The sequence below is a fragment of the Pelecanus crispus genome, chromosome 6 (assembly GCF_030463565.1).
Source record: "Pelecanus crispus isolate bPelCri1 chromosome 6, bPelCri1.pri, whole genome shotgun sequence".
Taxonomy (NCBI): Eukaryota; Metazoa; Chordata; class Aves; order Pelecaniformes; family Pelecanidae; genus Pelecanus; species Pelecanus crispus.
Genome location: NC_134648.1, coordinates 62,378,518 through 62,449,350, shown reverse-complemented (window position 1 = coordinate 62,449,350; position 70,833 = coordinate 62,378,518). Strand labels below are relative to the sequence as shown.

General features: G+C 47.0%; 1 protein-coding gene and 1 non-coding gene across 3 annotated transcripts; both read right to left on the bottom strand.

Moving 5' to 3' along the window:
* Nucleotides 1–15,104: 15,104 nt before the first annotated feature.
* Nucleotides 15,105–22,776, bottom strand: EIF5 (eukaryotic translation initiation factor 5). Of its 2 annotated transcripts, XM_075712572.1 has the most exons (12): nucleotides 22,762–22,776; nucleotides 22,399–22,591; nucleotides 20,043–20,322; nucleotides 19,699–19,780; nucleotides 19,298–19,470; nucleotides 18,850–18,961; nucleotides 18,130–18,269; nucleotides 17,531–17,689; nucleotides 17,171–17,332; nucleotides 16,719–16,883; nucleotides 16,307–16,441; nucleotides 15,105–15,504 (listed from the first exon to the last, which is right to left on the bottom strand). In XM_075712572.1, exons 3-12 carry the CDS (start codon nucleotides 20,112–20,114, stop codon nucleotides 15,412–15,414), a joined length of 1,293 nt encoding a protein of 430 aa, XP_075568687.1. In that variant the 5' UTR covers nucleotides 20,115–20,322; nucleotides 22,399–22,591; nucleotides 22,762–22,776; the 3' UTR covers nucleotides 15,105–15,411. The 2 variants fall into 2 exon arrangements, with proteins under 2 accessions (XP_075568687.1, XP_009491257.1); XM_009492982.2 differs by lacking the exons at nucleotides 22,399–22,591; nucleotides 22,762–22,776 and adding an exon at nucleotides 20,873–21,016.
* Nucleotides 18,359–18,482, bottom strand: LOC142593861 (small nucleolar RNA SNORA28). Its single transcript, XR_012831159.1, has one exon. It is a non-coding gene; the product is annotated as a small nucleolar RNA SNORA28 (small nucleolar RNA).
* Nucleotides 22,777–70,833: the final 48,057 nt, after the last annotated feature.

Here is a 70,833-nt window from a genome sequence, read left to right as displayed (position 1 = left end):
CTCTGGTGGGTCCCAGTCCCCAGAGAGCTCCAGGCATGCAAAGGTGAGAGCGGTCACTGCTGACAGGGGTTTCAAGAGTCCCAAACATAAAAAGCAGGAGGAGTTACGAAATGGGAGCAACTCGCTTCCCATTAAAGCTCAGGAGATCCGAGTGCCTCACTGGTTCATCCTCCTCTGAAAATCTTACCGGGAGTTAATTTCCCTGAATGCAAGAGAGCAGGTCTGGTTCAGACCTCCCTGGCTTTACACCCACTAGTGATTCAGCTAACTCTTGAGTTCTCTTCTCTGTTTGATCGACGAGGAAGAGAGCAGAAGCAGATTGGGATTCCCCCAGCTGGAAAGCAAAGCCAGGAAGCCTGCCTCTCCCCTGTGCAGGCTGGTCCCCAGCTCCTTCCAGCAGCACCTTCCCGCCCGCGCACCGGAGCGGACACCACCACGAGGCTCAGAGCTCCAGAGGGGCAGATCTGCATATTTAGCACTCCCATGTATTTCAGAAAAAGATGCAGAAGTAATGTTACTCCATGCGCTGAGAGATGGACAGGGCCACCAGTTCATCTTTTGCAGCTGCTGGGCTGCCTGTCAGGCTGGCCAGCAAAAGGCAGGGAGAGAGTTTGGGCCCTGGTATGGATGTTCATGAGCCAACCCCCATGGGTAGCCCCATGAGAAAGCATCCATCACTGCTCTGCAGGGTCTCCCAAGCCCCCATGGGCACATTCTCCTGCCACTGCCACATCCCCACAGCCAGGCCCTGGACCCCAGCTCCATTTGAAATGATGGTTGCGATAGGACGCGCTCTAGCTCCCGGAGGGAGCCGTGCAGGGGAGACAGGACCCGGAGAGGATGACAGCATCACCTGGCAGCTCAGCTCCTCGCCCTGCCTTGGGCTCCTCCCCTCCTCTGGAAGAGGGCCAGAATGCCAGAACACCTTCTCCCTTCCAACAGGTAAATCCATCACCTTGGTGCTGCTGTCTGACACCTGCATTCAGTGTGTAAGATCACCCGTTAACAGGATACATCATTAATTAGGGCAGCACCAGAATTCCTCGGAGCTAGCAACAGTGTCCCTTAAGAGGAGAGGAGTGAGATTCCCTACAGCTGAACTGAGCCTGGACTCCATACCCTCTAATTACCCCAGGCTGTCATGATTTGGTTGTTACTTGCAGCAAACACCCTGCAGGCAGCAGCGTGGAGGAAGGTGGCTCCTTCTGCAGATTAATTCAACCGCTGCCTTTGTTCCAGTGTCATCACACCAAATAGCAGCTGCTTACCCTGCATACTCCTGTAACTGCACTTTTGGCAGAAGCACATGCTCCTGGCTGCCACCAGCCTGTGCTGTTTGTGGTATCACTCCAAACAGGGGCAAAGGGATTTCCTGCAGGTCACCAGAAAAACTCCCTTCCCAACGGGGCGTCTTGTGCAGAACAAGCTACAGCTGTAAGGGCTGAGCCCTGGTTTTAATTTTTGGAGTGATTTTTAAGCAGCACCAAGGGAAAGGAGGCAACCCCTTGAGACAGAACTAGTTTTACCCTTTCTGTGCTGGTGGGGAAGATGATCTACAGGTCTATTGTTGTCTACCTCTGTTCAGTGTTTGGAGGTCAGACCTTGTCTGCTTGGATATTTCTGAATACCCAGGCTAGAGAAGAGTAGGACGAAGTCCTTCACATCTAGGGCAGCATCATCTCTTATCTTACATACTTGAACCTCTCTGGGTCTCAAACCTCCGCTGTCACAGCATGTGCATCCATTCAAAGCACTTCTGCAAAGCTTCTTTTCCTGGCTTGTTGCTTTGACAGGTTTTCTTTGCATTGCTTCCCTAGCTCTTCTTTCCTCACTGCATCCAGGCAGAAAATGATCTGTCTTTTCCCGGAAGGCCCTTTACAGCCTTTTCTCATCAAGCCTGCGGTGCCAACCAGAGACTGGTCGCTCCTTTGCTGGATACTTGCCATGTTTCCCAGCGAATGACCTTCCTCCTTCCTCCTACAGAGGTATTGCTACCTTGCAGAAAAGTTCTGTGAACGTCTCCTCATCTTTCTTTCAAGCCTTCTTTAAAAACCTTCCATTTAACTTTAAACTGGAGACAAAGCAAATCGTGACACCCCCAAAAGTCCCACCCACTGCTGCAGCTGTGACCCTCGAGTGGGTCTGAACCATCACCCAACCCCATGGCTGCCGGATACCCCATGGATATGTGGCTGCTCTGCACAGGCACAGCTCAATTCAGTTTTTCCCCTCCCCCAGCAGTTCTGCCAGCCTCACGGAGCTCCTTGAACCTCCTCTGAAACCAAACCAGCTCGGCCCCTGCCACTGCCCTTGGTGGCCAGTGCTGGAGGCTGACAGATCCTGCCCCATGCCCAGCCTCTGCGCTAAGCTGCTGAGCCTGCCTTGTCCACATCCACCACCCAAACATTTCTGGGTTTGCTTCCTTGCACAGGTGGGTGCCTGCAAAGCAGCCCAGGACTCTGCTGGGTGCGATGACTCCGAGTTGGCCAGGCTGCAAGGAGCTCTGCCGGGGCCACGCTGTGGGGTCGGGCTCCCTGGGGTCAGATTCCCAAGGGAGCAACGCACCCACGGGTGAAGTGAGAGGAGCCTGAGCCACCCCACAGCTGTCTTCGGGCCGACGCTGAGACATCAAGACTCCAAGGAAATGACAGTTTCCAGAAATGGGAACCTACCTCCATGTGTTTTTCTCCCTGCTGTGGACCAGAGCATGGCCCCGCTGAGGGCTGGCAGGTCCCAGCCGCGGGGGTGGTGACTAGCCAGGCAGGGTGGGTCCGGCGTTCCGCTTGTCCTAGACTGGGAGTGCAAAGCTGCCCAAGCTTATCGCCTGCTGAGGGCAATCCCTGCTTTCCCAGTAGCAAAAATTAGAAGAATCAGCCCCAAAACACCCTCCCACTCTGGGCTGATATACTGAGAATAGCATCAGGAGCACACAAAAAGCACGATGCAGATGGGAGGGGAAAAATAATTGGTTTTCAGAGCTGGATTTTGGGGTGTTTGAATAAGAAAGACCTACTCAGAATCACCGTATGGCATCATGGCTGCTGTGGAGGCAGCCACATCAACTAGTCCTCTCTCCATCCCAGCTGGATGGACTAGACGCAATCCAATCTTCACAGGACTGCAAGGCTGGGATTATTTTTCTGTAGAATTAACCATGGGGATCCCCAGCCCTCTCTCCATCCTCCATTAAATCCATTTTCCTATGAAACTGGAAACCTTGATTAACAGCCTGCTAGGGGAGACAAATCCCGGGGGTCTTTCTGCCTGCCCAGGAGACTGTCCCTGCTCTGGGGTAAACGTACACTTCGTTTTTGCTCTGCAAAAGAGAGAAAGGACTGAGCTGTCTTCAAGCAAGATGACAGATTCGCAGGAAAAACTAAAAAAACCCAGCAGTTTCTTTGGAAGTAATTTTCTCTTAAGAAGTTCTGCCTGCATTTTTTATTAATAATACAACACCCTGGATGTGTCAAAAAAATATGAGAATACATTTCCTGGTGGGGAGCTCCAGCCTCGCGGAGCCAAGAGGTGCAGCCGGGTTGTCATTTGCTTCTTGGAATTTCATTTCCTAATCAACACATCTGTGAAATCACTGCATTTTCAAAGCTCAGTTTCCAGAGCTGCTGGGATCAAAGCCTGGGGAGGTGGGGGGGAGAGTGAGGAGGAGGAAACCTGCCGTCTCCATCAGCAGCACAACACTGAGAAAATGCCCACCCGGGAAATCCTAAACAAGGGGTGGTTCAATGCCCCGACCTGGGTTTAATGTTTCAGAGATGAACAATAAAATAGGGATGCAGAGACCCAGCTCTCATCACACTCCGCCTTTGGGGGAAAAAAATCCAGTTCTTAGAAATGCGGGGACCCCCTTGAGATTTGCAGGCTCTGGCTGGTCCCTCGTGGGATGGCATCACTACAGAGAGCCATGGGGCACAGGGGAGGGAAGGGGGGCTGCAGGGACACTTCTGGAGCCACCCTGTCCTGCTGCAGGCGACATGGGTGGCACTGCCTTCGCGCTGTCCCCGCAAACAGCACCCATCACCCAGGCCCAGGATGACAACTCGCCCAGTTTTTGACTTCGGTGCCCAACTGGTCCCACCTCCCGGAGAGACTTGGGGCCAAGCAACCTTTCCCCAGGCATCTCATCTCACAGGTATCAAGTGAGAGGAGCTCAAATATATTAAAATTGTCCAAAACTGAGGCAGACGATCAGGTTTTTGCTTCCCTGACACCTGCAAAGCCATAAATTCACTTGTCTAGTAGTCACCTAAAAGCCCTCCCAGAAGATACAGGCGATGCTTGTGTTTGAAGAAGTTAGGAAGACATGGGAAAAAAAATCTTTCAAAAAAAACCCAACCCTGCTGTCTTCATTTATCATGAAAAATATTTTTTTTCTATTTTCAAGAAAAGATATAGCCCCCAAATTTTCCTTTTTCTCCATGATGATCTTTTCCTTTCTTACTGCGTGTAGAGATGCCAGTTGGAGCTCGCCTGATGCTCAGCAGCTACTCACACTGTGAACCCACCATCTTGAGGAGCATCCCTTCGGTTCCTAGGGAAGAAGAAGGTGGGAAACATCGGGTGAATCAGCCAGAGGTGCTAAGGTGATGCACGGAGCTGTCAGCCATGTGGATTTGCACCTGCTGCTGATTTGCAGTTGCTTTTTGGGTGGCAGCTTGGTCAGCCCCTCTGCTGGGCACAGGCAGGTGGATGCTGCGCCTGCTTATGCCTGGCAGAGCTACGTGGATGCAGCCAGGTGCCAGAGGTGAGTTTTTGGACTAGTCTCTGCCAGAGCCAAGGGGACGGCAGAGCAGCCGGTGCCCCCAGCACTCTGCACCGGCAGACAACTCAGCCTCCATCAACCCATCCCACCACCCCTGTGCCACTTCTCTCGCTGCCTAAGCAAAGCCAAGATGCTCAACCCTGCTGTCCAGGAGCAGCTTCAGGCGGGATCTTGTAGGGCGCTCTCTTCTCCTGCATGGCTGATGCTCTCGCCATTATGCTTTTCATTTAAGTTTTGCTGCATGCAACACGATCACAGAAAAACAGCATCACAGGAGAGTGGGAAGAAAAATAAGATGCTCAGAATCATCCCCTTGGACTGCTGGGCAGGAGCTGGGTGGCATTGCCAGGCCATTAGTTGTATTTTCTCTGCAGCTCCGTGTGGCTGCGGGTACCCCTCGTACTAGCACAGCTCTCCGGAGGTGTTTAATTACAGCATCCCGGGTGCCGTGAATGCAGCTGGGGAGGGGACCGTGGGACAGCAGGGTGCTGCGTGGTGAGTCGCTGGTGTCTGAGAGGGGACTGTCTCCCTCCCGGCACCACCACCGCAGCCCGCGCTGGAGGAGGAAGCGTGAACCCCCGAGGGCAGGCACCCACACGGGCGAAGGAGCACCCGGCTGCGTGCGCAGGATCCCCTTGTACGTGGCATTTGGGCAAGCACAGCTGGTGAAATGGCTTGTTCACGAGACTCGTCACCTGGAAACAGATTCGGGAGCTGCATCTTCTGCACTGCAGCGTTCGCTCCGCTGGGTGTGGAGATGCGGTACTTGTTCCTGCAGGCAAAAACGCTGCCAATGGTAAGCAGGCTATGTGTGGCCTGAATATATGCTCCGACGTAAAGGGCGTCGTTTTGCCCTCGGAGCATGTGAACCGAGATGACATGGACCAGGGGTTTAAGGCCACCCTGCATAACACAGGCTGACGGGTATCAGCAGGGAAGTCAGCTCCCTGGGTGTAACACGGATGTGCTGTATAGCTTCTGGAAGAAAATACTTCCTGATTTATATAGACTGTGTGCGATGGAGAGGCAGCTGTATCTCTCCGTCTCTCTCTCGAATGCTTTCTTGACAGAAGTTTTAGGAGAGGATTATTTCCACCACCCTTACCTCCATCCACCGCCTGCCCCATCACACGGCTCCCTCCTTCCAGAGAGGCATCTCCTCCCCTGCGAGCCGCTGGCCATCGTAGGGCAGAGGGTGACACGGTGGCCGCTGTGCCACCTCCCCGTCCCAAGGCTCCCCATGTCTCCTGGGGCCCTGTGGCAGGCGTGACCCCGCTTTCCACAGGGGCTGCGGGCAGGGCCGGGTGTGAGACCGGGGCCGGGATCCACCTTCCCATCCAACACAGAGACTTTTGCACTTATTCCCCAAAAACGTGGGGAAGGAGCCATGAGCTCAGTGGGTACTGGGAGAGAGGAGACAAACCTTGGCAGATCTGTAGCCATAAAATGTTCAGGAATGTGAAAATTGGAGGGGGGTGGATTTTTTGGTGTTTTTTTCTTTTTTTCCCTTGTTTTTCTTTTTTATTTTCCTTTTTATTTTTTCCCTGTTTTTTTCTTTTTTATTTTCTTTTTTATTTTTTCCCTGTTTTTTCTTTTTTCTTTTTTCCCTTGTTTTTCTTTTTTATTTTCTTTTTTATTTTTCCCTGTTTTTTCTTTTTTATTTTCTTTTTTATTTTTTCCATGTTTTTTCTTTTTTATTTTTCTTTCCCCTCCTTGTTTTTCTTTTTTATTTTCTTTTTTATTTTTTCCCTGTTTTTCTTTTTTATTTTCTTTTTTATTTTTTCCTTTTTTTTTCTTTTTTATTTTTCTTCCCCCTTGTTTTTCTTTTTTATTTTCTTTTTTATTTTTTCCCTGTTTTTTTCTTTTTTATTTTTCTTTCCCCCCCTTGTTTTTCTTTTTTATTTTCTTTTTTATTTTTTCCCTGTTTTTCTTTTTTATTTTCCTTTTTATTTTTTCCCTGTTTTTTTCTTTTTTATTTTTCTTCCCCCCCTTGTTTTTCTTTTTTATTTTCTTTTTTATTTTTTCCCTGTTTTTTCTTTTTTATTTTCTTTTTTATTTTTTCCATGTTTTTTCTTTTTTATTTTTCTTCCCCCCCTTGTTTTTCTTTTTTATTTTCTTTTTTATTTTTTCCCTGTTTTTTCTTTTTTATTTTCTTTTTTATTTTTTCCATTTTTTTTCTTTTTTATTTTTTCTTTTCCCCCCTTGTTTTTCTTTTTTATATTCTTTTTTATTTTTTCCCTTTTTTCTTTTTTATTTTTCTTTCCCCCCCCTAATTTTCTTTTAGAATATTTTTTCTTTTTAATTTTTTTTTTCTTTTTTCCTTCCTCTTTTGTCCGCTGTCCCCGCAGGGGCGCTTCGGGCGGGGCCGGGCCGGGGGCGGGCGCCGGCGCACGGACGCCCCCTGGCGGCGGCGCGGCGCGTCCCGGTGCCGATGCCGGTGCCGGTGCCTGCCGGGGGCTGCCGGTGCCTGCCGGGGGCTGCCGGGGGTGCGGCGGGAGCTGCGGCGGGGGCTGCGGCGGGGGCTGCCGGGCTGCGCGGGCTCCTCGCCGGGAAGCCCGCCTTCCTCCCCCGTTTCCCGCGGGCGCTGGGTGAAGGGGTCCCTGCCGCAGGCGGTGCCCGGCCGCAGCTCCCCCGGTCTGCTCCCGTACCCCCCGCAGGGCGAAGCGCCTCGCCGCGCCTCCGTGGGCCGTTCTTGCCACCCCTCGCCAGCCATCGCGGCCTGCGCCCTCCTGCCCGGGCTAACAAACACCCAGAGTAACCAAACCCACGGCAGGGGCGGTGGCGGGGTGCGCAGGGCCACGGGTGACAGCCAGGCTGGGCGCGGGTCAAAAATCTGGCCCTGTTCCCTTCCCGTGGCCCGCCCGTCTGCCCGGGCTGCGTCCCGCCGCGCGTGGGAGAGGCTGCGCCGCTGCGGGCTCGCCTGCGCTCCTGCGCTGGAGGGAACCGGGACAGGCCCAGCTCAGATCCCCGGCCGGCTTCTCCTGTGCTACGGCTGCGGGACGTTCATGGGAAACGGGTCTCTGCTTCTGTCAAGAAACAGAATTTAGGAAGGGAAAGCGGGTCGGGGAAGATTCCCAGCACCGGTGGCTTCTCCGATACCCAGGTGCCTCCGCAGGGCACGGACCTCTCGTGATGTCGACCCTCTGACAGCCTCAGGCGTCTCTGCCACCGACACCAAAATCCCCGCCACTGACCAGCTCTGGACCAAGGCAGAGCCTGTTTGCCACCAAAGCAGAGCAAGTCCCACGGAGCAGGAAAGGCAGAGGAATCCAGGAGGAGACATCCCCTCCAGTAGCTCCTCGCAGGTTACCAAGTCAGGCCCTGAACAGCAGCCGGCCTCTTTGATCCAGGGCTGAGGACGGGTTCATGGGAAAGTGGGGGGGAGAAGGGAAGGTGCCTGTCATCCCCCATCGCCCTCCCCGCCTGCCATGTGCAGGGCAGGTTGGGTCATGAGTGCAGCCGCTCCTTCCCCCTCCGCACGCATTGGCAGGTTTTCCTGCAGAACAGGTTTCCTGGTATTAGGGACACCACTGCGGCTTTCTGTCTTCCAGTCCCACCCCGCAGCGCGGAGAAAAAAAAGGAACAAAGGCAGCAACAATAGCATAAAAGACTATGTAAAAAAAAAAGAAACAGCAGCAGTTAGTGCCTTGGGCTGGTGAAGCACCGCAGCTCCCCGGTGCACATCGCCAAACGCCCCCAGAAGAGGCTCTCACGACAGACAGGTACCTGCTCTCCCATTTCTCCTCCCACCAGGAACACTCAGTTCCCCCTCGATGATTCAGATGCTTCACCCCCTTGCCAGGACAAGCTGGTACAAATCAGGAAGGCCTCACCTGTTGCCTCGCACTCCTCCACCGCCCACCTTCACCTCCGGCTTCCCGCTCGCCGCCCTGGACCAGGATGCAGCCAGCCGTGCCCGCGGCGCTGAGCCTGGCTTCCCCCATGCCTCCCTCGCAGCCCGCACGCTCCTGCCCTCCCCAAAGGACCGGTCCCAAGCAGACTTATCACCCAAACCTGGCCACGCAAAACTGAAAGCATCTCCAGGTCCATGCAAGCAAGGAGGTTCACCAGGACTGGTTAGTGGGGAGAGGCTGGCCGCGCAGCTCCAGGGACTTCATGAGCACCTCCTTCTGATGTCATTTGTTGTGCCAAAGTCAAATGTGTCCCTTCTGTCTTCTGGCATCAGAGTTGCCCAGGTCTCATCACCCCCCCTCCCCTTTATTTTTAATTAGCATGAGGAACACACAATTTATTAGTTCTGCCTACATCTAAGTACTTTTTATTGTGCTTTTTCATCCCCGGTCTCTTGACTTCAGCAACTTGTGCTACTAAAAACTTTGGCTCCTCCACTTGGCTGCAAGGTGAGGGTGTTGCTCTTCGGTGACCTCCGTTGGGTAGGATCCAGCCTGCTTTCCTTACAGAAAGGTTTCCCTTCCCTTTATCTGTACTGCTCCACCTAAGCGGGAACTTCGCTCTTCCGGAGGCGGTGTGTTCCTGACAGCAGCTTGAGTGGATGCGGTTACTGCCTTGATCTGACCTCACGGGACCTGGCTGATATCATTCATCTCATTTAAACTGGTTCTTCGGATTTTAATAAAAGTCAAAGACTTTTTCCTTAAAATTGCCCCTTCTGCATTCTGGATCTTACAGAAGAGTCCTTCAGCAGAATAAATGGAAACTAAAATCTGGTCATCCTGTTCATGGAGAATGCAAACTCCTGGATTAAATGTCAGGTGATAAGAATCTAAAAGAGATTATTTTAAATCCCGTCACTTTCCCACACAGAGCAGTATTTTCCTGTCATTGCAGCTGTGCTCCTGCTTCCCATTTCCCCCTGAGTGTGCTTGCCCACCAACCATAACCACCCCGAGCCCCACAGCACGTCCAGCTGGGACCGCTGGCTCCTCTGGCTCCTGATACCGAATATGAGCCCAGGCTGAAGAAACAACGGAGGCAGGAGATGGAAGCCTTTAAATCCAGGTTTCCCAGCCGCAGAGACCACGTGAAAACCCCTTAGTCTCTTTATTTAGTCTTTTACTATGTGAACTACTCTGTCCACAATTTGTATGCCTGTAACTTTGTCCATAAGAGTGATTATTAATTAATTAATCAATAATTTATTAACAACTCCCTGACAACACAGGGATGGGATTCTCCTGGGGAAATACACTTTCCTCATGTTTCTTTTAAAGATGCCAGATGCCAACCTTAATTGCACAGATACAAAGCCAAACTCCATTGACGTCAGTGCTGTTAGCTGAGTTTTATTAATACCAGGCAGATATAAAAATCAGTATCAAGCAAAAATTCAGAGAGAATAATACAACACCCACACAAACCTCCCGTTGAGGAGTTCCTGGTGCTGGAAGTCCCTTATCTGCAACGTATGGCTGAAGTGCCTAAGACCCTACGCTCAGACCAGAGCTCTCCTTTTTGCATCATCTCTTCCTCTCTTGAGAAAGAAAATACTGTGCAGAAACACATCTAACACCATGGTAATGAGATTAACAGCGGGAAAAACAGCACTCTCCAGCTCCAGCCTCAGAAAACGTCAGGGTCCTGGGAGCAGGAACAGGCTCTGCAACCTCTTCCCCCACCTAGCAGGTGCGGGGCTGCCTGCGTTCAAGGTCAGCTCCGATACGGCGCAGCTGAGTAACCTTGCAGCTGAGCGACACAGAAGGAGCAGTGTGAGAAAGAGCTGGGAGCAGCTGCGCCTGGAGCCTTCCCACCTCGGCTCAGGAGCCGCTCGTACGCCGGGGCCCCTGTGAAGCTCGCGCGCCTGCGGGAGCACACCTGCACCCAGCCACGGGCGTTGCTGGTCCCAGCCTCGCGCCTCACTGACCTGGCTTCCTGGCTTCAGCCTGGACCTGCCCCATCACGATGGATCTGCGTGGCCATCGCTGGAAGCGAATGGCATCCCATTTACAGAATCCTGGGACGCAGGTGTTTGCTGAGGCTATATTACTTAAGAGCCTTACCTACTTAATAAACACCAACTTGGAAGCACATGCAAGCAAACTGATGCCCATAAAAAATGGTTTAACGTTTACTGGATTTCCCTGACACTCATCACAACAGAAGGAACAGTTCCCTCTGTTTTACTGATAATGATCAGGTGAACCCCTGTTTCTTGCATTCCTAACCCAAGATATCAAAGATTTTTTTTTTTTTTCCTTTTTCCTTTTTCCTCTGAAAAACATTAAGGAGTTGCAGAATTTTACTGAATTAAAAGCAGCATCACCTGAGTGCCGGGGCCACGTCCTTGATGGATGTCAATCACAACAGCTCTGTGGAAGCCAAGGAGGTACCCCAGTGCTGGTCCGCACTCAGTATGGAAGCGACGTCCCGGGGAAGCTGGTCAGTGGCTCCAGAACAGCTCCTCACCAATTCCAGGTCTGGAGACAGACTCCGACATCTCTGCGGCAGCAAGATGATTGTCTTCAAAACGAAAAATACAGACAGACAATGCCAGCAGCCTGTCAAGCACCCATGTAAGCAATCCCAGTGGCTCCAAAAACTTTCTAAGACTGAAGCTGAAAGCTAAGCGTGCACAGAGTATTTCACAGGTAAGGCTTTGAAGAACATTGTTTTCAAGCTGCTTTTTATTGTCTTTACTTCTGGGTTTTCTGTTCCACATTTTCATGGTTCAGTGCTGTTACTGAATGCCAAGGAGTCAATCCTCAGCAACAGAACTTGCACAACTAGAATACGCCCACATACTAAGCGTTATTTATTAGTTATAAATCAACTGTTAACTCCATGGTACATCTGGCCAGCAACAAATCAACCGAGCTGTTCGACATGGGTGGAGATTGGGATCTTTCAGAGAGCATCTCAACCCAAAGAACAAGGAAGGCCTTAGCAGGGAGGAGTGATAACCTCGTGGTAACGCTGCATTGCAGGCGACCCCACGGAGCGAACTGCACCCTGTTTAAACAGCTGACTTCTTTGGGAGCGTTGCATCGCGGTTGCACCAGCTGGGGCAGCTGCTACCACGGCGAGGGGAAATAAAAAGCATTCAGCGCATTACTATGCCTACTGCAATCCCTTCAAATCACTTTTCCCTTACCTTTAGTCATTGCCTCGCTACAAGCCCCAGCTGTACGCTCTCAGGAGCAAAGAGCATCCTTTTATATAATACACGGCTACCCCATCCAGCTGAGTGAGGCCCTCGCCTCTAATGACAATTTTTAGGCTCTCATTGATAAAAAGTAAAACCAGGCAATTTTACTACTTATACGCATGACAACAGTCAGGATTTCAAACCCCCGTTAAAGCCGCTGAGCTCCTTTCATCCGCTCGTGATGCTGCCCCAAGCAAAGCCCTCAGCTGGAAGCTCCCTACTGTGCTGGATGAAGAGAAGCCACTGATGAAGGCTCCTGGGGGGGGGGATGATGTAAAGCCGAGGCTAAGGGACCTGCCGCTAGACCTTCCACCTGCCAAATCGCAGCATTCACACTGAGGTTTTTAAACAGAGAGACTGTGCCGTATGAAGTGAGGGAAACCACCCGGCACTCACCGTTCCCTTTCCAGGTGCCAGGAGTCTCTTTGAAGCCTCCAGCAGATTGTATCTGAACACCAAGCTGCCCTTTGAAGATGTACTTGTTACTTTTAATCAGATAGCAGCCACAATAAATTCAAAGACTTGGGAAACTTCTAAGTCCGACTTCTTCCTTCCCTGAAGAAATGCTCACAAAACAAACACTCATTTTTATTAGCTGGCGGAATCCTCAGTTAACGATCCGAGATGGAAACAGCAATATGCATGTGAAAACAGGGTGAGAAGCGTAACTCAGTGCCAGGAATTTCATAGCTAGTGGTGGCCTCAGCACTTCTAGAAGCCTCCCCCATGTCTGAATATTAGGGTACCACTTCATAATACACTGAAGCTGGCCTACCTGTGGGCTGCTACAGACAAGAACACTTTCACTCCCTGCATGCTCCCACTGTGCTTACCCCAAATCTACCATCATATAGCTTTGCTATGACATCATCACTTCACCTATCTTACAGAAAACTCTTTTTTTGGTGGATTTATTTCCTAGTTTCCCTACAAGAGGGAACAGGTCTGTCTTGCTAGTCACTAGGTCTCAGGGTGGAAAAAAAGAGATTATCCCCTTCAGTGGCAGCCTGCAGCTGCCATCCAGTCTGCTCTAAAATGAAACTGCTCCCTAAAGGAAGCGTCACCATGTCACAGCTGGTAGCAGCCACCACCACACGACGCACGCTCCAGACAGAAACCTTCTGGTCACATCCTAGAGATGGTATCAACCCGGATCTGCAAAGCCGCGTCCGCAGACCATCAGCACGGATCAGCCGACCGGTTTGGCGAACCACGCTGACCTACAGTAGCTGAGAAGGGGGCTCAGAGGATGGGGAGAGGGTACTGCCCACGCTGCAGCGAACTCTTGTGCAGTCAGTCAAGGGGCCACGGCATTTCTCCACATCCCAGTTGCAACGCGCTCCCAGGAAAGCGCAAAGGCTTCTCATTATGCCCTCCGCAGGCAGGCATCCTGCTCAGAAAGGCAAATCCACCCCGGGCCCCTACCCAAGGAACTTGCTGGATGTGCACGCACCCACCTCCTGCTGCAACAGGTCAGCAACCACCAGCGAGGCACAACTTGAGAGATGCCCACGTCACCAAGGTGACCTGCCAGTGATTTGCTTTTCTGGCTATTGCCAACACCTGACCTGTTGATGCAAGCCAGCAGGAAGCCCAGGGCTGAAACCTTGCCTCCAACTCGACAGTGCGTTTAACCCTTCCCTCTCTGTTGCCACCCCTGAAGTTCTAGCCTTTTGCTTTAAAAAACATTCCACAGATTCTAGTCTCTTAATTGCTACCCACGCGAACTAAAACCTGCCCATGCAGTTTTCTACAGCAGTTATCTGGCAAAACCCACCAGCTCTCTAACAGCTACACTAAATTTTCTTCAGAGGATCTCAACCTTTGAGGCTCTGCTTCCAGCCTGGCACACAAATGCCTGCAACGGTGTGCACCCAAGCGTTGCACAAGGGAGGCACATGCCTGCACCAGGAGGGGGGAATCTTCTGGAGAGGTCACACAGGGATTAGTAATTCATCTTCCAGGTTCCCAACAATTGACACTTTTGAAATACAAACCCAGTGTAAACAGAAATGAGAACAAGCATTAAGAGGAAAAAAAGCCAGGAGTAAACCTGTATTTAAATTACAAAAAAAAAAAAAAAAAAAATCAGTTTTGTACTATTACAGTAAAACACCCATCTAAAGTAACACAAGAACACTTCCAAATGTTTCACGGTTTCACCCCATCTTGCCAACACCGTTTGTGACATCTGCTAGTGCTAAGTGACCATTTGATGCCAGGGCCACCTGCAACGCAACAGTACCTTCAGACCTACACCCCAGTCTTTTGGAGAGGGAAAGCCACCACAATTGTAACTAGTAAACAGAATCTTCCCCCCTTCACCTGATTTAAGTTGTGCTAAACCAGTTTCATTAGGAAAAGCAGCTCGCTGCGCACTGGATGCTTCATCTCTCACAACTTGGAATACTGAATCTCACAATGAAAAAACCCCACCAAAAAAGCCCACCGTCACTCTCTTGCCAGTCTCGGTTTTCCAGAGCAAAGGGCTGTGAAAGGCAACAAACACCCTCCCCCAAGCCCCGCACTGACCCATACTCCTAGGCCAAAACCCGTCAACATCGGTTTCCCCGATTTAGACGGGGCTGTTTCTCTCTGCACCGTTTCAAAGGAATGAGGTACCGCAGCGTTGGCATTGAGGATCTACAAACCTCGCTCCTGAGCTACACAGGCCAGCCTCAGGGGCTCCCATGCCTTCTTCCCCTCCCTCCCTCCCCAAATCAGACCGAATAGGGTGCTGATTTCCTCTGCTACGGTGACCCCGCACAGCTGCACGTGTGGCTGCAGGCAGCTGTTCAGCAGCAGTGCATTCTAGCTACCAGAGGTACCAGTTTCCTCAGTTCTAGTCAAAGCACTGAAAGCTGCATTTAGTGGAGCTGTTGAAAACCTCAGAAAAAAAAACAAACCCAGACTTACACAGTGAACACCTGTGGAAGTTTTTGTTAACAAAAAGCCTGCAAGAATCAGAATCCAGCCAGCTGCCTTCTGTTTTAAGAAGCTTGCATCTGTACACCGTACATTACACAACACCTGCTTCTTGCCCAGGTTTCAGATCTCCACTGTTGCAACAGCCTCTAAGCTAAGGCTATTTTTTTTTTTGTCTCATTCAAGGGATTTTTGTCATTTTGTCTCAAACTTTGCACATTTCATCAAGTTGTGTTAATACTTACTTGGAAAAGAAATAAGGGAGTTCAGAGCCACAAATGAAGATTGACCAAAACCAAATCCTTTATTTCCACAACTGTGTAAGTGTGCTCCAAGCATGTGTCCAACACAAGTTAGAAGAACAAAATAGAACATGCCAGTTGCAAACTAGATCAGTTCACCAACGTGCTGACTCCTTGGTATTAGGCTTAGTTACACAAGACCAGTCACAGTAAAAAGATACATTTTAGAGTACAAAGAGTAGCAGGCCATTAAGCCATTTCAGCTTGTGCACATACAAGTCACACTTCTGGCAGAAAATGCAGAGAAGTTTGCATTATTATGCTGGAAGCTATGCTGCATCACTTTAAATGGCATCGATATCAATATCGTCATCTTTATTGTTTGCAGGCTTCACAGTTTCAACTTTAGGTACACTGGCAGTTGTAGAGTACACCACCTGTGGAGGCAAGACACTTACTTTTACTACAGCGCCTACTGCCATCATTAAGCACTAGAATAATTTTAACACCAGGAGTTGCAACACCTCCTCCCCCCCAGCTCAAAAGCCCTCCTGTCCTTTGCCATGAGCTGCTTAACACACTGCCCCATGTTCCAAAACACGCTGCATGGCACCTTCCAGTACAAGAATTAATAGTGTAGGAAACCCTAGTTCAGGCATGCTGAAACTACAACTACACCTTAATATCTTGTTTAGAAGGCAGAGGCATGCATGTAGGAAGCAGGATCTCATATCCAGAAACAAGAACAGATACCACTGGGAGGAGAACAAACAAAACACCCACATGCAAAAACAATCCCAAGCAGTCAGCTAGAGTACAGCTAACAGATTTTACTTAGGCCTGAACTGAGGAAAACAGCCATTTGTTCTTTAGTCAGCTTTTCTAACAAACACCCCCCCCACTAACTCTTCTAAAACATGAGGCTTTATGCACAATACCTCGTCAGTCTTCCACTATATGAACACTGCTGTGCAAGAGAGTTTGTACCATTCCACAATGATAGCCTCTGGCTGTTAAGATGCACCGGTACAGTTACAAAAGTGATCTTAGGTAGACAAGTGACTCTGTATAGCAAAAATGCTCTGACAAAACACTGGAAAGGAGGTGTTCCTCCAGTTCCCAACATGCACAGTAATACGTGAAGTAAGCTATTTTGTAGTGCACCAGGACAAAGTACAGGAGTTAAGCGTGCAGGAACAGCACAACCTTGGAATTTTACAGTAAGTGAGCCTTTCCTACCTCTATGTTTTCATCTTCATCCTCTTCTTCATTACCGGAAGATTCTTCTTCAGCTTCCTTTAGCCATTTAATAAATGGTTCTGCTTTGACACGGATTTCTTTGGCAAGCTCCTTTGAAACATATTTCTTTGAGGCCTGAAAGACAGAAGTACACATAGACTTTGCTTAAGTACTGAAGGAGTTTACATCAGATCATACCCAAATACAGCAAGAGCCTAACTTAGAACTCTAACCTCACCCTGCTGCCTTGAACAACCCATTTTTGAACGGGAGGTTTCTCCCGGGCAGTAACTCATCTCGAAATTAGTTGTTTACAGACATCTGCACAAGAAACTACACCAGAACGGAGAAGCCAGATGCATGCTACATTCAGGTACTTAGCTGGTATAGTACGTGAAATACTACCCCTTACCTTTTCTGCCCAGCCAAGGATGACTTCTTCTTCCAGAAGATCTGCATCATACATTTCCTTCAAAATATGTGGTATTTTAGAAATAAGCTGAGACTGATGCATGGCTACCACACACTCAAAGCCATGGAGAAGGTACCTCTGAGCTTTCTTGTTGTTGTGGCAGAACTAGAAGTGATAAAAACAAAAGCAATTTAATTAGCTTTTTCCCCCTCTCCAGAAAGAGCTGCTGCTTCTGCTCTCAATGAGAGAGCAAAATCTACAACAGCTCATACTGTCCCTCCTAGCAGTTTTCCCTAAGTAGTAGTGGTTTAAAAACAAAACAAAAAAAGCCTACAAAAAGCCTTCTTCCCCACAGTACCAAGCAATCCAGAACCGAGTCAAGCAGCCGCTACAAAAAAAAAAAAAAAAGGAACGCAACGGTTGTTACACTGGGTACAGAAGAGACTGCTTACACGAAGGAAGTGACGCCTGTATTTCCTGATCTGTTCACGAATCTTTTCGTCGAAAAGGACTTCAGTGAGAACTAGAGGGCCCATAGCCTTTACATCCAGTCTCTCTGCTTCTGCTACAATGTCTTTGTCAGAAGTATCAATGACACCTTCTTCCTTCTTTTTCTACAAGACATGAACAGGTAGAAACGTTTTAATGCTATGAGGTCTGTGTCAATGCTCTATTACACCACTTCTTTCCCCACCGCTGTTGGAACCAGTACTTTGGTAGAAGCTTAAGCAGCTTCTTCTTAAGTCTCCTTACCACCATTTTATACAACTACAGCAGAGTGGCTACCAAGCAAGCAACAGGAGAATATTCACCTTCACAAAATCAAACAGTATGTTGACTCTCTCCTCCACTGTTCTTTCCAGGTCTTCACTAAGTGTGAGGTTCTTTGCATGGTCACTGATTTCATCCATTCTACGTCTCTGGGCTTCTTCTGTTGTGTCTTCACCCCAGTCATCATCATCCTCCTCCTCCTGAAAACCAAAACCAAACCAAGAGATTCATATAATGTTACTACAAGCTTAGTAATAGGCGAGTGTTGTTTCTAGATACAGACTTGAGAGCATTTTTATACGCAAGTATTTTTCATTTTTCCCTAAGGAAAGGATTACACGATGATTGGCAAGTCAAAGACAATAGAGAAAGGGCAGATATAGGAAACAAGTAATGGAAACTAGACGTGTTTGGCTTACTTAAGGGTGGTGTTTCACCACCCTATCTAGTATGCTCGCAAGATGCGAGCTGAAGCTGCTATAGAGGGGAGACAGTAATACTTCTATTCCAGCAGTGACATTCTGGATACAGTAAGAACTTTTGGTGCAATGTTGACTTGCAAGGAATACCAGTGATTTAAAGTTTTAAGTCAGAGCGAGACACCACACCCCCTCATCTCCCCCCTTTCCCTTCTACTTACCACAACCTGTGGAGGAGTAATCTCCTCTGGTGGTGGCGGTGGAAGTGTCTCATTGCTGGACACAGAACCATTCTCTTTGTCCTTGCCTTTTCTGTTCTTCTTCTCCTTTTCTTTCTTTCCTGTACCAGTGTCACCACTTTCTGCAAGTGAATTTTAATGTTTTAGCTTTCTCTTGTTCATAGAATAAAGTCACTGCACCTCTATAAAATCCCCATTTCAAAGATGTAAGGTTGTCCAAGTCCATATAACAGGTGACCTCACAAAGCAGAGACCCCTGGAATAGGTTAGACTTTTCTATTCTAGCAAGCTTAAATTGCAGCAGGCAACTAAATGCTTACTACAGAGTGTTGCTTGCACAGGACAAGTATGTAACAGTTAGCATTCACTATACTGCTTTTACTTCATGCTGACTTAAGAGGCGAAACTACAATGAGCACTTGCTGACTAGCTCTCCTCCTCCTAAGTTTTGTCCTGCATAGGCAAACGCAACCCTTCACAGATACTTCTACTTGGGAAGGATACACGATTGCAAGGGAAGAGACTGCTCATATTCAAACCATGAACACAGCTACTTCATCCTGACCTACAAACATATTTAGGCGTATGCTGGAGCCTTTTTACACTTTAATTAGATGTGAGCTATTTGTTTTTCTACTTCATTAACAGCACTCACCCTGAAGAAGTTCCCTTTACCCCCACCAAATAAGGAAACACACTTACCAGGTGGGTTTTTGAGAATGAACGTGCAGAGTTTATGGTTTGTGTCAAGCATGCCTCGATAGCCACAGGCTTTGCAAGAGTTACCTATAGTTTGTTTCTTAGGATTGACATGCTGTTAAAAACAAACAAACAAAACCCCTCCAGTTAACATACCACTTACTAAACAATTACACATTAAAGCCTAAACCTGGTATCTACATTATCATCTCCACAGGATTAAGCCAGAGGTTTAAATACTTTCTATCACCCCCAACAGACCAAGTTTAGAAGTAGCAAATTTGGCCCAGAAGTTTTGAGCTGTCAGAAGTCTAAAATGTTCCCAAGGGGGACAGGGGTATACTGGATTTTCCCTTCACAGTTATTCAAGTCAGCTATTAACTTCACTTCCATAAACCTCTAATGAAGTGTTTCCACAGTGTTACCATTAATACAGACAGAGAACACTCACCAGATCAGTTTCAGGATTCTCACACTCAGGACAGAGAACAAATTTTTTAATGAATCCATCCAACATGTCTTGCAGCTTATTCGCCTCATGAGATCCATTGACAATGTAACGGTCATTCTTAACATCAAACTGGGTCTGTGCTCCCAGCTCACAACCAAAAAATTTGGTAGGATCTGTAAAGAAAGTACAATAACCACCACTGCCCTCATATCCTCACTGTGATTTTAAACAGCAAGTAAATATACCACTGCTTCTGTTCATTATTTCATCCCAGGATAATCACATTTCTTTCTTACAAATCTTGAAAGAACAGTATTAATTAATGCTTTATTAGCTACTTAACACTACCACTTCAAACACAAAAGCACAGAAAAAGTGCTTTGTCACTCCAGACTACTTACACGTTGGAGGCCGATTAAGCGCCTTTGCAACGTCAACCATGTTGACTATAACTGTCTTTATTCCATTTCCTTTGCCCTCCACCTAAAGGAAAAAAAAAAAAGTTTTAACATTTAATGACTGCAACAGCCAATTCTCCATTTCACTACATCAAAGTTCTGCTTTCAAGTGTGTCTGCTTAGAAGAGCTAACATGCACTTAGTCTGGACAGAAAGGAGCAGACATCCTCCTTGCCCTATGACTGGCTAAACATTGGTATCATTACCTCACATCTCTATTCCTCTTCTATCAAGACAGCAAGTGATATGAAACACTACCTACTTACCACTAATGGTTAGCAAGTTACCTTGGCAATCAGACGGGGCATTTTGTAGCGATAGAACTGATCTGAAACACTGCGGTTGACGTTGACAGACATTTTGCCTTATTAGTAGCTTTATCAATAAGATGAAGAGATCTTTGATTGCAGTTTTTTGGTATCTTCTGTCTGGAGAAGACGGGATGACATAAACGACTGCAAGAGTTCTCGGTCTCTGACATGAAAAAATTTTCGCCACTGAGGCTGTAAGGTTCTTGCTTGTACGCTATGTTTCCCCAATACAGGTACCAGTGGCTGCGCAACAGCTCTGCAAGTGTTAATAAACAGAAAAGAAATTAAGTTTACCTTAATGTGCACCAACCAGATTTTGCTACAGAGCTATAAAAGGGACTATACTTAGGGTGAAAACGGGGGTGGGGGGGGGGAAGTACATTCTTCACACTGTGCCTTTCTTCAACTTATGAAACTAAAAACAATAGGCTTGAATTGTACTGCCAAGTAACTTTTCCTCAACTACACCAGAGCTTTCCACCCTCTTCCTTCTCACTACCTAAAAAAACCTGAACAGTTTAAGACTATTTTCTGTACAATTAACTCCTGATGGAGTGCTGTGATCAATAAGGAAGGGAAAGGAACACTGCTTGATTTATTATGGAGACCAATGGCTCTTGCACAGAGAGGGTCATGTGATATGTTTCAGGCTGTAGGAAGCAGGAGAAAGATCTGGAAAACAGTTTCAAATTCCACATCATAGCATAAACCTATCATATAAACTGAAGTCTGTCAGAATGTTGAGAAGCATCAGTAAGATGAAGCAGCAGCAATCTGTAGTCCAACATAATTTTCACATGGCTTACCAGTTTTTTGGATCGGAGTGGAAAAGAGTTGAAAATTAGGTAATTCTCCCTCTCACTTATGGATTCTCATAGCAGCTTCTGTTGAGTTTTGACTTAACAATAAGCCTGATAAAGTCTGACATAAGTTGCTTCACTGTAGAAAGCCTAGCAATGCAGAGGTACAGAGCAGTGCAGCAGCTTTTCCAGTTGATTTTTTTCTTAGGGGAAGGGGGGAGGGGGAGGAAGGGGAAGGAGGATGAATCCTATTATTAAAATTGCCTTAAGCAGTATTTACATATTTAAATTAACATGTGTCTCTATAATCAGATCTAAGAGTACTTTAAGCCACAACTGGTTGACTATGCAGGCAAGCCTGACTACAGCACAGCTATTCTGACACGTCATCATGTTGTTATCATTAATGACAGAAGCACTGACACGTTAAAATAGCCTTCTTGGTATTTATGCGTAAGCATATATGCACGTCTATTGGTTCCACACGGTCCGAGTCCCTCCGGTCAGGTTTACAAATTCTTTACACAAGAAAGAAACAGACTGGTATGTGCCTCGCGTTCTACGTTATCCCAGATACAGTTTTGCCCTTGCTCAGCAAAAACCGCACCGCGGACTTTGTTGCAAGCACGAGGCTTCCTTCCCCAAGATGTCTAAAAAGAGCCACCATGTGACCCAACCACATGCTTGCAGAAGCACTGAGGAAGCAGGTATCTCGGTGGCTGAGCATGAGCTCTCAGAACGTGCGGCTTCCCCTCCTTCCAGATTCCAGCTTTTGTCTGCCGTAGACTAAAGCTCCCTCTCCTGGTCCCTACGACACCTCATCCCAGGCACCACCCCCCCCTCCCCCAATATGCTATGCACAGAGGAAAAAGCGGGAAGGCAGATAGACTCTCTGCTTCAAAGCACCCTTTCCCCGCCCCGCTCAGCCCTGTGATGAGTCATAAATGCAGCAATTAAGCACTGAGTCAGCCCTGGAAAAGATGGGGGGCAGGCACCTCCGGCCACGCATGCGCTCTCCAGCCGCGAAAGGGGGACGCTCCGCTGCCGCCCCCCTTGTCGTGTGTCCCCGTCCCCCCCCGGGGCGAACCCCCGCAGAGCAGCCCCCTCCCCTCCCCTCCCCTCGCCGGCTCCAAGCTGCGCCACAGGCCCCCCGCCCACCCACAGCACGGGGAGGCGCGGCCCCCGCCGCCGCCATCTTGTCTCGTCGCATGGCGGTGGTGGGAATTAAAAGAAAAAAAAGGAAAAAAAAAGAAAAAAAAAACCAAGCAGAAAAAAAACAGTAAACGGGTGGGGTGCAGCCCAAGCGTTGGGGCTTTTGGGTTTTGTTGGTTCCCCCCCGCTTCTCTTCCCCCTCCTATCAAGGTCCCACACGCTTCGTTACACAAAACCTCTCCCACTATCCACCATTTACCGACAACCCGACGCCCCAGCCCAGCCTAAGGCGCCCGCCCGCTCCCCCCACCTTCTCAGACCCCAACCCTTCTCTCAATCCCGACTGCCCTCATCCACCCTAGCCCAGTACCAATACTCACCGTTTTCGTCCAATAAAGACATAAACCCAACGCTGCTCGCCCCGGGCTGCGACGAAGCCGAGTATGCGAGGAGAACGGGGCCGTGGGGGCGCTTATATCCAGACGGAGAGGGAGGCGGAGGCGGACGCCGCAGCCTCCGGATCCCGGCGTCCTGAGGCGGGCGGTATCAGCAGGGACAGCAGTGCCGGGCAATCTGCGGGCAAGACACAATCAGGGGCATCGTTAGCGGCGGCACCTGTGAGGAGAGGGAGGAGGAGGAGGGGGGAGAAAAGGGAAGGGGGGAGGGAGAGGCGGCGGCCGGCGCGCAGCTCCGGCAGAAGGGGGCGGTTGACGGGACCCCGGCAATGGCTGCCCCGTACTCACCTCTAGAATGTTCTCGCTCTGACTGAACAACGCCAAAGCTGGGATCAATCAGCCAGCGGCGTGCCACGCCCCCCCAGCCCCTCCATTGGCTCGCCGCTCGCCTCGGGGCGAAGCTATTGGCTGAGGGCTCCCCGTCCCCCCTCCCCACTGGCGGCGGCCGCTATCAATCAACACACCCCGGCTTCGCCTCCCTCCCCCTCTGCCCTCCCCCGCCAGTGCCCCAAAGGACATCGCGTCTACAGCGGCCGGGTCTCGCGAGAGAGCGCGGGGTGGGCGGGGCGGGGCGGGAGCAGCCCGGGGCTGAGTCAGTGCGGCAGGGCCCGGGGCTGCGGCTGGGCCCGGGCCGGGGGCGTCGCGCCTCCCCCGGCCTCCCCCTCCGTCCCGCTGGGTGTGCTGAGAGACCTCTCCCCCGCCCCGCGGCGGTAACTGCCGCTTCACGCCCTGCGGCAGGGAGGGGCCCCTCGGCTTCCCTTTAGGGCTGCCGCCCCTCTCGGGGAGGCGAGCGCGACGCCGTGGCCCTCGGGCCGCTTGTGTTCGGGCCGGACCCGCGCAGGCCGGTGGTGCTGGGCGCTTCGGGAAGGGCCCGAGTCCCGCTCCCCACGCTCACTTTCCAGAGGCGGGCGGCGCGGAGCAGGCCCGGGGGAGGCCGGCGGTGCGGTGTTCGTGCCGTGCCGTGCCGTGCCTCGCCTCGCCTCGCCGCTCTCCGTGGCCGCCATCCCACGCCTGCCGCGGGCTGGGGAGAGGCGTGTGGGGCCGCGCTTCTGATGGAAGCAAAACCTGCAATGGTGTAGGAATGAAAATTTGGGTGGGTTTTGACTCGCAATAGACCGGCAGTGACCGAATGCTTGACATCACAGCAACTGCATTACAAATAATTCAGAGCAATTAAGTTGCTGAATAAGTTGTGTTTTTCCTGTACGGCCTGCTTTCAGGGTGCAGGAAAGAGCCTATTATTTAACCTCAGTGTCTTAAAGACTCAGCTTTGGGTAGCTCTGGGTGCTTGAGCTACCTTATAAAGGATGATACAATCGCCGTGTGCGTATACTCTATATTCGTAATGTAAGATGTTGCCAGCCCTCCTTAGCTGAATTGGGACCCTGGATGAAACACATGTTTGGAGTTACATTCACTTAAAAAGCAGAAAACTTTGGTTCTTTCTTCCCTGTGCTCTATTTCCCATCTTCTTCCATCTTCGCTCTTCCAGTATCACAGGAATTACCTACTTTGGACATTGTAAAATGCAAATAATGTTCAAGTGGCAAGGAACTTTTTTTGACTTTATCAACTGAGTGATGAACCGTCTTAGCCCTGTAAATACTCCCCAGCAGATGAATACTCCTCAGTTCCTCTCACTGTGTCTTACTGAATAATGTTGTAAAGCTTCTCGATGGCTATGTGGGTGTATAGAGGAAAAGAGGGGGAATGAAGATAAAACTAGTAGTGGCGCTCAGTAATGTCATATACTCTAAATCTGTTCTGCCTGAAGTTAGTTTTGAAATGTAGGTTTTGGGGATAACTTTGATAACATGTTGATGGTCAAAGGTAACACCCCTCCTATTGAACCTTCAAGTACATCTTGAACATTTTTGGTGTGATATGCAAAAGAACTGCATTAAAATATGAAGGTGACTGATAAAAGAGGTTTTCTTAGAAATCATAAAAGCTGGGCTATCATTGTGAACACTTCCAGTGACACACAATAATAAAAATCTTATTCATAAAAGCTGGGCTATCATTGTGAACACTTCCAGTGACACACAATAATAAAAATCTTATTCATAAAAGCTGGGCTATCATTGTGAACACTTCCAGTGACACACAATAATAAAAATCTTATTCCCTCAGCTGGAGGAACCAGAGATAAATGTGCACATCTCAGTGCTTTCTAACAAGACCCTCCTACATGATGGCTGGCTGCCCTAGTTACACATCTCTTCAGCCTATGGAATAGCAAGTCTTTCTAGCCAGGAGACTGTCCTGTAAAATGCCACGTGAGTCTGTCTTGGACTTCACTATCTGCATTTGAAAAAGTTAAAAATTCTTCAGGATATGTTAAACGTCTCCTTCATAAATACACAGCAACACTTTTTACAACATGACAGAGAGGGTTAGGGCAAAATAAGGAAGCATCTCCAAAATATGTGAGGCTTGACAGTTACCATGAGGGGGAAAAAATGATAAAAATGTGGGAGGCAAGAAAAGAACAGCAGGAACTCCTTTGCTGTGAAAATGTGCAGCATGTATAACTCGCTAAATGCCTCCTGTCTGTGGCTTCAGTTCCATGCTGCAACACCTATGAGGTTAATAAATTACAAGTGTTAAAGCATACTCCTGCCAACACCACTTTATTGAGCAGCAAAAGGGAAATGAGACCCTGGATTTGGTGCTATTTGACATAATAACTGAACAGTTACGATTAGTAGCATAAAGAAGGAACTTCTTTTTTATTTTATAGTATATAAATTGACATAATTAAGTTAAAGAGTTACCTTTTAAGACAGTGTTCCTTCTGCAAAAAGCAGGTCCCATACAGATGAAGTCGTACGATATTCTCCTGGATTATACAAAACAGACTAAAATTGTGGATTATTGTTGTCTTGGTGCCTCGTTGAATTTTTTTCTCACCAGAGCAATTCATTAATATTAAATGTTGGATCCCAAATATTTTTACTGAATCTTAATATTTATAGTTTGTTCATTTTAGTATCTTGTGGCTTGGACAAGACAGAAAAATATTTTCTCTCCTCCCACTTCAAAATGTCATGGTTTCATGAATCCTGAAGCTCACAGTCCACATTGCCTGTCTGACCTTCAGAATGCAGACCACTTGTGTGCTTTGCATTTCACTGGTAGAAACCAAGCAGGTTTTATATAACTTTGTAGTTAAGACATTTTAAATGGCATTAGTAAGTCAGTCAGGTTTTAGAAGCGGTTTCATGTCTGAGAATAGGAAGTTTTCCGCAGCGGACCTTAGGGTGTGCTTGCTTATCACAGGAATGCTGTATTATCATTCAGTTCAGCCTTGAACAATTCAAGTTTGTTCTGTGTTGCCTTAATCAGTTTTTATTAAAAATAACAAAGAGTCAATGTCTGTGATAATGCAGCAAAATCAAAATTCTATTGGAAATCTTAATGTAGGTCTATATTTAAAATGTAAATCTTCAAAAGTGGGCGTTGTAATTGTGTGTGTTTATATTCTCAATAGACAACCTTGTGTCCTTTCTGTGGTTTACTCTTTAGCAAGTTTGTCGTCTGTCAGTGATGTCGTTGGCTATAAACATAACCCTATTTCAATACTCACTTGGCCTTGAAGAATGTTTTTCCTCTGCTGTAAGCCACATGTGTTATCTCCCAGTGGCTGGTTCAGAGCTGTTATTTTGTCCAGTGCAGGCGGGAACCCTTAGCAGCTGAGTAAGTGATTCCTTGTTGTGCCGTCTTCATGGCTTTGGCTGTAATTTCAGTAATTTCAGAAGATGGAAAGAAGGCCAAGATTATGTATAGTTACACTGAACCCTGAATAGCAATAGCCTTTCTTCTTCCTATCTTGGAAATGTGTAGAGAAAGTTTAATTATTTACATGCCAGGTTTGACTATGCAACCTTTGGGGACGCATGAGTCCAAAATCCAGTGGGATTGACAGTAGACACTGATCAGTAGCAAGGGCAGAGGTTAATTCTGGTGTTACTGTTCAGGAGCTCCACATTCATTGCTGTCTGGCAGCTCACTGTTCATCTTGGGGAGACTCACTTTGTGAAATGCCTTCCTTTCCATACTCTGTAACATTATCATTGTTGTTAGCTATTATTAGTAGTTCAGGAATTAGTAAACAGATAAAAAAAGTAGAGCAAGCATATGATGGTAGATACACATATAGCCATTATTTATGGTAGTTATTTTTGTTGCTTCTATTACTGTGCAGAAATGCTAAAATCTCCCAGCTAGTGTTTGGGTCTGAGTGCCCTGAAAGGGCTCAGTGTTCAGCTGACAGCATGAAGCAGGCTCTGCCCTAAATCTGTTCTTGTCTCAATAGACACTGTGAGGCTCCCTCCTGCCCTCCCTCTTTCTCTTCCAGTGTGTGTCTGCCTGTGTAAGGGAGGCACCTCAGCAAGGAGAAGCAACCAGCTTCCTCTGCAGAATACAAACTTGTGTTTGATAGCTGTAAATGTTAAGGGAAAAGGATGATGCTTCTGTATCCCAGGGTTTCCTATCAGGATGCAATGTGGGGGATGAGTACAGGCTGGCTGGGTAGGGGAGCAGTGCTAAGGGGATGCTGGTGCTGCTCGGTATGAGACCCACACACCGGGTCATCTGCTGACATGTGTCACTGCCCGCCTGTACCAACACTATATCCAACACCAAGTGCATTCACCATGTTGCATTAAACAGAGTAGGGGGTGGCTTCCCAGAGCATCATCAAATCTAATAGGCCTGTTGTCACCTTGGCTTCCATGAATAAGGCTAAGGCGGGCAGAGAGTATCCTGGCTCTGTCTGGATGTATGTTTGCTGGAATACCCTTTCCAAAATAATAGTAGTAACGTATCTTCTTTTAGGCCAACTGGTACATCTGGAAGAACTAGCAAGCTTCCTGAACAGCTGAGTAATACCTATCCATGTGGGCTGAGAGAAGGGCTAAAGGCTGTCATGTGCATCTCTGAATTTTAAGCAGTGTGTGTCTTCAGTAATGCGTTAGAAAAGTGGATATTTACACTATCAGGCTGCATGTACTCAATGGCCATTTGAGTGATCCCACTGTGTTTGGTAGGGTACCATGGATTTTCATCATGGTATTTCTTTATTTTTTAACATGAACACGTTGATTTGCTTTGCATGTTTTTTCCTGTGTTGGTGATTTTTCAGCAGTGTACCTTTACCTTTGGCCTTGCATTTGGCTGGTTCTTTGTCTGTGGGAGGAGTCTTTGGGGAATTTTACAGGCAGTAGTTGTTTGGATGAAAGGACAAAATAAAACATCCTTTTGAGCAAATAAAACCAGGCTGTCTGTGTTTAAAGGGGCAAATAAACAAAGGCAAACTCACAGAAATGCATGAAGAGTGCAAATGGGCTGGAAGTTCAGTCAGGAAGTGAATTCAGCACAGCACAGTTCGGAGGTCTGTGAAAGAGGGATGCCCCCGGCTTGGAGAGCTGTGTATTCTCCATGTGTCTCAGCAGTAGTTGGAAGCGTTGGTGATAGGAATCGGAGAAGCCAGGTTTCCTTGTTTTGTCCAGGTAGCAGCTTTGGCTGTGGGCCAGACTGGCAACCACTAGCGTTTTCCAGCAGTTGCACATTTGTGGTTGGCAAATCTGCCTGATACATTTATATGGTTGCTGAAAGAGGTAGATGTGGAAGATAAGGAGTCCCTGGGGAATATAGCTTCCAGCTGCGAATGTGCTGTCAAAGCTGCCTGCCTGTTCATTATGCCCATTAGCAACCGCTGCATTTACATTTCCCTGCTACTCGTCATAGCCAGGCTTCAGACATCAAAATCTGTCTGCTTGTGTGTTAAGTTAAATCTATCTTCCAGTATTGTTTTAGCGATTTACGCTTCATTTCCATTTCATTAAAGAAATTGCTCAGATCCTCTGCAGCTGTGATGTGCTTTGCCAACACCTCCACATATACATCTTCTCTCACCCTGTTTCTTTGGCCTCTGACAGTCTGGCAACCAGTGCTGTGATTATCAGTATTGATTTCCCAGCAGATGTTAACTCTAAGTAGTAAAAAAGAGTAATGAGTGCATAGAGTTACCTATTGGCTTTTACTTTTCGCAGGAGGAAGGTGTGGTAGCCCCTGGTTTTGAGACCCTCTCTCCAGAACCTCCTCCCAGTCTGGGGAGACCTTGGAGATGTTAAGTGCTCACAAAGTCCTTCTCCTGTGGGCAGAAACATGTGGCTGCTGAGCTAGTTTCTAGGGGTCTGCACTGCTGTTTTGGTCCTCTGTTCAGCTCATTTGAGCACAGAGGAGTTTCTTTGCTTTAGAATAACAGGAGGGCATTGCTGGGAGAGCTGGGGTTTGGAGGCAGTACTGAGGCCTGCTAGGGATTACGCTTGTGCTTCTGCTGGCAGATCTGGTAGAGGAGAAGGTATCCCTGATGCTTGTGCTGAGAGCAAAGAAAAGTCTGTTTTGAAGGCAAAGGAAAATTTTCATATTCTCCAGGACTTTGAAGGTGCTGCTTGGCTGGGGGGGCAGAGCCATGCATTTGCAAACAGACAGCTAGACATATAGCAGAAAAAGTTTTGTCTCCAAAGTCTGATTTTACATCCCTTACAGAGTTGCCTCTCCTGCAACACTGAAGGTATTTTGCAGGGTCCTACAAGTTTTGTAGTGGATAATGTTTAATGTGTAGGATGTAATTCAGAATTTGCTGCTTGCTTGGTATGTTTTGCATTGAGCTTGAGTACAGCTGGTGTGGGCTTCTTAATAAAAATACAGGGTTTACCTTTTGTAATGAAGCAAATAATACATGGCTGCAACACAGTGCCAAAGTCTTTGAATACTCTGGTGGTTTGCAGCTCAAATACTTATATTACTGAAGTGAATTATTTGCCAAACTGAAAAAAAAAAAAAAAGAAAGGAGTGGTACTTAAAAATGAGAAAATAGAGGCAGAAACTTTGTTCTATGGTTTGCACCTGTCAAGGGTTATGTATGCTTAGGACATTACATAGACTAGTAGCTATGTTAAAATAGCTGATAACACACATGGTTTGCAAGAGTGGTGTAATGAATTAAGTCTGATTTTGTCCTATGGGGAGTCTGTGATGGCTAATAAAAGCTGACTTGAGGCACTAATAATGTCTCACTCTATGCATCTACCCATGCATCATGTACCTGAATGTCAGTGTATCTGGAATTATCCAGGGGGTTCAGGAACAGGTAGATGGGGCTGAAGAGACAGGCAGGTGCATACACACAGATACACCCACCACAATCACATAGATCTTGCTTGTTTAAGAAACAAGGCTAAAAATACCCTTGAATATGAATCTAGGTCCAACAATGGTGTTGACTGTAAAGTCTAGCATGATTTTAGTGACCTAATGTAGATTTTCCTTTTTGAGAACAACCCAGGAGACAAACTTTCTTACAAGGATATTACCGCCTTGAACTGTTTTCAGAATCAGTTTTTGAAAGGTCTTAAGACACACAGTTGGGTCAATGAATGCTTAAATGCATAATGGAGGCTGAATTTTTCCTTGAAGCTCAAGGATGTTATTTTAAGACTCTTTAAGAAACAAATCTTGTCCTCATTCATTGTTTTTGAGCTTTTTACTTGAGATAGTTCTAGGAAACAAGCTTTACTGAAACAGGCACTTTCATAGAGTTGAAGAGATCTAAAATAAATGCTAATAACATGATCTGTGGCTACCACACTCATCTGGGAAACTATGGTAACAACTGGAGTGGGTTAGGTGGTAGCTGTGAATATTTTGGCGCTAACTCTTTCAGAACTTGATTTTAGGATTCCAAAATGATTGTGTGCATGTAAGTGAGATCACTGGTGTAAAGCATTATTCAGCTTTTGGGAATCTAATTTATTCTTATTTCACTAGTGTCCTTAACATGCCTTTTTGTTAAGTTAAGCCTTATTTGCACAAGTAATTCTAAGCACAGTAGCATTTTTGCTTCAGTGCCTGATGTAGTCACAGGGCGTCTGAATAAACTGTAACTTGTGGTTGTGCAGTTCTTCATGGGCTTTGTATCTGGTATGTCTTCCCTGCACTAAAGAACCCAAAGTAGGACTTCTTAAAGTTGCTGATAACCACTCCACCCTCTAAAAGAAGAGATACTCAAGAAGACTACTGGCTGTTTTCAGTGTTGTTTTGCTGCACCTCACTCACAGTTTGTTTTTAATCATTCTCATGAATGATTTACTGTTCCCTTTCTATCATGTTACTTTTTCATTGTTGTCTCCAGCAGGCAAAAAGCTTTCAAAGGGTTCCTTAGGGTTTAATATATTGTTTGTCCTAGATATTGGGCATGACTTATTCAGAAATGTGTAATAAATACACAGCTCCTCTTGTTTCTGATGGTTTGCGCAGTCGACAGGTTAATGGATGACTAGGTGATGGATGAATCCTCTGTTCTAGATGAAGTTAGGGAGGGTGTGTGGGTGCAGGTGGGATCTCGAAGGTCATCTGTAAATGCTTGTGAGCTCTTTCAAGTCCATGCAGATGCAGCATTTTATACCAGTGGATAATGTGCCAGTTTAACTCAGAAACTTTACTTCCGGGACATCTTTCCTGGTAGTGGCTTTGTGTACTTATCCCTGATTATGCCATATAGATACAATACTTCTCTCTTCAAAGATGTATGCTTATAAATGGTTATTTTTAGTTTGTAGATATCTGGTTCTTTAGATTAGTAGTGCCTACTGTGGCTAAAGGCGGCCCTTACTTTCCCTGCTCGCTTTTTTTCCTGGTGCACCAGGACAAGAAGTGCTGCGACAGGGGGTTTTGATAGTGTAGTCTATCTGCTGCAAGGGTAAGTCTCTGTGCAAGTCTGTGTGCTCCGGGAGATGTTTACTAGTACACATTTGATGAAACTTCTTTTCATTTTGTAGATAACGAGTTGTGGATCTCAGTGCCACTGCTGCTCCCACAGAGACTTGCAGCGAACAGCTGAGTCATACAGATGAAGCCTGAGATGTCTCGCCTCACAGATGTGAGGGAGTCCCACCGCTTCCTCTGCAGAGAGTCCTGAGCTACTGCATTCTGCACCTTGCAAAATGTTCGGGCGGGCAGGAGGGTGAATGACTTGGCCCCTGCACCTTGTCCGGCAGCGTGCTAATTCTGGTGCACGGGGAGGCGTATGCTGTGACGTGTGCAGGCAGATCGCTCCCAGCTTACTCAATTCCTGGAGCAGCAGGGAAGCGGGCAAAGTAGCAATGGGCTGCCAAGTCACAGCCTGCTAGCTAGGTTGTTTGAGAGTCAGCACAAATCTCCTTATCCCCTGCTATGGAGTAAACCGCTCAGTAATGTCTTCTCTTACCCTCGCAAAGGGCTTAAAGAGGCTGCTCTGTAGCTTACTTTGGGTTGTGGCAGATTTGCCAGATTTTTGCCTGTTTACTTATTGTGCTCTGGATCTGCAAACAGCGTTGTATTTGCCATAGTGATTCCAACCTACATATTTCTGCTGAGAGATCTTTGGAAGACATGATCAGTGTTGTGGGTGTCTGTCTCCCTACATTCATGGACTCTGCACAGGGCTATTGCACAAGAAGCTGTGCAATATATTCTTCCAAAAAACCTGCTAATGAGAACAAGTGAATCGAAGGAGAGTTATTAGTCATGGGTTTCCCATAGCAGTCTCTTTCATGCAGCGCTGACTAATGGCTGCTTCTCAACAAATAAATAAAAATATGAGATCAAATGAAGTAAAATTCTTAAGCCTTTACTCAGGACCAGCTAAGCTTCAGCCATTCGCTCTGACCACTTTTGAAAGCTTGGCATGCATCACTTGCATGGAGAGCTGTGCCAGAGCTGTGAAAAGCCCTATATATCTTAACTCTTATCCTGTGTCTTACATCTTGCCCATTTCCCACTTACACTAACTGTGTTTAAAGCTTTTTAGAGGGTCTGTCATTGTGCACAGTCCATGCTAAGGCATTAAGGACAGACAGGGTTCTGTTCTTAAATCCTGCTTTGAAAATCTCTTCATAATATGTCCCTAGAAGAAAGTCCTGGTTTGTTTATTTTGGTTTGTCCTTTGGCTGTGGCTGGACGCCCAGTCATGGGCCGGAGTCAAACTGGCTGAGTACCAACACAGAGCACTTTGCAGCTCCATGTAAGTGACTTCAGTTCATTTTGGCCATATCTCTGCAGCATTTCCCAGAGCCAGTCATCTGTGCTTCAGCTGATCAGGGTGCAAACTGAACTCTGGCTTGCCTGGCTGAGCCTGCCAAGAAAAGCATTAGCTAAGCAGAAACAGCTTGTAGCTGAGGGCAAAGGTGAACATGCATTAAGTATCCACATCTTGATACAGAAAGGATGCAGCTACAATCAAAACAGGGGAAAGGGGACTGGGCAGACAGACAGCTGCCTGAGGTGACCCAGGAGTGCATGCCATGCTGCTTGCTGAGAAAGGCCTCTCTGTCTCCCTGCATTATGCCTGCCTGTTTTGACTGAGATGCAGAACGATTGCAAGAAACCCACTTACATGGCCTTGATGACATTTTTCTGTTTCTTGGCATTGCTTTGTTGTGCTCAGAAAGGCCTTGAATATGTTGGACCATCGTGTATATCTCACCCCCAGCCAAGCAGAGGTATTTGTGCAGCTGGTTCTGCAGTTCCCCTCTCCCTACTGTGCAGGCTAGGGGATAGAGAGGGTGTTCGAATGCTGGGGCACCTTTCTAACACGAGAATTCGCTGCTGAATCACAGCTGGGAGACAGGAGAAAGAGACTGAAGTTCTTTTTCTGTGTCTAGGAAGGAGCAGGGAGCAGAGGTGGGGAGGAGACCTTTAACCACCACCTACTCCTTTAACACTGCCTGATCCCATATCATACAGCATGACAGTTTTTGTGTTGCTCCTGTTTCCATTTAGATTAGAGCTTGACCAGTGTGACCTGCATTTCCGGACCTTATTTTGAATGTAGCTAATGCAAGCCTTGCTCTGGCAGAAGCCCTCCTGTGTCCATGAGTATGCCTCAAAGAGACAGGACGGCATTTCTTACCAGTTTTACAAGGAATGCTCTTAGACTTCTTGGATTTCACCTGGATATGCACAATCCCTTCCTGTTCTGACAAGGCTTTCCACTTTCATAAATTCTGTCTATAACATCCCCCCGCCATAGGCTATAGTTAACATGATAAAATGGACTTGACTCCCACTTACAACTTGTTTTCTTTTCAGACCGTCTTTCATATCTCTTTCTGCACTGGCAAAATGGTCGGACTGTAGGCCTTGAAGCCGTAAGACTGAACATGAGAGATACCAGTTCTGTGTTTCCCTGAACTTTGTCAGCATTCAAAAGATCACAGAATCATAGAATAGTTTGGGTTCGAAGGGACCTTTAAAGGTCATCTAGTCCATCCCCCCTGCAATGAGCAGGGACATCTTTAACTAGATCAGGTTGCTCACAGCCCTGTCCAACCTGACCTTGAATGTTGCCAGGGATGGGGCACCTACCACCTCTCTGGGCAGCCTGTTCCAGTGTTTCACCACCCTCTTTGTAAAAAAATTCTTCCTTATATCTAGTCTAAATCTCCCCTCTTCTAGTTTAAAACCATTACCCCTTGTCCTATTGCAACAGGCCCTGCTAAAAGGTTGGTCTTCATCTTTCTTATAAGCCCCCTTTAAATACTGAAAGGCCGCTATAAGGTCTCACTGGAGCCTTCTCTCTCCAGGCTGAACAACCCCAACTCTCTCAGCCTGTCCTCATAGGAGAGGTCCTTCAGCCCTCGGATCATTTTTGTGGCCCTCCCCTGGACCCAGTCCAACAGGTCCATGTCTTTCCTGTGCTGAGGGCCCCAGAGCTGGACGCAGTGCTGCAGGTAGGGTCTCACCAGAGTGGAGTAGAGCGGCAGAATCACCTCCCTCGACCTGCTGGCCACGCTGCTTTTGATGCAGCCCAGGATACGGTTGGCCTTCTGGGCTGCGAGCGCATATTGACGGGTCATGTCCAGATGATTGGATTTATAATTTAAAGATTGGATTTACAAATAGACCTCCATATCTACTAAAGGCCTGTTTGGCAAAATAGTTCTCTTGAATGGCATGCTCCAATTCTGAATTCAGCTTGGTGCTGTTTGGTGGGGCTCTTTTGTGGGAAGAGGTAGCTTCCTCCTCCTGGAGTGGGTCCAGGTCCAGCCAGGAGACACCTTGGCTGTTGGCATGAAGTAGTACAGTTCTTTAGCAGACCTGGCTGCTGTTAGCGAGAGGCAATTCTAGCAGCAGAGAATGCCTGGAATGCAATGCTTATTTCTTTTAGTTGCCCCTTACTTTGGTGTCCGGCAGGGACAACCTGTGAGCCCATTGGCATGACAGTACCATTGGTCACTTCTGGAAATTTGGGACTATGTGGGCTCAAAACCACTCCCCATGTCTGAGCTCCAATCCTGTGTCTTACTTGAATCTTTCCCATTTCCCATTAACTGTGGAGCTTTAAAAGTTAAACAGCAAGCCTCTTCTCACCCTCTTCTTTCTTTGTTGCTCTCATGTTCATTCTCATTCCAGCTCCCTAAGGGGAAAACCAAACGTCGTTTGCAGTTTACTGCTGTGTATTACATTTATTGCCTCAGTCTTGCTCTCTCTCAGAGCATGAACCCAGCCAACCAACTTCTTATCAGTCTGACAGGCTGTGACTGTTGTCGTGGTGACCAGCGTAGTTGCACTATCATCAAGTACAGACGGCAGCGAAAGAGATGCCTCTACCTGTGGGTGTAGCTGTGCGTGCACATGATAATGCCCGTAAGTCACTGGCATACGTGAAGATCCAAGTCTTGGTCTATGAATGTGAAAGATGAACCAACAACAAAATGGAGAAGCATGCAAAGTTAATAGCTATAAAAGAAGAAATGAGAATGTGTGTAGGAGTTGCAAATGCTCAGCTCTTCTCAGCATCTGGTCTGTGTACCCATAATTTAGTGCATTTGTATTTGAGAGATGCTTGCCTGCCAGCCTGCTGTCTCTTTGCCTTTCTGTCTTTTTCTACTCACTCCATTTCTTCCATTTCTTACTTAGGTTTATGGACATGAGAAAGAATAATGTTAGTAACGCTTCTGAGTCACGTTTTCCATCCAGACACACCACACTTAACCCATTCATACACACATCCCTGTACAACATCAACTCCAATTCACTAATTACTCACGTGAATTGATCAGACTGATTTTGTGGTGCCCTATCACGTATTATCTCCTAGGTGCTAACAGAAAGCCCTGCTTTGAACAGCATACAATCCAAGTGGAAGACAAGGAACAACAGATGGAAAGAGATGGGTAAGGGAGCACAAAGAAACAGTGAGACATCATTACTCAGCACATAGGCAATGGTGTCAGCACACCAGCTGCCTAACGCTTGGGACAGATTTGCAGGCTACACAGCGTGTTCTTGTTTTAGTGTTGGCTGGTTCACTTAGATATTGTCAGCTTTCAGCCATTGAAGACAATGTGGGATGGGGTAAGCTAGGTAAAACCAAATCCTGGCTAGTACAGGCTATGTGTTAGGGGATAAGAACACATTCAGGTCTTCTACCTGTGAAAGGCTTGTAACAAGCCTGCCAGTTTCTGTGCTGAGCGGTGACAGCTTTAACCTGCTGGGGTCCAAGTGGGGCACGGCCCAGAGGCTCGCGTGCCCTGCGTTACGTGTGTGGTGGCATTATGGTATAGCTGTGGTTGCTGTGGGGAGGAAGCGTCCAGTTAGTCCCCAACTCAGCTAATCTTCCATGGCTAATTGAGAGTTGAAGATGGTTGGTTTGCTGTAAAAGCTGGCCTTTCTGAACACCAGGCATAGCTCCACAGACATCAACAGAGTCCTGCACTAGACCCAAAATCGTGGGAAGGTACATCTGATCTGCTGCCTGTCTTGTTTTGCTTATATTTCTCTGCCCTTATCATTGCCCTTGCCTGTGTTTGCTTATCTGCGACCTTCAGAGGCCTTGCAGCAGATAGGATGCTCCACTAGACCTGCCCACGTTCTGCTCACATCTGTGTATCTCCAAACAGCCTGCACGGGGGGGGATTTCTGTGGGAAGCATTGGGAGCCGGAGGTGATGCAGCAGATCTGTCTCCTGGGAAGGTCTCTAAGGCGATGCTTCCAGGGCAGGCTGTTTTTCAGTGGTGGTCAGCAGGGAGAAGGGATATGCTTGTGAACAACATGATTCAGCCCTCATGCCAGGGCTCCTGGTGGGAGGTGCCACATCTCCTGGCTGAAGGATCAGAGCCCTGCTGAGTAACAAGGAGAGGTTTAAGGATGTTGTAGGATGGCACTTCTGTCATGTAAAATTCATGGTGCTAGCAGGCCATCTTAAATAAAACATTACCCTCCTTGAAAAAGACCCAAAGTCTTCATTTCATGCTTGTAAAAAAACCACAAAGAAAGGATGTTTAAAGAATGAGGGAATTCAGGACTGTCTTGTGTGTGCCAGTCTGATGTGACCCTGAATCTGTTCTCACAAAAGCTTTGCACTGGAATGACGCATGAACATTGCCTGTGGGGAAATGTAGCAGTGAAGGCAACATCACTTCAGCTTACAGAGGAGGACTCATGCTTTCTGATTAGCAGAAACAGAGGAGTTGCGTTTCTCAATTCTGCAACAGCTTCAGCTTCTGGGGTGGCTCCATGAACTTCAGTGGCACAGTGCATGGTGCTGGTGGGTGACGGAGCAGACCTGGACCAGCTCTCTTGTTAAGGGACAGCTGATACCTTGGCTCCCGTTACACTTCTGCTTTTTGTTTGCCTGCCCGCCTGTGCCTATTGTCCTGCACTCATTAGTACTTCTTCTGTTACCGAGATCAGACTGTTTTCCTTGGGCCACTCATAACTCTCATAGGTGTGGTGTATACCAAAATTTCTAAGGGACTTGTGATCCCGTGTACTGTACCTTGAGGTAGTAAGGAACGATTATGTAGCCCTTCCTTTGTAACATGAGTTCTTCCTCTTCTGGGAAGTCTGATAAATGAAGAAGAAGCTATTGTTTGTTGTTGTTACAAAAGGCTCTTGAGATAAATGGGAATCTGGCACCAACAACTAACTGCGTCATTTCAGGAGGGTAACTGAAATGGCTGCAAAGCAGTTTTTGCTACTAATGAGTGCAGTGACTAATTGCTGCCTTTGGTTTTTCAAGGCAGTATTAGTTTGCTGGTTTTAACAAGATAGGGAACGCATGTGTCAGTGACTGGTAAAGTACATTTTATTTTTGTATTAATTGATCCCAAAAAAGTATAGTTACAGAAAATTCAGTGCAACATCACATGCGATGTGTTGCAGGTGATTGGGAGCAGAAGTGACCCATGTGCGAGTCTTATGTGAGGGATGGGAAAAAAATTGAAAGTCTGGGGTATAAGAAGCCATCTTCATGACTTTTATCCAAACCCACTGGTTTTCCTGGGAGTAATGTTAGAATCGTGTGGCATAGTAGTGTTAGATGATGACACATGGATGCATGGCTAATCCTCCAGCCAGCCTGTGTCACCCAGGCCATTTCAGCAAGTTTGCAGGACATGTCCCATGTTCTTAAAACAACCTTGAGCATCCCTGCATGTGATTCTCAGTCACCACCCCTGAAACACAGAGCTGAGTTCCCAAGCTGTAGGATGGCCTGGACAGATGCCTACCTTTTTCCCCATTCATTTGTGCCGTTTCTGTTTGCAGGAAAATCTACAGTTGCCTGCCCTGCATGGAGGATGTAGCTTGTGTAGCTTTATCTACAGTGCATACCTAATGCTCTGTGGCAGCGTGGTCTTTGCTGGAGAAAGAAATGTTATTTGTATTTGGAAATTGAGTTGGATCTGGTACAGTCGTCTTTCCCTATGTTGTTTCTTTTGAAGTTCTTGTTTCTTTTTGGTGGGGAGTCACCTTGATGGTACCAGCAATTAGCTCAGGGAGGTGGGCTGCCTTGGGTGCAAGCTTCAGGGCTCGAGATCAATTAGAAAGGACAGATGAAAACAGCTTTTCTGAATTTGAGTGTATGCAGTGTGTTGCTGGATTGCCAAAGAGGCAGTTGGGACCCCCAAAGGGCCCTGGTTCCTGGGGCAGGAGTTCCTGGGCAGAGGCAGAGGCAGAAAAGGTGTCAGCAAGCACCAGGGCTCTCCCAGCCAGCTCAACCCCATTCCCTTTCCCCTGTAGCAGGAGCAGCCTGTCCCCATGCTTTTGTCCTCTCAGCAGCAAAATCTGATGTTGCTTGCACAGTTTTGAAGCCAAGAGCCAGCGGTGTCTCCCAGCCATGCAGAAGCCCTGGCTAGTGGTGTCCTGGGGAGGTGGGCAAGCAGGATTCCCATGCGGGGCTCCCCTCTTGCCGAGATGACTTGCCCCAACAAGCAACTTCTGCTGGGGCTGTTGCCAGATATGCAGCCCATAAAGGCGTGGGACTCATCAGCCATACAACTGACCCTGTGCGCTCGCAGACTGTATACATCTGAATTTTGTCATGAGTGGGAATTCAGAAGACCTGTGGGCCTGGGGACTAGTTTATGACATTTTTTGCGATGGTTAATTTGTGGAAGTTTAGGCTATGGTTCACCTGCTCTGAAATACATACATTGATGTCTGAGCTACTCATTCTGAATTTCTTTTATTGTTGATGGAAAGAATTAGGCAGTAGTGGTATGCTGCTTGACTGGCCTGTTTTAGATAGAATCATAGAATCGTTTAGGCTGGAAAAGACGTTTAAGATCATCCAGTCCAACCATTAACCTAACACTACCAAGTCCAGCACTAAACCAATTAAGGGTAGAGTAATAATTAATTTCATGTTTCCTGGCTTGGTGCCTGGATTATTTTTTAATGAAATAAAACTAGAACAGAATAGAATCATGTCTACATTCTACATTCTGTGTCTACATAGATGTCTATGCCTATGCTCGTGCCTTTCTTCTGGTTATAAAAGCAGTCTGGATTGTCAGCAGAGATGTATACTTCTTCATACTGGCCATACAAGGTTAGTAAAAGGATTCACATCCCCAGAACTTGAATTGCCCGTTAACTCATGCATGGGGCAAAGACTCCGGATTCCCCAGACAGGCCAGATGAAAACCAGGCAGGTAGAGACCTGGACACAGAGGGCCCCTGTTAGGTCCGAGCCAGAGGGGCCCTTGAGGGGATCCACCTTGGCTTGGCTGTGGGCTGGATCTTGACTGGGGTTGTGAGCACTAATCTGCTGAATGAAAAGCTGGTACTGGATTTTATTGCTTTGAGTTGATTTGTTTGTGCCAAGGAGGTAAGAAGAGGTCCCAGAAAATAAACCTGAACCTCTGGACAAGTATTCTGTTGCTGAACTTGGCTCTCCTGCGGACTTTTGTCTAGCTGCTGAGATCTTGGATCTACCCTTGCAGGAGTTACAAAGATCTAAGTAAGTGCAGTGTTTTTTTCTATCATCCTTCAAACTCTGCCTGATTCCCCACCTCCCATAACCCCCTGGCACCTTTTCTGCTCCATATCCTTGTCGCTTCTTACCTGCATCACTGTCTTGCCTTTTCATAGCCTCTCCATGTTCCTGTCTGGTTTGGTTTGCTCACTGCTGCATGTGCTTTGTTTCATTGATCGCCAAGGCATGCAACCTGCAAGGTCTCTTGATGGAGTCTGACTTTGCCTTTTTAAAAAGGCCTGAGATCTCAGTAACCCACCCAAAGAACTAAAAAAACAAACCACTCCAAACGAGACAGACAGGAAAATATACAGTGGATCTTTCTGGGCTCTCATAAATAAAAGTCAGACAATCACATGGTTTTCTAAAAATAACACCCATAGCGAGTGTTTCAGTAGGAATAATACTGACCTAGTTTGCATGTTGCCCACATGCAAAAAATAAATTGGTGAGGAAAACCCAATTGCCTGATGCAGTATTTGCATTTGCTGAACCAGATCTGAATTGAGAGGTGGTTAATTAGATCTTACATTCTCCTCTCGGCGGCCCCTGTGGAAGTTTCAGGGAGGAGGGGAAGGGGTGATGCTCACTGGCAGCATGGCCCACAGCAGTCGCTTGCCTCCTGCGTGGGCTGGACGTGTAGGCTGCACCTGTGTGGTGCAGTCAGTGAGAGTCTGCATGAGGAGAAGTCCTCTTCTGTAGACTCAGTCCGGGATGTTCATGTCTGGAGAAAGGGCAGAATATTTCTGTGAGCACAGGACCTGAATTTATGTATGTGAATTTAGCTTTCTGTCTCCATCTGTGAGGCAGATCAAAACATTTTGGTATCGAAGGAGACCTCCCTTGAGTGCCCAGCTTCTGCCCACCCCAGGGACTTGGTCTGTGCTCCTGTCCTTGTCCCTGCAGCCAGCACTGCAGCATGGCCCTGGGGTGGGAGCTGTACCTTGGTGGGCCTGAGAGGGTCTTGCACTAGCCCCTGCCTGCCAGCTCCTTCTCATTCCCCTGGGGAGATGCTGCTTGGGTGCTGGCGTGGACCTAGACCTGCCCCCTCTGGGCAGCTCAGCCTCAGTGACAGCAGCCACAGCAGCCATCAAGGGCTGGCATCAAGCTGGCATCCCTCACAGTGATGGACACCCTCAGGGTCCCTGAACACTGGTCTGGTGAGTATCATTTGCTAATGTAAAAGGTTACTGGGCCCAGCTGATGGAGGAGCCCGCTAGGATCTCGGGGAGGTGAAGAATGTGATTGTAGACAAAATGGATCAGTAGCAGAGGCAGAAAGCAAAGGTCTCGGAGGTCCTTACTCCAGGGCTGACCAGCCTTTCTGTCCCTCTGAGCCACATACCACCATCATCACATTATTGAGTGCCACAGGATGCACTTCCCATCTCCTGAAGAACTGGCAGATGGAGAAGTGTCCTGTGTGGTCCATCGGTAGGACATGGCATTGCCTCGTCGAGGCCTCCCTAGCTTCCCAGGGGTGATGGATGTGCGCTGTGTCTGCAGCTGGATCCCATCGCAACCTGGCAGTGTAGGGCTCAGCAGACCTCACTGGCTTATTTCTTCTTGGCATGATGTGAACCAGCAGTTCTTGATCCAGCACAGCCTCGCTGCCGGCAGCCCAGGGGCAGGAGCTGCCTCCGAGCTGCCGGAAAGCCGCGGGTGGCTCCGGAGTGGCAAGCTGGCCACCCCGCTGTGCAGTCGTGTCCTCCACAGCTTTGGCACATCTCAGCCTCTCCATGGAGCTGGCTGCCTGGCCTGCTGCGTGTGCTGAAATGAGGGCTGCAGCCCTTTCCAGACTCTGAAATGAGAGCAGAAGTGTATGGGGGAGTGCTTTGTGCGGATATGGGTAAAGCTCTTTTATGACTAACGGATGCCATTGCTTTCCCTTAAGATTATATCTTTCTTTTTTTTTCTGCTCTCATGATAAGCGATACAGGAATTTCTGACTCTCTGAACAGCCTCAATGCTGGGAAATGCTCTCATTCAGGCAGAGAATCTAGGTCAGCTGTTCGTAAGAATAGATCAAACCTTCATTGAACGCAGTGGATGGGCCTTCAGCAGGATGGTTTTTTCTCCTGGCTTGTTTCGTTCATAATGAACTCCGAAAGTTGACAGGCATTTTGTGGATGGCAGCTATAGCTTCCTGCCAGCAGGCTAGATGCAGGCATTACTGATTAAGTGCATCACAGGGGAAAATCAATAATATGAAATATTAATTGTGATTCTTTAATATTTTTTAACTTAAGATGGGGCACTCCGTAATGAAGATCTGTACTATGTTCAAGAGGATCTGATTCGTGAGATGATACGTTATGAAGATGGGGCTTAAATTTTTTCTCTGATTCTGCACCTATAAATAACTGCTCTTACATATGGCATCTAATTATTTAATTGTATATGCAGATTAGATAGTCATTTACATGCTGTCATCAATGACAGCAACTAATAGCATTGGCAGTTATTTCCAGGCACATATGGTAATGCCAAAGGTTTTAAATATCAGTCAGTACCTGCCATACATATCAATATCTCTCCCCATCTCTTCCCTTCAAAAAATGTTAGAATAAATTAATATCACAAGGTACATCTGCTTCTTCTTGGAACTAGTTGTACTGCGGCAGATCTGTTGTGTTATATATTTTATGTAAGACTACAGTCCAGCTTGGAGATCAATCCTGATTGATCTGTGTGTGATGCCCCCCGAGACTGGGAAGCAAGAGGAAAGAAAATGTTAACATGCTTTTTCTCAGGTGTATTCACACATGCAAAAGGTGGGGGAAGGCAATTGCAGATGTGAAGGACTCAGTTCCCACTTGTACAAAGTGGGATCCATAGCCATTTTGATCCAGAAGATATTTTACAGCTCTTTGGCTTTCCCTTTGTGTTGACCTAAATGGTTACTCAGGGTAAGCTTAATAGGAATCAGGGCTAGAGAGTGGCCAGTTCATCTTCTTATCCTCATCAACAAAATCAGTGCAGTCTTCTTCTACCTCATGTAAACCAGGTTTTGAGCATGAAAGCTTGTAATTTGCTGCCATTTTACCCATTTTGCCCACCTAAGGTATATTTAACTGTGAAGAGTGGGGTAACAGCCAAAGAGACCTCAGTGAACATGTAACCATTATTGGGCTTGGAAGATCCCTATTAAAACCTTGTGCAGAAAATACCATTAAAAACACATTCATTCAAACAAACAAGCTCCAAGGCAGCTGCCTTAAAATCCAACAATTCTGTGCTGTGTCAAGATCAGCTATATTAAATTGGTTCGCAGTTTGTGCGATTTTCAGACGTTACTGACTCCAAGGCATTTGTTGTCATGTAGCCATGGAGCATACAAACACCACTCCACACCACTATTTCCTGCTCACTAAACAGATGTGTACAGCTAAGAGGCTGAATATTCTCTTTGAAACTAAAGGAAATAGTCACTTACTTAAATCCTTTGTTGGAATGTGGCCTTAATGCTCATTTATTAATTGAGTTTCAAGAGTCTCAGCTCTTGACAGCCAGTAAATAACATGTGCTGGAGATCTAAGGTCATAACAGTACAGATAACATGCTTGTTCAGGATGGGAAGAAATAGTGGTTCCTTTTTTAATTTGCTTGATAATTAGAAACATCCTTACAAATTACCTAATTTTGGTTCCTCAAGGACCACATCTTTCTCCTTTGCAGGGAAAAACTGGCTGTGAGCGATTAACACCAGCAGAGTGGTTGTGATGAAGGCGGCAGAGGAACGCTGCCAATGTGCTGGCAGTCAGTGCTGTGCAGCTCTTGGGAGCTGGGTTGGTGTCTCTGCATCTTTATATAGAGCTTCCTCCACTTTGCTGAGAAGTGGGAAGCAACAGAAAGATGAGATACATCCTGATACTGGCAGCAGATTAATGCATTACAAATACTCTTCCCTTTCTTTTATCTTGCCTGTATCTTAAGTATCTGATGCCAGCTCCCCAGCTCCCCCCCCCGCCCCATTTTTGCCCACTTCTTGCTTTGTTGGTATTTCTTTCATTCCTGTAAAAGAGGAAGGGGTCAGAAAATGTCGGAGACTCTCAGGGAGCTTTCACATCATGTAGCAGTGCTGAATTTTCTAGTGCCACGTCTCCTCTAAATGCTTTTCTGGTTTTGGAAGAAAACACAGTGGTGTAGTGTAAATGTTTTATCACCATGTATTTGGGAGGCCTGCTTTATTCAGCCTGAACTCATGCTGATAAAAATTTAATGCTTCTCTTTGTGCTCATGCAGAGTTCTTCCCTGGGGTATTTTTCTGAAACAGTTTCAGAGGATGATTAGCTCTCTCCTAGGACCCTTTTGGGTTCCTCTTGCTGTAGCAAACCCCTCATGTAGCTAGCTAGCTCCAGTGTTTAGAGATTGCAAAAATCTTTTAAAACTGACCTTTTTACAGTGTGACATGGCATCTTCTTGGATATCCTGAGCTTTGCCAAGGTTAGTGGCTAAACCAGCTCCCCGCTCACTGTGGGATGGAAATGGAGTTCTTACTCAGACTGTCTGGAAGTGACAACGGGAGATGCTATGTGGTGAGCGTTTCTGAAGATGTGATTTATTTAGGTGTCTATACAAAAGCTGGTCTCTTTTCTCTCACCTCCTCTCCTAAATAACCTGTCTGCCGTGTCAGAGTGTTCAGCAGTGAGGATAAGGGCCCTGAGCTGTGTTGTTAATATACACCATCCCATATAACAACTCCTTTGGCAGTGCAGGTTCATGGGGCGTTCCTGCCTTAGTTTGTAGCCAGAGATACCTGCTGTGAATGTTGAGTGGAGAAATGGTTGAGTTTTTGTCTTGCGTTAATATTTAAATGTACCCAGCTCCTGTCAGAGGTCTCGGGATGTCCTGGAAGCCAATCTGTAGTTATGATTTTTAGCCTCCAGATGGTGTCTGGCAGATGTGGAGCCATGTCAGTATGGTGGGGGTGAAACACGGGAGACTGGAAATTACACAATCACTGGCCTCTTGTGGCAGCAGGAAAAACATGCAAATGATGCAATGTGGATTTTCAGTCCCAAATCCCCACCTGGAGTACTGCGTCCAGCTCTGGTGCCTTCAGCACAGGAGAGACATAGACCTGTTGGACTGGGTCCAGGGGAGGGCCACAAAAATGATCCGAGGGCTGAAGCACCTCTCCTACAAGGACAGGCTGAGAGAGTTGGGGTTGTTCAGCCTGGAGAAGAGAAGGCTCCAGTGAGACCTTATAGCGGCCTTTCAGTATTTAAAGGGGGCTTATAAGAAAGATGGAGACCAACCTTTTTAGCAGGGCCTGTTGCAACAGGACAAGGGGTAATGGTTTTAAACCAGAAGAGGGTAGATTTAGACTAGATATAAGGAAGAATTTTTTTACAAAGAGGGTGGTGAAACACTGGAACAGGCTGCCCAGAGAGGTGGTAGGTGCCCCATCCCTGGCAACATTCAAGGTCAGGTTGGACAGGGCTCTGAGCAACGTGATCTAGTTGAAGATGTCCCTGCTCATTGCAGGGGGGTTGGACCAGATGACCTTTAAAGGTCCCTTCGAACCCAAACTATTCTATGATTCTGTGATTCTGTGATCTCTGCATATGCTGCTCTGTGTAGGGCTGTGGGTACAGATGTGTGTAGGAAGTTTCCTGCAAAGTTGTACCTAAAGTTTTTCTTGCTGGAAAGAATCTATGAAAAAATGCACAGAAGAATCCTGTCAATCTAAGCCAAATGAAAAGACTCGAAAAATATCATTTTAGGCTTGTCTGTCCAAATGGAGATGGAATATTCATAATACAAGCTCTCCAAAAAAAACCCCTCTGGATAAAATCATAGATCATCTCGAAAAGAGACATGGTGGTGGCTGAGGTAACGCATTCTTTACCACACTAGCAAACAAAATCCATAATTTATTTTTTAAAAAAGCTCTTTCCATCCCAAGGATAGCAAGCAGCATTTAAGTTGTAGTTTTCCTCCAGCAGACCTGCCCCTGGATAGGGGGGTCTTTCCTTTGATAGCTTTTCAGGTAACTCTTCGGATGAGAAACCAAGCTGCTGGGTGGCTGCTCTTCTAGGGATGTGAGCAGAGTGACAGCCTGGAGCACTGCGGTGGTTTCCGTGGCAGAAACACTTCCCTCAGCTGCTGTTCAGGACTCGGGCTTTCCGAGCGCTGAGGTAATGAGGGTGGACCCTGAGTAATAGGAGATAAGGTGTGAAAAACTACTTCTGGGATATTCTTCCTTCATGTTTTTCTGATCATTTTGAGGCAGAGAGGCCAGGTCACCTGCCCTTCAAACCCCTCCTTGGCACAGTATACTTTGCAGTTTGGCATGGGGTATATGCTTTCTATATTGTTTATATAGAGCTATATATGGTAGGAGAACATGGTCAGACGGTATCCCTTCTTCACCTGCTGCCCATGCAGGACTCTGGAGGCCCTGGGACAGATTTGGTCAGCCTGCCTCTCTTTGCGGCCCTGACGTTTTCCATGCCAGCTGCTTTCCCTGCTGACTTGTTGTCTGTGGAGAAATTGGAAAATAGCCCTCAAACCTTTACAGAAACTTTACGTCCTGCCCAGCCCACGCTGTAGCAAGCAGCGGGGGGCTTTTACCAAACCGGGGTGCACGGGGCGAGGGGATGGAGCTGATGGGCTCTGTCCCTCTCCCATCTGGGTCTGCGGGCTCCCTCCTCTCCCCGTGTCCCCTGCAGGTGCCCGTGCCACGCTGAGGGCTGCAGCCCCTCTCCCTCCACGCCAGTAATGCCAAACCAGCTGCTGGCCTCCCAGCAGAGCTGGGGGGGGCACAGAAACCACCTCCCGCTCCTCCCACTGTCGGCTATTTCTGTGCCTTCCCACAGCTAAATATAACCTAGCTCCAAACAGGGCCCCAGGTCTATTAAATATGTGAAAATTAATGTTTGCTTTGAAATATTTTATTATCGCAGTGTTTGGTTGAACCTAACTGCCTATTTTTGTGGTCTGTAGAAACTTTTTTTAACCAGTCCGTATTGTGTGCTGTGTATCTGGTGGAAAATTTTTTCTCCCTCCTCCACTGATGCTGAAGGAAAACAGAAGGAAGTTGCAATTACAACATACCCTCACTCTTTGCTGGAGGCCTGCGGGGCAAAATCAGGGAGTGGGAATTCCCAGCTTGGTCCCAGTTTCTTTACTGAAGACTAAGCTGCTACTTCAGGAATTATTGCTTTATTCTTCTCTTACCACATGAACAGGATATTCTTAATGCAGGGATTTTTAGGGTCACTTCAAACATCCCTATTGCTTGGCTTTCTACAGTTCATCTTTAAAATTTTGGGGGTTGTGTGATTTATTACTGCTATTGTTGTTGTTGTCAAAAGGGGAAACATCTTCCCTGAAGCAATGCTTGTTTCATTCTGAAAAAAAACCCAGAATTAGGCAAAATCCCCAGGAATTAGCTAAAAATGTTCCAAAGGAAAGGCAAAGTAGGTTACTAATTAAGTGAAAATTGAGGTCAGTTTGGAATGGGGTCCTCACAATCAGGAGGAAAACAGAGGCAATGCAAATTGTACATCAAGTCCAAACGTGTTTTGTTTCAGTATTCGGGGCAGGGGAAGGAGCAGCATTCAGTTCTTTGGGGAACTTATCCTTAGGACTTCAGGGTGGTTTCTGAAATTGCTGGAACCATGCAGCCTGTCTGTCTGTCAATCCATCTGTCTGTGCCCTCCGCATAAACTGAATGCCTCCAGTTTCAGACAAATCCAGAGCAGGACAGAAGTCTCAGATTAACTTCTGCAAAGTGGGATGAAAATCAGTGGCTGAGCAGAGAAGAGCTACTCAAGCGAATGCACTCAGTAAGAGGAAGGAAGAAACTTCCTTCTTTCCCTTTTGCTTCGACCATGACCATCAGGCAGCAGCAGTAGCTCCAAATTAGCTCCGAACTTGCCGCTCTTTGGCCTGTTCAGGGTAACACAGATCTTGGGGAGGTGAGGCAACGGGGTGCAGCCTGGGGCAAGGAGGCACCGTGGGGAAGCAGCTTTTGTTTCAGCTGTTGCTATGGGAAAGGTTGCCTGTATTAAATATTTGTGCTGGTTTATTTACTTGCACACACACGGGTTAGCTGGAGAGTAAACAGGGGATTTGGTGAGCAACAGAGGCAAGGAAACCGTGTCTCTCTACCTTCAGATTGAGCTGCCAGGTGGAGTCTCTGATGTCTAATAAAGGCTGAATTCATGCCATGTTTTGTTCCTCAGCAGGGGCAGTGAAGGTCTATGCTCTCTCAGCCATGTATTTTCATGAAGAGTGTAAGGATGTACTATTTTGTGCCAGCCGCCCTCTGTTAGTTTGGTTAAAACTAGCTTTAAAATTGGTTAAAATTGTCTTAAAACCCCCTCAAGTGCGTTAGGGCAGGGGATCAGATGAACACAGAGATGCACGCAACCTGTGGCTGCACTGTCTCATTTATTTAGGAAACAGGGTTATCCTTAGGAAATAGGAATAAATACATGCTTTCCACAGAATGATAAACAGCTAATTTTGCACAATTAATAAAGTCATCTCTTGCATACGACCATTATGGCAATGCCAGCTGCAATGTCAAACTGGAAGGGAAGGCATTTTTGGTTGGTTGGTTGGTTAGTTTGTTTTCTCTCTCTCCAAAAAACCTACCTTGCTTATAAGACAGACTGGCTGTTCTTTGATTGCTGATGAAATCAAGGATACTGCATGTGGGTGGAGGAATACATTCAGACTACAGCATAGCTTCACAAAGTGCTTTTGCATGGATTTATATCCTAGGGAACCACCATGATTCTGTGCTGTACTCTGCCTGTTTTATCATCATAATTAATATTCCTTTCTGTGATTTTTCATGCTTTTGGTTCAAAGTGGTGGAGAGTACCAAAATGTTCTGGAAACAAAGGAGGAAGTGAAAAAACCCCAGATCTCTCTCTCCAGATACTGCAGATCCAGCCTGCCTGTTAGGCCTCAAGTGTATTGCATACAGCAGATGCTACTGAGCGCAAAGTTTCCATTGTATATGCCTGACTGTGTTCACGTGGAGTCCCTGCAAAGCAAGCAGGGGCATTACTGCATTGCTGGAGTTGGAATATTAATGTAATTGGACTCTTGCAAAGTCATTTCATTTGAAGTGCTAATAGTCTGACTTCATCTGATTAGCATCCAGACCAAACAGCTATTGTTCAAGTCAGGCACACAATCCACTTATTATGAAGAGATTTTATCTATATAGGGAAAAGAAATGAGAAGCAGCAAGATAAAGAGTTAAGTCAACAGAGAAACGATATAAAAATTTATCCGAGATATTTGCTTGTTTAGTGAAAGAGCCCAAAGACAAAGGAGTTACAGTTTTTCTGAGATACAAAGACAGAGTCGCAGTGATGTGGGGAGGCTGTGGGCTTTTCCAGGAGCTCCAGGCAACAGGGGAAACTCCTGAATGCTGGGGATGTTCCCAGAAGACAAATTGCTCCTCTTTCGCAGTGAGCATAGCAAGGGTCAGGGCAGGAAGGAGAATGACCCCTGTGGAGAACGTCACACTGTGGATAAATAGGGGCATTGAAACACCAGGAAGAAGGAGGGGGTGGACATGGGCTTCCAAGAAGTGGCTTTTGAGGAAGCAGGAGGTCATTTGGTACACCTGACAAAGGAGGTTGTTCAGAAGCAGAACTGTGCTGGTTACGGTGCTGTGTCCTTGTGGTTTCCTATTGCCCTTCTTTCTGCTTGGAAGGACTCTCCTTGGGTGGGCAGCTCAGGAGCCCGTGGAAGGGGCAGGTGAAATGTAGCAGTGCCCCTATTCCCCTGCCCAAAATGATGGTTTTGGACAGCAAACAATCCCTTTGCATTATATTAACACTTGGTGAAAGACCTTTGTTCTAAGTTTGATCTTGACACTTTTCAGCTCCTCTGCTGTAAAGGTGTAGCTTCCCTGGGGACTTTGCTTGTCTAGGCATAAAACCATTCATGGAAGCCCTGCGGTAGAAGATGTTCCTAGAGATTCAAATCATCCCCATGTTTTAGTTGCAGAACTTTAGCCTAAAATAGCATTAAAGACAGACGGGAGAAAGCTGTGCACCCTGCATGTGCTGTTAAGGCACATAGACCCAGAAAAGCAGGCTGCTGGTGGCCTTTTGGCAGCTCCTTTGCATCATGTCCTCTCCTGGTACAGTCCGTGACGCCATCCTTCAACCCTTGCCTTTGGAAAGTAGTTGTGGGCAGAGGTATGCAGAGTGGGTGATGATGGATTGCTGCTCCCACTGCAGCAGGAGGGATGGGACATCACCTCATGCTACTGACAGGCTCAGCGCCTACACTCAGAAAGGCCATCCCCAAATTGCTGTCCCTTTGTATAGAATCACAGAATCGTTTAGGTTGGAAAAGACCTCCAAGATCATCCAGTCCAACCATTAACCTACACTACCAAATCCACACTAAACCAATCAAGGGCAGACTAGACTAAACTGTGTCCCAAAGTGCCACATCTACCCGTTTTTTGAAGACTTCCAGGGATGGTGACTCCACCACTTCTCTGGGCAGCCTGTTCCATGCTTGACTACCCTTTCTGTGAAGAAATTTCTCCTAATTTCCAGCTTAAACCTCCCCTGGCACAGCTTGAGCCCATTTCCTCTCGCCCTATCACTAACTACATGGGAGAAGAGACCAACACCCACCTCACTACAACCTCCTTTCAGGGAGTTGTAGAGAGCGATAAGGTAGGGTGCTCAAAGCTGCCTGCTGCCCCAGGCAACTGCCTGCTTTGCCTATACACACACATTGCCCCTGTTTTGTGAACCGATTAAAGGTACAACAGATGAGATCTGGCTTGTTGGTGCTGCAGTGCTCAGATGGGGTATGCCCTGAGGGCACTTTTGTCTTGGGGAGTGTCTACCATGGCTTTGATTGAGTAGGTGAGTGGACCGTGGAGCAAGAGGTGGTCCTAGCCTCAGGAAGTCTATCCATCTCTGCTCAGTCACTCACCGCTTTCCACAGGCTCATATAGTCTTGAAAGAAGCTTTCTGGGAAAATGCAGCAATTCCCATACATCATGTTGCCCCAGTTTAGGGCACGGTCTGCAATTGTACTGTGTTCAAAATCTGTATACTGCAGAGAATCTTGCCTGCAGGACTGGCACTTTGACATCCAATTTCCTTCCACAGAGAAGTCTGGGGAAATGATTTTTGTTAGAGCCAGGCTTGTTGGAAAAATGCTGAAGTGAAACATAAACACATTGTGTTGGAATTTTCATGGGAAAATATTGCTAAAGGGTTTCAGCATGCCTGGAATGTGTCTCTTCAGTACTAACCCTCTCCCTCCATCTTGTATTCATATATAGTGCAGCTATAATATTCCAAAGGAAACATTTTAACTATAGCCAATTAAAAACTAAGGTCAAAATGGAATGTACATAAAGTCTCTCAATTTTCAAAGTTTTTTCACAACCTGGGAAAACACTGTGTTTTGCAACCTCAGTATTTCCTACTGGCAACAGCTCAAATGTATGACCACTGCTGGAATTTCTGTTTGTCCTCCCAAATGAAATGTATTTATTTCCTCCTCCCTATCGTTACTAATGAATCAAACAGCTCAGTGATAATATGCTGGTGGAATTAAGCACTGAGTAAAAGAGCCAGAACAACATAACATTTACTTGGTTTCCAAGTAGGAAACTAGTGGAATTTTACTGTCATGAAAATGTAGAAAATCTTGGAAGAAACTGCAGGCGTTAAATCCAGAAAGATGAATGCACATATTTGGAATAATCTAGGTGCTGTATGGAAAAAATGGGCCTTAAATTCATACCCCCCAAAATCATTCTTGAATAGTGTATGGGTTTGAATCAATACAGCTTGTAATGGCTAATACAAGACTCTGTCCTCAGCTGATGAAAATCCTCAAGTTCTTGATTTCATTTTTATAATAATGGAATAGAGAAATAAAAACCAATTTGTAACTATCTAGCAAAGAGAGCATGGTAAGGACAGCATTTCAGCATATCTCCAAGTGTAGTTAGTGTCTTTCCCACAGCACTGCAGGGACTTTTTAAAAATCTATTTTAAACATGAGCTCCTGGAGTTAAATGATAATTTCTGTGTAGGAATTTGTTCTGAGGTTTATGGTCAGAACCTTTAGCAGCGCTGGACTCACCAGTATGGTCCTTGCAGTAAGCAGGCACATGGCTCCTTTCTCTTCACTGCAGATGTTGGCTGGTGAATAGACCTGTATGTGTGCATACACATATGGACACATGTGCACACGCACACATTTGTAGTGGATTGCTGCAATGTTATGCCATTTATATATGTGTGTGTGTGTGTGTATAAATATAAAATAATATATAGTAGTGTATGTAGTTGCTGGAAAATTGCGCAATCCAGAAGGCTGAGATCACTCTTACCTCTTCTGAATGGTGCTGCTAAAACATGAAAATCAATGCCCGTTCTCCGGGGCTTTACTTCCCTGTTGGCTAACACTAGGCTTGCTGGGAGGTGGGGAAAAATTTGGCTCCAAAGCCAGGCGTGAGCTCCTTGCCAAAGAATAACTCAGGTGCAGCCGGGGTGCATGGGGTGGGTGTGGAAAGTGATGTGTGCTTCATAGAAACTATTAATAATCAACTCCCTTAAACTGATAGGATCGTCGTCGAAGTAACTAGCAGCGTGCAGGGATGTTTTAGTCATTTAGAAAATGCCGAAAATCCCACTGGCTTTCCCCCAGTGCTTGTGGTTAGATTGTGTATGAGGTTTTTGACATTATTTTCCTAGAAGGGAGAGAGATTACATAAGAGGGCTGGCAGCCTATAAAAATGTCCTCGCTCAGCACGGGCAGGAACCAGGTTAGACTTCTTCGAAGGCAGCTGAAGCCTGTAGCCTCACAGAAAAAAAAAAAAAAATCTGGGGAGAAATGTCTTCTCTGGGAGATAGCCGCTAAGAACACCTTGCACAGAAGTGTTTCTAACATTTTTTTCTGATAGTATTCCCAGTTGGACAGCAAACATCTGGATCTGCTGGGATCATGAGGAAGACGAAGTATTCCTGGGGAGCCCTCATGGGAAGAGGCAGCAAGTGGGAGATGGCTGGGGAAAACACAAGGATGCTGCCCAAGGCCGTGCAGGAGGAGAGAAAGAAGCAGGAAGCGAAGAGGAGAGGGAAACTGAAAACCATGGCAGGCAAATTGCTAAAGGCCGTGGCTGGTGGGAAAGAGGCAGCAGAGAAGGCGGCTGGCGGTGAGGATGTGGCAGGGAATTTGCTGAAGATAGCAACCAGTAGGAAGGAAGTGGAGGGAGAGATGCCTGCAGGTAACCTTGAAGTGATCTCTGTGTCCAGTCCGGTGCCTTCTCTGCCTCTCCCAGCCCTGCAGGCTCTTGTTTTCGTTAGCTTCTGGAGCAGGCGCCTTACACTTTCCTCCTCCCCATCCACCACCTGAGTTCTTGTCCTTTCTGAACTGTACACTTGCTCATGGAATCTTATTTTACTTTCCCTCTGCCTCACAAGTATTTCTCTTTGCTGTTCTTATTTTTATCCCTGCAAAGACTCCTGATGTGTCTTTTGAGAAAGATGATGTACGTGTGACTGACACCCTGTCAGGTGTGACTGTGCTGTTCTTCCACAGAAGGGGAAGGGGATGTAGGTTGTAGATGGGCTAATTGTACCAAGTAAACATTTTCTATGTGTTGCATGTATTGAGGCAGGATGAGTGCAGCTTGCTAGACCCCTCCTGAGCAGCTTGCCCATTGCTTTGCTGAAGATCCTTGCATCAATCCTTCTCCATTTTGTGTCCAGTCCTATTTGATTTAATTCTTACTACACAGACGAGGTGTTTTCATAAAGTTAGGATACAGGTGAAAGGTAATGGAAACTCATACTCCTTCATTCTTCACTGTACACCCAAAGCTGTATCCTGAATTGATTTCAGAGTCCCACTGCTTCTGTCCTTGCTTCACTTTCCCTGGGTTCTCATCAAGTTTGATTTTTCCTCTGGGCTCTGCTCCAGATACCTTTGGGCAAATCTTGTTAACCCTTTGTTGCTCAATTTTGTAATCTGTAAAATGCACAGAAAAAAACCCCGCAGCTCTGTGCAGCTGTTGTGAGATTACTTTTAACTCTTAGTGGTGGGCTGGATGTGATGCGTAAGATACTTTGGAAGCAAGCAGCGCTGAAAAACTTCTCCATCCAGCTTCTGAACTTTAAAGATTTCATAACTGCTTTGTCGGGGTGTCTGGTGATTAGTGCAATAGCTTAGTCATCACAGCTTCTTGCAGATGTGGAAGTCATGGGGAGTTACGTGAATCCCCTTTGCCGAGACACTGCAGATAGGTAGCCCACCTTCTGATTTTCACCTTTGGGCAAAACAGTATGCATAGTTTTTTGGCCTAGTTAAAAAGCCCTGACAAAGAGAGGGCCCTGCACTGCACTGAGCAGCCTCGGTCTATGATGAGAACTCGCTGGCAGGAGTGAGACCCTCCGCATAGCCTTGCCAGACTGTGAACAGGAGAGAGCGACCTTACAAGAGAGTCTGCAGCACTTTGATCCTGCCAGGGTTTCTGTAGACAAGACAAAGGATTCCTGCTAGGCTTGAATTTCAGCTGTTGGCTCTTTCAGAAGATGTCCTTCCTCTAATGCTTTTCTTCTGGAAAAAAGATACTTTCCTTAAGGAAAGATTGTCATTAATGAACCTGCATTGCCCACAAGAGGAGGTCTACTGGGATGATGACAGAAAGCTGCAGAAGACTAGTCTGCAGGCTTAGTTAGCCTGGAGGAGAAAGGACGAAAGAAAGAAAGAGGAAAGAAAGTGCTTGCCCTGAGGAAACTGAGAGGTGCTAGCGCCAGACCTTAAGTGAGGTGGTCTTGAGCAGATCCTGAAGATTTTTGGGATACATGCAAAGTATATACTTTAGTACTTGGATATTAAAGTGACAGGTCCTATAGAGGAGTTAACAAACATCAAGTTGTGTTACTCTCTCTATTGCAGAGGAAACCATCTGTGGATTCATTGAGCAAGGAAAGTTTTTTGAAGCTTGTGTTCATATTTATGATCTGGAGCATTCTGGAAATGATGGTGTGGGAAAGTCTGAATCACTTTATATGCTGCTGGCTGAACGAATGTGGACTGTGGTGGGAGAAGCGCTCAGTGGAAGTGGTAGGATGCTCCTGGAGCCACTGCAGTCGGTAGGGGAATCGCTGAAGTGGGAGAAGCAGAAGGAAGCGGAGTGGCTTGGCAGCGGCCAGGACACGGAGTCTCTTTCCACCTGGAGTCCAAACTTCTGGAGGAAAGATCTGGAGGAAAAACTAATACAGTACATGATGGCCCAGATTCCCCCCTTTGGTTCTTCTAGTAACACAGATGAGACTGCACTAAAACAGCATCTGAGTCAGCTGGAAACGACGTTTCTCCCCAGCCTGGAGCATAGAAGTGGTTTCTTCAAGGAAGCAGGACTGCTCATCACCTACGCCTGCTGCTGTCATGCCTCTTTGTCTTCTCACCTTTCCACCCTTACTGACAGTAACCATTTCAGCTTCAGCCAATGTCTTTTAGTTTATGAATGGGGCCTTAAAATGTACAAAAGGTATGTTCGAAGGACTTCTTTTTCTCTACATTTTTTTCTTTGTCTCTTCTTCAGTTCTGAGCACAATCCCCGCTTCCTGTTAACGCAGTGATGCTCAGGACTCTTGCTGAGTTTAGACTGTGCTGCCTGTTTTGTCTTCTGTGCTCTAAGCATCAGAACGTTTTTTCATTGCAGTACTGCCTCTTTCTAAATCCTTAGTATCAGACTCAGGGGCCTACCTGAGGTAGGCAGGTATTTCTCCGCTGGACTCCTGTTGGACATGCACAGCGTCCTGCTTTACTGAACCATTTCTTTTCTTCCATTAAGCCTTTTTTAGCAAGGTCCATAATACTCTGATTACTCCAGAATAATTTTCTCTTGCCTTTATGTCAGCATTATGCTCTGTGGACATCTCTTGTTGTCTCCTTGGTTCTCTTGCTGCTTTATCTGGCTTGTAGTTTGACCAGTTGTTTCCATATTTCCTGCATTAGTGTTCAGATCACAGGAAAAACACATAGCAGATCATTAAATTCCTGCCCAAGTTCGGGAAAAAGGATGTGGGTTTCCCCATGATCTGAAGAGCGACACATCTGGGACCTTTTGGCCCAATGTGAATTCAAAGCCTGTGGTTGTCATCAAAGCCTGAAGCTGTCTTGTGATTTCTTTTTGTATGACAGTGGTAGATGAGGTGTTTGATTCTCTGCGTCCATGGTTACTTTACTACTTGACAGCTCCAATCTACTTATGTCCTAATAGTTTTCAGCCCTTGGGGATATTTGATTGCTTCCATCCAAGCCTAGCGCTTCTCTGTTCCTTGTATTAATTACACTTATAAACTCTTGATTAGCTCATAAACAGTTCATCAGGTGGGCTCTTCCCCTCACCAGCTCCCGAAGGAGAGTGGGTAGTGGGTATACACTGGTGCATGCTGTCCTCAGACACATGGGAGGCATATGGCCAGGATGCATCCCTTCTACTGCTATTTTTATGGGTTTAAAATGGGTTTAGATAAGAGTAATAGATTGATGAAAAATTGAAAACTTACATGAAATTGGAGGTGAATAATTGTGTAATGTAAATACATAATGAGAAGCTCAAAGATAGGAAAAAATGTAAGTTATGCAAATGCTGAATTCCTTCAAGAAAAAAAAAGCAAGAGCAGCCTCTGACTGTATTACAGTCAGAAGGTAGTGAAGAAAGTGGAAATGAGAAGAGCAGAGATATCAGAATTAACTACTTGGATTTTCCTCTCTGAATACAGTTACAACCTTAATGAAAGCTCCTATGTAGATGCAGTTGTCCTGGTATATAGTTGCTTTTTATTCCTTCAGAGAGAATAAGTGACACTTGTAAAATTGTGCATCCATGGAAGTGTGTTTGGGTGACTCTGCCCAAGCCCGAGAAGGAATTCAGCAGCAGGACTGAGGGAAGGGGAGAGGGAAATGGCAAGCAAAAAGTGTAATTTGGGCAGCAAATATAGGAAGAAAGAAAAGAAACAGCACAAAAGAACAGCTGGCAAAAGGGCGTGATAAAGATCATCTACCATGTTGTGGCTGCCCTGCCACTGCAAACACTGGTGGGTGCTTGCAGGGCACCCCGTTTGCTTAGCGTGAGGCCGTGGTGCCAAGCGGGGGGTGCCAGGGGGGTGACGGGCTGTGGACCAGCAGGAAAGGCCTCTAGCTGAGCTCTTCTTTCTGCACGCAGTGGCAGCGAGACATGTCTGAGACCCAAGCAGACCCCCCAGAACAACCTTTCCCTTGGTGTGCAGTGTCTCATGTGGATTATTTTGAAGACTGAGGAAAAGTTACTTGCAGTCGCCCGGGTAAGAACTCAGAAGTTTTACAGCAATCTGCCTGTTTTATTCCCACAGTTTTAAAATAAGGAATGCCCTTGTTAAATTAGCGGCTCCCTTGCTAGCTGAGCCAGCTCTGCTCAGGTGTATGTGAGCCCGAAGGTCTCCATCTTGGCTGTGTTCCATTGCAGAGCCCAGGTGTGAAGATCCATGACTGCCTTATGCGAATGCCCTGCTATTGCTCCTTAGCAAAGAGATGCTGGGACATTTGCAAATCTCTCCTCATCCCGTTGCTGCACCTTCATAGTGCTGCAATATACTCTGCTCAGAAGCCAATGTATCTGGAGGAAAGGGAGGCTGTGGGTGAAATCCACTTCTTTATTGAGGGCCATTTCAAGATGCTGTTCATCTTCTCTCTATTAATGAGCCCATAGTGTGCAACAGTTAGGTTTTTTTATAGCCCCTTTGCCTCAGATGTGCAGATATTGAGGCTGCTGGATACGTCTGTATGTGGACCCCTCACAGCCCTCTCCAGCCTGCTGGACTGACACTGCTGAGGTTACAGCAAAGATTATTTCCTGAGCCCAGCACAAGAAATCGTGGAGCTGGTGCACAACCAGCACAGCCCTCCTGTAAGGTTGGAGCAGGGCATCCTGCCTTGCGATCTCACAGGTGACCTCAGCTCCAGGGCTGCAGGATCTCTTTCTTTTCTCAGCGAAGCTCCCCCTTTGAAGAGTGCTGTCTCGGCGTGTGGAATACAAATGAAGCAGGGAAGATGCATTGTAACGATGGGGAACTCCAGAGGAAACCACGCTATTTGGAAAACTCCGTGTGGCCTTTTAGATTCAGCTAAAGCTGAAATGCAGCAGCGGGATTTACCATATTCATCTCTCTCACATTCCCTTTCCACCAGCCCCTGGGGAGCAGAGGAGGGGAAATTCCATGGCAAACTGCAGAATCCCTCCAGGGAAAGTACTCTAAATTGCAGAGGTTTTCCTTGAGACCTATTCCCTGAAGGAGAACACGAAGGTAGTCACAAACATGGGAGTAGAGGTGGCAGCTGATGGCAATATGCTTAAAACCTACTGATTTCCGTGTTTAAGCATCTTTATGGGCTGTTTCTAATCATTACCCTGGGGAAGACCACATGTGTTTAAGGTCTGTTTTTAGCATGTATTTCAATGAAGGAAATTACTCAGGGTAGTGCTAGCGAGGTTATCTTAGAGCATGTCACTGAGTCATTGGCAAACCCTCACAGATGCTGACTACCAGTGATGGAGAATTTAACTTTTTTTTTTTCTTCTAGTTCCCTCTAATGTAATAGCTGGAGAAAGCTTTTGTTTAACCATGGGATTTCTGCTTTCCTGATACACCATGTGCTGAGTAGGCTTACCTAGATCTGGCAGTGGTTACAAGCTCTTGTGCCATGCTGCCCTGAGTTGGCTGCATTTTTTCATGCCACCTTGGATCTGGAAGCATTGCAGCTTTATGTGGTGCCGCACTGTGCACAGAGAACAGAGCTGGAATTGCTGGAGAGTGTGGTACAGCAGCGTCCCAGCTCGCTTCAAACCTGGCCAGCTTAGGACCAGCTCCAGGTTCAAGCTAATGAGCTTAAGTGGACATGAGCTGACTCCATATAGAAAAACTATGGATGTCTCTTCACTCGGCTCAGTGGTATAGCTTATAAAACCTGCTTTATCCCTCTATTTCTTTTTCCAGCATACTCCAGCCCTTCATTATTCCAAATATACAGGAAGTTGCTATTGAGCAAATATCCTGTCAGTTATCTCTGAGCAATTGTAATATATAATTGTGACTGTAAATCACATGGTGGGGGTTTTACCACTTCAATGGATGACTAATTTTTTCTAAATGAAAAGAGACTGACCAGAATAAGCCATGGTCTGCTTTGCCTATGAATACCTGGCTTGTCACTGAGAGTGGCAGCCTGATAGCCGTGCAAACTAAAAGCATTTTAAACAGAAACAAGTGATGAGAACTGTGACCACATCTGAAGGTGCTGAGAGCTCAGACACCACGTGGGGTTCAAAACCACTTCCAGACACCACTGCGGGGAACTTGGCCAGCTCTGTGCGCAGGTGGTGTTCCCTCAGCCTGGACATGTCTAGGGCAAAGACGCTTTGTGCCTTTTCAGGTTGCAAGGTTGGTGAACCTGAACTGATGGTGCCATCGATTGGTTTGTCGATCCATCATCCCTGGCCTTGCTGTACTGGGGAATTTGACATGAGTGCAAGGAAAACCTTCCAGCATGATGCCAGGGTTCATTCTGATACTGAGAGGTGGAAAATGAACTTTCTGTCCCCTAATTCCACGGCCTTAACTCAAAACTGGCTCTTTGTCCAAAAATGGAGATGGCAGAACCGGATATGCACACATGGACAAAAGCTCGAAGAGGGTTTAGACTGACCTGTGAAGGATCACTTGGATCTCTGTCTTCTTCCCTCCTTCCCTCCCTCTATTTTTTCAAGTAGACAAAAGGAGGACTGGGAAGTTCATGTGCTTTGGAGAATTTGGGCTGAAGACCTGCTGCTACCCAAACGAATAAGGCTGTGCAGTTGTTCTGCCCACCTGCCTGCCACTGTGTCAGCAGTGCACTCCCACCCATGTTGAGCCTCTTAGCCAATTTTGACCACGCTTGATAACGATGTAGAGGTCTCAAGGATGTTAAATTCTTGCATGTTTTAAAACAGCAGCTGGACAGATGAGGGACCCAAGTTATAACTCAGGCCCTTGTATTTTCTGAGAGGAAGCAGCTGGCTGGGCAGTCAGCACTGGTGGGCTGGCCATCCATGGATCTGAAGCTTTTACAGCACAGGTTATCACGTCTTGGTCAGACAGGGAGGGACAAGGAGGAATCTGGAGGTTATTTATGGGCCTATTTGTTACAACAGAAATTTTGGTCCTCTCCACACTGGAACTTCGGTGCCTGAGGTGCTGGTGTCACCAGAAGAGCTACAAACGGGCAAGCTCATGCTAATTCAGACACATTGTCTGATCCAAAGCAACTAAGTACCATGGCTCAACAAGTTATTGCCTTGCAGTTACTAACTAAATGCATCCTTTGTCCCACTGGGGAGCAAGACCTTTGTGTTGGCTTAAGCCGACATATTTTACTGTGTAACTGGGGCAGGCTGGAAGTGTTTGTGCAGCTCGGCTGGGATGTGTTGTCTCAGCACATCATGTTCACACAATTGCTCACAGTCAGGTGATGGCACTCAGGAGGAAAGGAATTTTTCTTGGATTGTTTACAACTGCTTATTTGTCTTTGATTAACACTTTTCAATGAGTATGGCAGAGCACATGTTTTGAATATACTTTTGATGAAATTCTTCAGTGACAGCCACAAATTTCCTAATACATCAGCCAGAAAAGAACGAGGACAAAAATGGAAGATCAGACTTTACATTCTTTCTATTTCCTTGGAGGAAGATGCAGAAATGAAAGAATAAATAAGCGAGCCAGGCTTTTGAGTTTAAAGCTTCTATAAAGGTCAGATCATGTTTCAAGCAATAAGCCGTTCCTCTGCAGTGTTAGTTTTGTTTTTACAGTCCATTCAAAATAACACAAGCCAGCCAAGTCTTGGGAAATTTCCCATCATGCAGCCTCATGGGGCTCATCTCTCCATGACAGTAGCTCTAAACACTAACCCGACTCCTCTTTGCACTCACAGGTCCCTGGCTCAAGTGAGGGAATGCTTTTAATTGGCACTGGCTGGTTTATGCGGGTACCGGTTGGAGCTAGAAAGGGTGGAAAAATCTCAGCTGCAGTAGCTGCCAGCACAGTGTTGTGCCTAATGCTGTGTGGGTGCCTTCATTTGAGCCAAGCTAGCTAGGGAAGACTTTGGATAACCCAAGCTGACACTGGGATGAAAGGAAGCTGCAAATCATTTAGACTCAAACAAACAATGTAGAACAAAACAGAAAAATGTTATTAGGTCAGCTGGAAAATAGCCAGGCTTTGGGTTAAATGAGACGGTCAAAAAAACAGAGGCAGAAATTAATCTAGTCCAAATGCATAATGAGAGGCTGGGAAACCTAACTCATTACAAATGCCATTGTATCTCAACTGTTCTTTTTTCTTTTCTTTTAATATTTAGAAGGAAGTAGGGAAAGCCCTGAAAGAAGCCTTTGATATTGGGAAACCCCCTTGTGCAGATGCTGCAGTCATTCAGGTAAACTGGGGAGAACTGAAAAGCTCTCATATTTTGGGGCAGTTATGTTTTTGCACACAAGTATGTAGGTACTTGGCAAGACACAGTTTTGCATGTCTTGGGCTAACCTCAGTGTGTTAAAACCTTGCAAGATAGCTGCCATAATTAAACTGCATCTGTTTGCCCCAAAACCTGTTTTTCTCTTGTGCATATGTAAAGAAAACTAAACTAACTAAAGAAGGATGAGCCTGAGATTAACTGATTCAATCTAAAGTTGCATTTTCATATATGCACCTGGATTTTCATATAACCTTTTGGAAAGTCATGGTGTGTGTTAACCCGTCTGCTCTGTATGAGTTCTGCAGAGCACTTTTATAAAAGCAGCAAGAGTTGCCCAGCCATGGCAGGTCCCCATACCTGGCAGTGCAAACGCAGGCAGCTTGCTCCCTGCTTATGTGCTGGGTACAGCTGTGACTGCTGCCCTGACGGGTTAGGCAGCACAAGGGACTACTTCAGAGCACAGTGAAGCCGAGTGCTTGAAGGGCATTGCAGAAGCACACTCTGCTGATTTATGACCAGTGCATACCATGGCCAGAGGGTGTTTGGATCAAGACCCACAGAAGGCTTAAAATAAATCCTGGAGTTTACTTGTGGACTCAAGTGATGCTTGAGATCAGGGGCAGGTTGTGGGCTGCCGTGACTGTATCTTTCTTCTTCACTGCCACTACCCCAGCGGCAGACCCGTTTCAGGTCATGAGAGGGGGAAGTAGCCCCATGGTCCTTTGGGATGGCAGACAACCTCAGGCACCCCGTCGGAGGCTGGCAGTAGGCATTGCAAATCAACAGCAGCTGGCCTTCCTTGTGAGGATACAGCTTTAGCTGGCAAAAACTGGCTTTTCTGGCCCAACTCAGACCAGGCACCAAGTGCAGAGCTCACAGAGGGGACTGCTTCCTCCTTGCCTTGCCCTGTGCCTGCTGGAGTGGTGGAGCAGTGATGTACTCAGTGACGTACCTGTGCTAGGATGGCTTTTAGCTACCGAGCTGGCTTTTTTTTTCCTGCTTCTTGCTGACAGAGCAAAGGTTTCTAACGGGGACCAGGCCAAGGCCTGGTTTGAATGCTGTGGCCCTCATGTCTGCAACATCTGTCCATGCTTCAGCATGAGTGGTTTTGCTCTGTTGTGTATGTAACTGTCAGGTTTGAATGCTCTGGGGTAGGCGATGGAAAAGCCTGGATAAATAGGCAAGCCTTATGAAATTACCACCTCCTCAATTTTCTCAGGCTGACACTTAAAGATCAGATAGAAAATGAACAAGGTGTCATGGAAACTCATCAGCCATAGTTTCCTGACACTTTGGGGTGGCATATTTTATCCTGTCCCTTTGGGTGAACTTTTACATCTGTTGTGAGCGGTGGAAAAACCCATTCATGATGTGAGTCACCCTTTGTCTCTGGCTGACGCTTCCCAGAGCACTGGGAGAGCACAGCGTATGAGTCCATCTGTCTCCTTTTATCCATCTGGCTCTCCTCCCCTTGCAAGCTTTTGTTTCCTCAGAGCAACTAATGGGCAGCATTAAGTTGCCACCTGCTCAAGCCTGCCCAATATGGGGTGGATTTTTAGCTGTCTGGCACAGCCCACCTTCTGGAGGCACCTGGGCCACCTAGCTGGGGTCAGTGGGGCGAGACGGGTGCCGTGGGGTTTAACACACATAACACACATTGCTGTGTCAGGCGTGAGCAGTGGTGGCTGGGAGGATGACATCTGTCTTCTTCAGACATCCCTGGTAGAGACCCTGGCAGAGGTGCAGGGCACACTGTTAGAGCTGCCTGACATTTTTTTTAGCGGCTGCACCCAAATTTATCTGTGAGGGTGAGTCACGTAGAAACGCAGGTGCTCCCACAGATGGCAGGTCTTTGTATGAGCTGAGCTGCCAGGCTGGACATTGCTAGCAGAGAACATTTGTAGGGACAGGCTTTCCCCCGAGTACAGGACTTGGCTCCAGCCTGTTGACCGCAATGAAAGCAGTGGTAGCAAAGGTGTAGGATCAGGCATTAAAATCAGGCTCCTAAAAAATACTTTTATTTCCACAAGGGCTCTCAAAACTGAAACAGAAGTTGTTGCCTAGAAGGCAAAGGGATTTGCAGCAGGGTGAGGGATGGGATGGATTCCTTTCACTGCACAGGGAACAAATGGCATTGTCTTGCTGTCTTCTCACACCTTGAAATCCTCAGATACTAACAGAGAAGACGGAGGCTGCCTGGCACATCAGTGAGAGCCTGAGCAAGAAGGTGGAAGCTGTGTGCCTGGAGGAGTGTCTGAGGTTCCTGGAGAGGTAGGAGGGATGCTGTTTTCCTCCTTGGCAACATCCTCGGTGCTCAAAAGAAAGAAATCCTGATGAAGCAACTGGTGATGCTATGTTCACCTGGATCTGCCATTGCCCCTCTTAAGTTTGATGGCTATTTCCCATCACGCTGTTACTGGAGGAACAGTGCTTTGCTGCTATTTATGTGCTCACCATTCACTGTCAGGCTAAAGCTGAGGGAACAAAGTGCACCTGGATTTGCCTGGACAGGTTAAAGCCTTGGGGGATGTTTATTCTGGAGAGGCTCAAACCTTAAAAACAACCAGAAAGAGGGGCAGCCATGTGGCCGGTGCCCAGGCTTGGCCGTTCCTACCCTGGCTGTGCTTCCCGGGCATGGTGCTTTCTTCTGGCTCCCTGGGAGGGTGCGGAGCTCTGCTCTGTCCTGCTTCTCAGAGGAGGACGAATGTCTTCTTCTCATCTTCTGCCCTCTTACCACTTCTTCTGGCTCCCTTTATCTGCTTTTTGCTCTTGGGCATCTCCCTCCCTGTGTATCCCCCGCAACAGAAAATGCCAGTGCTGCTGGTTGTAGATGAATATTTCAGAAGGAGGTTTGATTTAAGATCCTTGGCCCTTCACATTATGAGGGCAAGGAAATTCCTATAAAATGGAGTTGTCCAGGAGCCATTTGTGTCGCTGAAGCTGTGATGAAGCAGTCGATAGACTTTGTGGGTTATTCATACATGCTGAGACTTTATTCTGCAGCTTTATTGGCAAAGCCTGAGTTGCTTCCCAGAAGGAAGTGTTGCAGCAACAGCAATGGTAAAACGAACATCCTGCCTCTTGATCCATAGCAGTGCACCCAGGCAGCTCGAGGGCTCTCCCTGTGCAGTTCCTGTGCCCTCCTTCCTTACCAGCTGGGCAGGACAGACACTGCCTTTGTCCCGCTTTAGGTCCCGCCTTGGGGAGTGAAACTGCATGCTGAAAAGACAAATAATCACAGAACATTTCTCCCATTTGCTGCAGGGCTAACACTGTCAGATGCATCATGGAGCACGCTAGCTTAAAGATATGTCTTCCTGTTTTAATTTAGCTATGAAAATGAAGTAAGAAGCTTTCTCCAGCTCAATGGCTGCCCTGGGATCTGCAGCAGCTTACGAATCCTGGAGAACTGCTGCATTCTCAGGTTAGAAACCAGACCTTAGTGGCATGTGGAGCAAAATGAATTTTCTGCTGTCTGATCTTCTTCTGCCTCTGCTATGGGGTTGGCCTTGCCTCCAGCTGGATCTGGTCATCCAGTCCCATGCACACCAACCCTTAAACATGGAGGGAGCCAGCTGTGGTCAGCAAGACCCCTTCAGAGCTGTCCCAGCTGCCCTGCAAGAGAGAGGGGGCCAGGACTGCTGTGTTGGCAGCCAGTACTGCTGCTTCTTGCCTGCTCCCAGGCCCTGCAGGTGCAGGGGACATAGCCTGTGGTCCACTGCCTTGCTCTTCCTGGTGCCCGCGACCCTGAGCAGGAGGCAGGCAGCAGTGCCGCGTTGCATGGGGCAACTTTATCCTAGCCAACCCTGCCATGTGTTGTGATGTGGTTCCTCTCCCTGGCCTGAACCTCCCTCATTAGGAAAGCCTCATGAATGTTGCACTGAGACGCGTGTGCTTGTGCGCCTCAAGGTAAGCCTAAGCCTAAGTGTTTTGCTGAATGAAACCCTGTCGAACATGCCAGGCTTTCCCTGGTGTCGCTAGGAAGGAGGGAAGAAATAAAGCACAGAAGGGCGGGGGAGGCTGTTTGCACCTATGAGCTAATTTCAGAAGTGCTTGCAGCAATGGAGCAAAACAAGGTTGCTTCTCTTCTTCCTGTGTAAAATGATCTGGGAATCTCTGGAGTCAGCAAAATGCCCAAATCCAGCATCTGCACAGTGCTTTTTTGACATCGGAGCCTTACATTGAGCCTAGGTAGCTGTTTTGTTTGTTGTATTTGCATGTTGCTGTTGCTGGATCCTAGACTGAATACTTATGAGGCTCTTTTATGTAATTCTTCACAGTGATACTCTGAATGAAGTTATACACTGAGCTTTTCCAGAAAGTAAAATGTCTGGTTTCAAGCTGGTAATCATTTTAACCAGGATTTGCTGACTTGAAGACTGTTCTGATGGAAGACAATTGTTTGTCTTGTATTTGTAGGGTGTTGGAGGCACACAGGATGCTCACCCAAGCTCCATTTGTCAAAGCCACTTCATGCCTACTCATGTTTGAAAATGCTACAATTTTTACTTATCTAGTCTCACTAGTGATGAGTACAAGTGGCATTTGCATGCACTGAGCTTTCATGTCTTTGTGACAGTATCTTAATGAGAGCCATCCAAAAGATGGGTGCACATACGTGGGTCACTGAGCTAGCCCTGGACCTGAGCATGTGTCCATTCAATTACCCAGGCAGTTGTGTTGGTTACTGTAGGAAGAGCCTGATTTGCTCTGATCAATAATTTCCATATTCCGCGCCCCCCCCCCCCCCCTTTTTTTTTTTTTAACAGGACTGTCTGGCATAAGCTAACATACATTTGCAGTGCCAGCACTGGTCAGGATGTTGAGGTGAACGGATTTCTAGACAGGATGGAGGATGATATCACGGAGCATTTTCTGCAGACTGTCACTTCTAAAGTCAAGGTATGGGAGACCCATGTTAACACTGAATATTTTTAGACTGTAGGGTAGGCATGCACTTAACTCATGGTCTGATCTGGAAAGGGTGAAACCATAGTTTGATCTTGAGGCCCAATACCCTCCTCTGCCTTGTCTGAAGCTGTATATTGACAGCTTAATCTTTTCCAGTTTTTGGGATCCCAGTTCCACTGTTTGTAGTATTTGCTGTTGTGCTACAAATGGGTACCCCCTGCTGCCCCTGGGCACCCAGACCCGAAGGGTTGAACTTCACCTGGTACCCACTCATCCCCAGCAGCCGAGCATCTTCCCGGGGCAGTGATAACTCACAGAGCCCAAGGCTGTGGTGGGTAGTCACGATGTAGAGAAGGCTGACCAGAAATGTACCCCTCCCTTGGGATAAGTTCCCCTCCCTTCACACTTTCTAGTATTAGACTATTAGCCCAGACACCCACCTTCATATCCTGGGCTCCATGTCTAGATGACACACAATTGCAGGCACCTGTGGTGGTGTGCATTTCCTTGGGAAGCTCCCCTGAGCATCTTCAGGCTCATTGCACAGGCTCCCTCGAGCATGCTGAAGGCAGAAAAAGGAAAATGTCAAAAGAAACCCTGGCCACACTGTGCAGTTTTGGTCTCCAGAGCTCGTTGCCAGCCTGTCCCATGGGCCCACATGTCGAGACGGGAGCTGGGGGTGGTTCTGACGGGGAGCGCAGACAACCCTGGGGAGGAACAGGAGGCCTAGGGCTCAGGTTTTCAGTCCTTCTCTGGCTGTGTAGACATGGGCTTTGAATCATGAAAGACAGAGTTTATCCCCTGCCTGCTTGCTAAATGATCGTTATACTTTCCCACTGAATAAAAGCAACAGCCATAGTGGGAGCAGGACGCCAAAGCAGAAGGGTGCGAATGGCTGGCTCTTCCTGCACTCCCCATCTGTAGGGGCATGTTTTATATAGTCCCCAGATTAGACCTATCGCCACCCATTTTTCATAGTTTTTGGTCTTCCAGGTTTGGGCTTAAGAACTTAATACCTTCTTCCTGAGTTTGAATTGTTTCTTTCTTTCATGTTTTGCTTTTCTTTGAAATGAAGGCACAGAATGCTACAGCTCGCGGAGGAATCTGTTTCTGAGAGCAGAAAGAGCAAAAGCACAATAATCCACGTCTGTTGTCTGTGTGGTGTCTCTACATGTGCACCCTTTGACTCTGTCTGTCCCTTTTCCTCAGGGAACGCTGAAGGAGCACTTCAAGAAGTGTGACAGTGGTTTTGACCACATCCTTGACTCCTTAAAGCAAAGCTTTTTGTCATTTGGGAAGAAAAAACCAGACATGTATGAGGTGAGAAATAAGTAAGAGAGTAAGAACAAGATATTACTTAGGAAGTCATCAAAACTAGTCCTTGAACCTGTGGATTGCACAGTGTTTCAACATTAATCCAAACTATAATTTTGTCTGTTGTTAAAAAGGCTTTTAAAGATCTAATTATCTCAGTCCAGTTCCTCTATTCAACAGAGTTGGATATCTTCCTCACTGTGACAGCTAGGACCTTTCTGTAATCTCAGCAGAGAAACCAAGAAGTGAAGAAATTTAGAAACTGCATGTACCGCACAAATACAGAGCCGGGAGCATTGGGCCATCTCTGATCCTACCATTGCCCCATACAATTATATTGTGAATCTTCTCAGCTTCTAATGTGCTTCAACCTCAGTTGTAAGGAATATTTATCCCTTTGATGGAGACTGGACACAGGAAGGGGTGAAGGGTCCAGATTCCCAAAGGACATAGTCTCTCAGGCAGTTAAATATGCCAGGGTTGGCAAAGAACATCTTCACAGAGTACCTAAGTTTTTTCACCTTTACAGTAGCCTAAACAACTTGTCTAGGGTCTCACAAAACCCTTGAGTCTGGCTCTTCAGCAGTGAGATTGGTACCTGGGGTATCCTCTTTTGCACAGAGGTTGGATTTGCTGCTGCTACCTGTGCTGCACATGTCCCCCTAAGCACTGGACTCTCTCTTACCCTCCCAGGTCTGCAGGCTCTTTGTCAGTGCTGATTTTAATTAACATTTTGAAATGTGGAAAAAGGTAATGGAACAGAAAAAATTAGGAGCTATTGCGCTGTTGTTCAGAGTCCGTCACTGGACATTATGTCACATCAGTGCTGGGGCAAGCAGCAGCTCGGTGGTGGACTGCTGTGCCAGAGCTGTATGTCTCTTGCTTTGTCTCTTTTGGACAGGGCTGGGGATTTCCTGTACCTTTGGACTGCAGCCTAAAACTGCTCTGATTTAAATTGCTAATGAAAATGTGGTTTCTGTGCAGTAGCCCATCTCCCCTTAGAAACGCTCCTCCTTCCCCCTTCAGGCACTGCATGGTCTCGGCACTGGGGCTTCTCAGCAGGTTCTGGGTGGCTCAGAAATGTCCAGGTGACTTCTCTGTGCCCAGCCACAACCCTGTGCCCAAGGGTATGGCCCTGGGACGTGTCTAGTGGGAATGCTCCAGGGAGGCTGGATCTGGCTTTGCCTGTAGTCCAGGCTGTCCCCAGGCGACGTGTTTGTCAGCTTAGGGCTAAGCCAAGTGTCACTGCTGCTTTGGAGTGGGAGTGACCTCTGGCTCAGCTAACTGGTGCCATTGCTTTTGGTTGGATGTCTCCCCACTTACCAGCGGTGTTTCTGTCATCCACATACAGCTTGGAGGTACTCCATGTGTTAGACTAGGCTTTTTAAAGGGACACTTAAGCAGAGAAATGGGACACCCCTCTGCATGGACCCTATATCCCCTGTCTACACTGGTCAGAGTCCTATAGATATAGTGTGGTCCTTGCTCAATACAGGGAAGTTAATTTGGTCATCTTTGCTCTGGAACAGGCCCTCGTCAAGGCTGTCAATGCCATCATTATTACAGAATATGTGCAGGCCCTCCTGACCACTTCCAGGAAACCATCTTCTGCACAGAGGAGGAAGATTGTCAGCAAGATAGAAGGAGATCATAGGATGCTGCAAACCATCTTTAAAGAGTGCTTAGTAAGTCTTTGATATGGTTACGCTTTTGCTCTCTGTCATCAAGAACAGTACCAGCAGACGAAAAGGCTCTGAAAGCAACAGAAAAGCTTAAAAGGTCTTACCACAGTGGTATCCAGCTTCACAGAAATGACAATCAGATGTGCTGGCGGCCCTTCTGATCTGCCAGAAGCTGTTAGTTTATAGTTTTGAAATGTGTGACTAGAGGAGGCAAGATTCACACTCCTGCCACGGGAATAAGAATGACATGATCCTCTGAGTTGGTAAGACAGCTCCAAAGCTGTCAGCTCCCCGGCAAGCCTTCGGTACATGGCATGGGGGTGCAGAAGAGGAGGAGCTGTGTTCCCCCCAGTGCTTTCCCTTGAGCCTCTGGGGTGATGAAGCAAATCAGCTGCTCCACATCTTCCAGGGCTTCACCTTCTCCGTGGATTGCCCCGTATACTGTTCCTCCCTGGACATGGGGTATGCGTTGTTACCACCCTGTCCAGCCTCCTCCCTCCCCTCAGGCCCTTCCCAGCCCCTCAGAGCTGGGCTGATTGCTGCGTGAGCCATGTCCCTGTGCTGCCGTGTTTCCACACGGGCAGAAACATACTGATGCTGTTGTGGTTGGTGACGGTTGCAGGGAGGAGCGAGTCTTCCTGCGGGGGTAAACACCTCACACCATTAGGAGGTGTAAAAGCAGAGCCACACCTCTGAAGAAAACTTGTGGAAAAGTACTAGGTCTGATTTGCAGAAGCAACTTCAGAAGCTTAAAAAAGCCTCTTTGCTTAATTCGTAATCCGCTGTAGTTGGCAGCGCAGCACATGGCATCTGCGGATGCCACCAGGCTGTCACATGGGTCCCGTGATTGCCCAAGGGCAAGGGCTGCAATGCCAGCAGCATCCCCTCCTGCGGCGGCTCCAGCCAGAGAATTGCTGCCGTGCAATGGCCCCTGGCACAGCTCCTCTGCAAATGCAGACTGAGAGCACCCGGGCATAGCACTTTTTAAGAGGCTGGACTGAGCATCACAGCAACGATTGCAAAGGTAGTCTGGTAACAGCACTTGATGTGACTCAGCAGGTAAAAAGCCTCGGCTTTATTGGTTTTAATAATTTCACAAATTCTGAGTCATTCTCACGACTTGTGAATTTAAGTGCTAGGGACTGGAAATCTACTTTCTCCCAGACGAGCCCCCTGCAAGTCATTTGTCAGCAATTCTGACCGTGTCCAAAGAATAAAATGAAATCAAAATGATCATCTGTAGGCTCCTCTAAAAACCTCTCAGACCCATTACAATTAATGCATTAGTTTCATGTTGGAAAGCTGGAAGCTGGCAGTGCTTTTAGCTGAAGACCCACCTCTCCTGGAGTGATCAATTACAGAGGAGTCAATGCTTTGAGCAATCGAGCCATGGGGAATAGCAGGAGGCTTCTCTAATCTTAACTCTGAAGTTTACCAGCAATGCTGTGCTCAGCATCAGCTTTGGATGCAACGTGCAAGGAAAGCTGGTTTTATAGTGTAAAGGAGCTACAGGAAATCTAATTATGTACTAAAACCCTACATTTCAGCTTGGGTGAAAAAAGTCTGCACCTAGTTAGCACTGTTTCCCTTGCTTTCCCAGTCTGTTTGCTTTCTTATTGATGTGGGA

Bases quoted from the DNA above. Each gene is read 5' to 3' on its own strand.
- EIF5 (XM_075712572.1), bottom strand. From the start codon at position 20,114: ATGTCTGTCAACGTCAACCGCAGTGTTTCAGATCAGTTCTATCGCTAC. The intron at 19,781-20,042 runs GTAACTTGCTAA...TTTTTCCTTTAG, and splicing joins TGCCCCGTCTGATTGCCAAG to GTGGAGGGCAAAGGAAATGG. The intron at 19,471-19,698 runs GTAAGTAGTCTG...CTTTCTTTACAG, and splicing joins GCTTAATCGGCCTCCAACGT to ATCCTACCAAATTTTTTGGT.